This window comes from Salvelinus namaycush, unplaced genomic scaffold (assembly GCF_016432855.1).
Source record: "Salvelinus namaycush isolate Seneca unplaced genomic scaffold, SaNama_1.0 Scaffold1053, whole genome shotgun sequence".
Classification (NCBI taxonomy): Eukaryota; Metazoa; Chordata; class Actinopteri; order Salmoniformes; family Salmonidae; genus Salvelinus; species Salvelinus namaycush.
The window spans coordinates 15,655-87,743 of NW_024057735.1; the positions used below are offsets into that span (position 1 = coordinate 15,655).

At 43.3% G+C, this 72,089-nt stretch overlaps 1 protein-coding gene across 1 annotated transcript; it reads left to right on the forward strand.

The window, feature by feature from the left end:
- Positions 1–13,575: 13,575 nt before the first annotated feature.
- LOC120035426 (serine palmitoyltransferase 2-like) lies at positions 13,576–59,776 on the forward strand (the record flags this gene model as incomplete). Its single annotated transcript, XM_038982170.1, has 4 exons — positions 13,576–13,776; positions 46,155–46,309; positions 49,894–50,042; positions 59,652–59,776. Coding segments are annotated over 4 exons (630 nt in total), but the record flags the coding sequence as incomplete, so codon positions are not given.
- Positions 59,777–72,089: the final 12,313 nt, after the last annotated feature.

Sequence of the window (72,089 nt, forward strand, 5' to 3'; positions counted from 1 at the left end):
TATGGACCGGTATGTTAGCTACACTGTCCTTATGAACCACATAGCATATCATTACAGCAGGATGGACCGGTATGTTAGCTACGCTGTCCTTATGAACCACATAGCATATCATTACAGCAGTATGGACCGGTATGTTAGCTACGCTGTCCTTATGAATCACATAGCATATCATTACAGCAGTATGGACCGGTATGTTAGCTACACTGTCCTTATGAATCACATAGCATATCATTACAGCAGTATGGACCGGTATGTTAGCTACGCTGTCCTTATGAACCATATAGCATATCATTACAGCAGTATGGACCGGTATGTTAGCTACGCTGTCCTTATGAACCACATAGCATATCATTACAGCAGTATGGACCGGTATGTTAGCTACACTGTCCTTATGAACCACATAGCATATCATTACAGCAGTATGGACCGGTATGTTAGCTAGCTACGCTGTCCTTATGAACCACATAGCATATCATTACAGCAGTATGTACCGGTATGTTAGCTACGCTGTCCTTATGAACCACATTGCATAGCATTACAGCAGTATGGACCGGTATGTTAGCTAGCTACGCTGTCCTTATGAACCACATAGCATATCATTACAGCAGTATGTACCGGTATGTTAGCTAGCTACACTGTCCTTATGAACCACATAGCATATCATTACAGCAGTATGGACCGGTATGTTAGCTAGCTACACTGTCCTTATGAACCACATAGCATATCATTACAGCAGTATGGACCGGTATGTTAGCTACGCTGTCCTTATGAACCACATAGCATATCATTAAAGCAGTATGTACCGGTATGTTAGCTAGCTACGCTGTCCTTATGAACCACATAGCATATCATTACAGCAGTGTGTACCGGTATGTTAGCTACACTGTCCTTATGAACCACATAGCATATCATTACAGCAGTATGGACCGGTATGTTAGCTACACTGTCCTTATGAACCACATAGCATATCATTACAGCAGTATGGACCGGTATGTTAGCTACACTGTCCTTATGAACCATATAGCATATCATTACAGCAGTATGTACCGGTATGTAAGCTACACTGTCCTTATGAACCACATAGCATATCATTACAGCAGTATGGACCGGTATGTTAGCTACACTGTCCTTATGAACCACATAGCATATCATTACAGCAGTATGTACCGGTATGTTAGCTACGCTGTCCTTACGAACCACATAGCATATCATTACAGCAGTATGGACCGGTATGTTAGCTAGCTACGCTGTCCTTATGAACCACATAGCATATCATTACAGCAGTATGGACCGGTATGTTAGCTACACTGTCCTTATGAACCACATAACATATCATTACAGCAGTATGAACCGGTATGTTAGCTACACTGTCCTTATGAACCACATAGCATATCATTACAGCAGTATGGACCAGTATGTTAGCTACGCTGTCCTTATGAACCACATAGCATATCATTACAGCAGTATGGACCGGTATGTTAGCTAGCTACGCTGGCCTTACGAACCACATTGCATATCATTACAGCAGTATGTACCGGTATGTTAGCTACACTGTCCTTATGAACCACATAGCATATCATTACAGCAGTATGGACCGGTATGTTAGCTACACTGTCCTTATGAACCACATAGCATATCATTACAGCAGTATGTACCGGTATGTTAGCTACACTGTCCTTATGAACCACATAGCATATCATTACAGCAGTATGGACCGGTATGTTAGCTACACTGTCCTTATGAACCATATAGCATATCATTACAGCAGTATGGACCGGTATGTTAGCTACACTGTCCTTATGAACCACATAGCATATCATTACAGCAGTATGTACCGGTATGTTAGCTACACTGTCCTTATGAACCACATAGCATATCATTACAGCAGTATGGACCGGTATGTTAGCTACACTGTCCTTATGAACCATATAGCATATCATTACAGCAGTATGGACCGGTATGTTAGCTACGCTGTCCTTATGAATCACATAGCATATCATTACAGCAGTATGGACCGGTATGTTAGCTACACTGTCCTTATGAATCACATAGCATATCATTACAGCAGTATGTACCGGTATGTTAGCTAGCTACGCTGTCCTTATGAACCACATAGCATATCATTACAGCAGTATGTACCGGTATGTTAGCTACACTGTCCTTACGAACCGCATAGCATATCATTACAGCAGTATGTACCGGTATATTAACTAGCTACCTAACGTTAGTTGGCTACTAATACATCAAACTTGCCAGTATATTAACTCTCTGCTATCTAACTAACTACCCAACGTTTATTCACTTGATTATTCACGTCATTCTTAGCTAAGTGGTAGAGTCGTTTTGTGTTCTCAATGGACATTGTTAATTCTGATTTCAGAGCACTCTCATTCTGCCAGAGTGCAGAATAACTGATGAATTTACAAACGCTCAACACCCATTGAAAAAATTGCGTAATTAAATTGTTGTCAGCAGCACAGTTACAGTCACCAACGCTCTGGGTAACATGTAAACTGCCTAACCAGTTCTGCTAGGGAGAGTAACATGGTCAGAGTGAGCTGTTCTCTCATTATGTGTCTGGAATTAGCTAGAATGCGAACGTTATTCAGTTATCTTGGATGTTTGACTGCCGTTGTGAGGTCAGAATGCTCGGGTCAACCCTACTCCTTTTTGCGACTGAACTTGAAGAAACTTTAAAAGTTCTTGAAATGTTCCGCATTGACTGACCTTCATGTCTTAAAGTAACGATGGACTGTCGTTTCTCTTTGCTTATTTGAGCTGTTCTTGCCATAATATGGACTTGGTCTTTTACCAAATAGGGCTGTCTTCTGTTTACCACCCCTACCTTGTCACAACACAGCTGATTGGCTCAAACCCATTAAGATGGAAAGAAATTCAACAAATTAACAAGGCACACCTATTAATTGAAATGCATTCCAGGTGACTATCTCATGAAGCTGGTTGAGAGAATGCCTAGAGTGTGCAAAGCTGTCATCAAGGTAAAGGGTTGCTACTTTGAAGAATCTCAAGTGAACACTTTTTTGGTTACTACATGATTCCATATGTGTTATTTCATACTTTTGATGTCTTCACTAATATTCTACAATGTAGAAAATAGTAAAAATAAAGAAAAACCCTGGAATGAGAAGGTATGTCCAAACTGTTGACTGGTACTTTATATCCAACATATGCATCACATTGTATGCCTAGACTTTACAGAAATACTAGCAAAAGGTGAGTGTTGAACTTTTGTTGCACACATCTTGAGTAAAAATGTTGCATTGTATAATTAAAAAGTTTGACTGCAGAATGTATTAAGCTGCATTGATGCAATGACACCGTCGGTCTAATCTAGGCTGTACTAATATGTACCACACAAAACACACTGCAACGCTTCATTGAAAACGCAGCGTTCCATTGGAAAATGAATGTACTTCTGGCGAACCCAAAACGCAACGACCGTCGGTCTGATCCATGCTCCGTGTGCGCAGGGAGCAAGTGACAGGTCAGAGAGGAGCAGATCATGGATTTACTAAAAGCAATAAATTATTAATAATTTTGGGTTTCGTGCCGGGCCTTAAATTTGTCAGAAGCCATCGGGCCTGGGTAGGGCTCTAAAATAGGACTGCTTTAATGAGGAAGTCACGGTTGATATAATGACCTGAGGCTAAGCAAACCGGTTTCATACCTTGGCTGACACTCCCTCACCGCTGCTTAGAAACAAACACTTCGATATCCAATATTCCCTCAGTCAATACCGTCTATTCTCCTGACTAGGCATGGGTCGAACTACAGCCCCTGTGCCAAATGAAAACCTCAAGATACAACTGAACGGGAATAACTTCAAACGCGCCATTTGTAAGAAAAATGGATACCACAATAAGCCACAGGTATGTGGGATGATTGGCGGTTAGATGTTATGGTGCTGGAGCAGCTTAAATGTTATTCTTTGTGCATAAGTGTTTTTCTGTAAAAAATAGCGATAAAAACAAAAAACAACATCAACGGTAGGTTATTGTAACAATGTAGGCTAGGTTGACGATTTTATTTTTGCATGTCACTTGTAATATTTTGACAGTGGTTACATGATCGGTTTGTATCAAAACCATCTTGTGCTTGTGGAGGTTGGAATCAGCTAACGTTAGCTAGTTACTGTAGCTAGCTACATATCTGATTGATGGGCATGTTACTTGTCTGAACAGTCAAAACAGATTTATTTGCCCTCAAGTATTAAAAAAAACAACTTATTTGGCATGTCTTGTCACTTGCTCCTCCGTATCCACACTGATATCCATTTTCCTGGACCTTCTCTCCACCTTGGCAGTGCCATTTAATCACCATAGCTATAAAGTCCTTAACCTTTTAAAATGTTAGGATTTTCCGGTCAAAGGCAACCTCCGCAGTGAAGGCCTATCCATCACCATTCACAAACCCTCAACCCTTTTAACAGCTGCTGCATATGAAATGCTCCGGATAGCCCTGACTTTGGCCACCTCATTCTCTTTCACCCTTGTGGGGGATTCCAAACACGTGGCTTCAAGGTTCCCACTACAATCACAACATGTCACATGACATGATCTTTCCCACCACTTGGACATCTCGGCTTCTCCCATCTGCAAACATTTGATACATGACCAAAAGCTTTACAGTGATCACACTGCATTGGTCTTGGGATAAATGCTCTGACACCTATAGTTAATATACCCTGCACTTGAATAGGGAGAGACTCTATATCAAAAAAAACTAAATTACATAAACTCTTCACTTTTTCTTCATTCACAACGTGATTCGTCCGAGGAGCATCAATCACTCAGGAATATCTTTACATCTCTTCAACATCGACTTCCCACAATCCTCAGAAGAACAAAATAATCTAAACAAGGCGGCCTCTCACAGGCTTCACTCTCTCCACCAGTTTGGATACAGTGCCTTTGGAAAATATTCAGACTTACATTACAGCCTTGTTCTAACATCGCTGAGGATTTTCATTTAATTAATCAATCTACACATACCCCATAATGATGAAGCAAAAACAGATTTTTTTTATTTTTTTGTGTGTGCTAATTTATTAAAAATAAAAAAACAGAAATACCTTATTTACATAAGTATTCAGACCCTTTGCTATGAGACTTGAAATTGAGCTCAGGTGCATCCTGTTTCCATTGATCATTCTTGAGATGTTTCTACAACTTGATTGGAGTCTACCTGTGGTCAATTCAATTGATTGGACATTATATAGACAGGTGTGTGCCTTTCCAAATCATGTCCCACAGTTGACAGTGCATGTCAGAGCAAAAACCAAGCCATGAGGTTGAAAGAATTGTCCGTAAAGCTCCGAGACAGGATTGTGTCTCGGCACAGATCTGGAGAAGGATACCAAAATATTTCTGCAGCATTGAAGGTCCCCAAGAACACGGTGGCCTCAATCATTCTTAAGTGGAAGACATTTGGAACCACCAAGACTCTTCCTAGAGCTGGCTGTCTGGCTAAACTGAGCAATCGGGGGAGAAGGGCCTTGGTCAGGGAGGTGACCAAGAACCCGATGGTAATTCTGACAGAGCTCCAGAGTTCCTCTGTGGAGATGGGAGAAAGTTCCTGAAGTGCAACCATCTCTGCAGCACTCCACCAATCAGGCCTTTAAGGTAGAGTTGGCAGACGGAAGCCACTCCTCAGTAAAAGGCACATGACAGCCCGCTTGGAGTTTGCCAAAAGGCACCTATAGGACTCTCAGACCATGAGAAACAAGATTCTCTGGTCTGTTGAAACCAAGATTGAACTCTTTGGCCTGAATGCCAAGCATCACGTCTGGAGGAAACCTGGCACCATCCCTACGGTGAAGCATGGTGGTGGCAGCATCATGCTGTGGGGATGTTTTTCAGCGGCAGGGACTGGGAGACTAGTCAGGATCGAGGGAAAGATGAACGGAGCAAAGTACAGAGAGATCCTTGATGAAAACCTGCTCCAGAGCGCTCAGGACCTCAGACTGGGGTGAAGGTTCACCTTCCAACAGGACAACAATCCTAAGCACACAGCCAAGACAACGCAGGAGTGGGTATCGGGACAAGTCTCTGAATGTCCTTCAGTGGCCCAGCCAGAGCCCGGACTTGAACCTGATCAAACATCTCTGGAGAGACCTGAAAATAGCTGTGCAGCAACACTTCCCATCCAACCTGACAGAGCTTGAGAAGATCTGCAGAGAAGAATGGGAGAAACTCCCCAAATACAGGTGTGCCAAGCTTGCAGCGTCATACCCAAGAAGACTCAAGGCTGTAATCGCTGCCAAAGGTGCTTCAACAAAGTACTGAGTAAAAGGTCTGAATACTTATGTAAAATTTCAGTTTTTAATTTTTAATATATTAGCAAACATTTCTAAAAACCTGTTTTTACTTTGTCATTATGGGTTTATTGATGAGGGGGAAAAAACAATTTAATAAAGTTTAGAATAAGGCTGTAACATAACAAAATGTGGAAAAAGTCAAGGGGACTGAATACTTTCCAAATGCACTGTATATATCAAATGGATTCTCCAGAATTGGTAAACCAATCAGCTGCTCCTCATTAACAAAACATACAAGATAAGGGACATTCTCATCGATGTACTTTGCTCTGTGTTCTATTCTTTTGGACAATATTTCGATTCTCCTTCATTCCCCCGCCATTTTGTTCACGCTCACATTAGCGTCTGCTTCCGGCGTCTTTTCCATCTCAACGGGGATGGGCAACTGGCACCCCTCCCCCCCTCTGTAGGCCCTCGGACTTTCTTTTTAGGAACTCAATCGGGGGTCTCGATTTACTGTTAACAGTTAGAATAGTAGAATACACAAGGTACAATGTAGAAATGTAGTTGTGCATCATCAGTCACTCAGTTAGCTCGTGTCTTTTTAGGCTGGTAAGTTAGTCTAGCAGGCAGCTATCTAAATTTGTTAACGTGGTTGAATTACTGACCATTGTGGGGCCCTTTGATCATCAGTTATCATATTAAAAACTGCAAACATTTGCCTCCACCTCATGGCAAAATTTGTGGAATTGCAGGAAATTAATTATATTAAATTGCTAAATATTCTCTACGCCCCATGGCAAAATGTGTAGAATTGCAGCAAACTTCCTTTAAAATGTTATTTTTCTCTACGCCCCATGGCAAAATGTGTAGAATTGCAGCAAACTTCCTTTAAAATGTTATTTTTCTCTACGCCCCATGGCAAAATGTGTAGAATTGCAGCAAACTTCCTTTAAAATGTTATTTTTCTCTACGCCCCATGGCAAAATGTGTAGAATTGCAGCAAACTTCCTTTAAAATGTTATTTTTCTCTACGCCCCATGGCAAAATGTGTAGAATTGCAGCAAACTTCCTTTAAAATGTTATTTTTCTCTACGCCCCATGGCAAAATGTGTAGAATTGCAGCAAACTTCCTTTAAAATGTTATTTTTCTCTACGCCCCATGGCAAAATGTGTAGAATTGCAGCAAACTTCCTTTAAAATGTTATTTTTCTCTACGCCCCATGGCAAAATGTACAGAAATTGCAGGTAACTTTTTTTTTCTTGTCTTCGCTATCACAAAGTGAGCCGCTAAAATGTTTTTGCTCGCAGGGCGGGTACGCAGACCCACGATCCACTGAGTTTGTTTTTTTGGTGGCCCCCATCCCCATCAAAGTTGCCCGTCCCTGGTCTAAAATGAGCAAACTGCCCGCACAGGGCCATGCAAAACGGAACTGCACAAGGGACGTCCCAAGGATCCCGGATTGTACTGACTGAAACTTCACCCTGGAGCCAGCTCACCCGTCATTACCGAGGTGTCATACAGCAGTAGGAGAGCTTTAAATGAAAATGGAATTATTTACATTCATGTCCAGTTTGAATGAGGAGATGCTATTCTAACTAACAACACGATTCAGTCACATTGGTGTCCTCATGCAGAGCGACCGTTGATAGTAGTGGTGGTAAATATGTAATATTCACATTGGTGTCCTCATGCAGAGCGACCGTTGATAGTAGTGGTGGTAAATATGTAATATTCACATTGGTGTCCTCATGCAGAGCGACCGTTGATAGTAGTGGTGGTAAATATGTAATATTCACATTGGTGTCCTCATGCAGAGGGACCGTTGATATTAGTGGTGGTAAATATGTAATATTCACATTGGTGTACTCATGCAGAGGGACCGTTGATAGTAGTGGTGGTAAATATGTAATATTCACATTGGTGTCCTCATGCAGAGGGACCGTTGATAGTAGTGGTGGTAAATATGTAATATTCACGTTGGTGTCCTCATGCAGAGGGACCGTTGATATTAGTGGTGGTAAATATGTAATATTCACATTGGTGTACTCATGCAGAGAAACAGTTGATAGTAGTGTAATATTACACCTGAAAATGTGTTTTAATTGTGTTTTTACACTAAGATATTGTAAGTACTTTTCCTATCGCAGTGGCACAGTGCACATATCCAAACACACACCATTTCTGTGTTGCATACCATGAAGACAGACAGCATTCCTGTGTTGCATACCATGAAGACAGACAACATTAATTCTGACAACTGCTGACTGTATATCAAGGTCATGCTGACGTAAGGCTAGGGCTATGTTCTAACAGGTGTCTCCATCCATCGTCCTCGTTCACAATAATTTGTGCGTACGGATTTATGACAAGAAATCATTGTCATGCAAGTTAGTATGGCTATGCAGCGAAGGTACCCCTTCTGTCCAATAACTTCACACTACAAAATGTTTTGAGTCTGACGGCTCGTTTTCAAGGAACAGACAGACGTTAACGCGCTCCTGCAGATTACCGCTGGATTTCTCAAAACGGTAACAACGGGAGATTACATGCACCGACTATTACATGATTACATGCACCAACTATTACATGATTACATGCACCAACTATTACATGATTACATGATTACATGCTCCAACTATTACATGATTACATGCACCAACTATTACATGATTACATGCTCCAACTATTACATGATTACATGCTCCAACTATTACATGATTACATGATTACATGCTCCAACTATTACACGATTACATGCTCCAACTATTACATGATTACATGCACCAACTAGTACATGATTACATGCACCAACTATTACATGATTACATGATTACATGCTCCAACTATTACATGATTACATGCTCCAACTATTACATGATTACATGCTCCAACTATTACATGATTACATGATTACATGCTCCAACTATTACATGATTACATGCTCCAACTATTACATGATTACATGATTACATGCTCCAACTATTACATGATTACACGCTCCAACTATTACATGATTACATTATTACATGCTCCAACTATTACATGATTACATGATTACATGCTCCAACTATTACATGATTACATGCTCCAACTATTACATGATTACATGATTACATGCTCCAACTATTACATGATTACATGCTCCAACTATTACATGATTACATGCTCCAACTATTACATGATTACATGATTACATGCTCCAACTATTACATGATTACACACTCCAACTATTACATGATTACATGCTCCAACTATTACATGATTACATGATTACATGCTCCAACTATTACATGATTACATGCTCCAACTATTACATGATTACATGCTCCAACTATTACATGATTACATGCTCCAACTATTACATGATTACATGCTCCAACTATTACATGATTACATGCTCCAACTATTCCATGATTACATGATTACATGCTCCAACTATTACATGATTACATGCTCCAACTATTACATGATTACATGCTCCAACTATTACATGATTACATGATTACATGCTCCAACTATTACATGATTACATGATTACACGCTCCAACTATTACATGATTACATGCTCCAACTATTGCATGATTACATGCTCCAACTATTACATGATTACATGCTCCAACTATTGCATGATTACATGCTCCAACTATTACATGATTACATGCTCCAACTATTCCATGATTACATGATTACATGCTCCAACTATTACATGATTACATGCTCCAACTATTACATGATTACACGCTCCAACTATTACTTGATTACATGATTACACGCTCCAACTATTACATGATTACATGCTCCAACTATTGCATGATTACATGCTCCAACTATTACATGATTACATGATTACATGCTCCAACTATTACATGATTACATGCACCAACTATTACATGATTACATGATTACATGCTCCAACTATTACATGATTACATGCTCCAACTATTACATGATTACATGCTCCAACTATTACATGATTACATGCTCCAACTATTACATGATTACATGATTACATGCTCCAACTATTACATGATTACATGCTCCAACTATTACATGATTACATGCTCCAACTATTACATGATTACATGATTACATGCTCCAACTATTACATGATTACACGCTCCAACTATTACATGATTACATGCTCCAACTATTACATGATTACATGATTACATGCTCCAACTATTACATGATTACATGCTCCAACTATTACATGATTACATGATTACATGCTCCAACTATTACATGATTACATGCTCCAACTATTACATGATTACATGATTACATGCTCCAACTATTACATGAATACATGATTACACACTCCAACTATTACATGATTACATGATTACACGCTCCAACTATTACATGATTACATGATTACATGCTCCAACTATTGCATGATTACATGCTCCAACTATTACATGATTACATGCACCAACTATTACATGATTACATGCACCAACTATTACATGATTACATGATTACATGCTCCAACTATTGCATGATTACATGCTCCAACTATTACATGATTACATGATTACACGCTCCAACTATTACATGATTACATGCACCAACTATTACATGATTACATGCACCAACTATTACATGATTACATGATTACACGCTCCAACTATTAAATGATTGCAACGAAAAACCAACAAGGACAAACCAGCATATCAGTTGATCTGTCATTGTTACCGTTGTCAAGGAATTATGATCCAAACAGATGGTCTACATTCTCTACTCCCGCCCCCAATGAAATATCGACCTGTCAGGAGCATCGGAAACCATAAAACTGATTAATGTAAAATACTTATTTGAGTATTTAAGAATATGGAAGTAGTAGGCCTATTTCATTCAAATGTTTCGTCTTAAATGGCAAAATAATATAATGCTATTCGAAATAATTTGTATACATTTTCATTTGATAAAAAAATGGATTATACACAGTTGAAGTTGGAAGTTTACATAAACTTAGGTTGGAGTCATTAAAACTAGTTTTTCAACCACTCCACAAATTTCTTGTTAACAAACTATAGTTCTGGCAAGTCAGTTAGGACATCTACTTTGTGCATGACACAAGTAATTTTTTCAACATTTGTTTACAGACCAGATTATTTCACTTATAATTCACTGTATCACAATTCCAGTGGGTCAGAAGTTTACGTACACTAAGTTGATTGTGCCTTTCAACAGCTTGGAAAATTCCAGAAAATGATGTAATGTCTTTAGAAGCTTCTGATAGGCTAATTGACATCATTTGAGTCAATTGGTGGTGTACCTGTGGATGTATTTCAATGCCTACCTTCAAACTCAGTGCCTCTTTGTTTGACATCATGTGAAAATCAAAAGAAATCAGCCAAGACCTCAGAAAAAAATATTGTAAACCTCCAAGTCTGGTTCATCCTTGGGAGCAATTTCCAAACGCCTGAAGGTACCACGTTCATCTGTACAAAAAAATAGTATGCAAGTATAAACACCATGGGACCACGCAGCCGTCACACTGCTCAGGAAGGAGATGCGTTCTGTCTCCTAGAGATGAACGTACTTTGGTACGAAAAGTGCAAATCAATCGCAGAACAACAGCAAAGGATCTTGTGAAGATGCTGGAGGAAACAGGTACAAACGTATCTATATCCACAGTAAAACGAGTCCTATATCGGCATAACCTGAAAGGTCGCTCAGCAAGGAAGAAGCCACTGCTCCAAAACCGCCATAAAAAAGCAATACTACGGTTTGCAACTGCACATGGGGACAAGATCATACTTTTTGGAGAAATGCCCTCTGGTCTCATAAAACAAAAATGGAATTGTTTGGCCATAATGACCATCGTTATGTTTGGAGGAAAAAGGGGGAGGCTTGCAAGCCGAAGAACACCATCCCAACCGTGAAGCACGGGGGTGGCAGCATCATGTTGTGGGGGTGCTTTGATGTAGGAGGGACTGGTGCACTTCACAAAATAGATGGCATCATGAGGACGGAAAATTATGTAGATAATTTGAAGCAACATCTCAAGACATCAATCAGGAAGTTAAAGCTTGGTCGCAAATGGGTCTTCTAAATGGACAATGACCCCAAGCATACTTCCAAATTTGTGGCAAAATGGCTTAAGGACAACAAAGTCAAGGTATTGGAGTGGCCATCACAAAGCCCTGACATCAGTCCTATAGAACATTTGTGGGCAGAACTGAAAAAGCAGGCCTACAAACCTGACTCAGATACACCAGCTCTGTCAGGAGGAATGGGCCAAAATTCACCCAACTTATTGTGGGAAGCTTGTGGAAGGCTACCCAAAACGTTTGACCCAAGTTAAACAATGTAAAGGCAATGCTACCAAATACTAATTGAGTGTATGTAAACTTCCGACCCACTGGGAATGTAATGAAATAAATAAAAGCTGAAATAAATCATTCTCTCTACTATTATTCTGACATTTCACATTCTTAAAATAAAGTGGTGATCCTAACTGACATAAGACAGGGAATTTTTACTAGGATTAAATGAGTTTAAATGTATTTGGCTAAGGTGTATGTACACTTCCGACTTCAACTGTAGATATTCCATATATAATTGGCCGTTTACAGCTACAATAGTCATTTACATTTAAAAATGTCTACACTGTATTTCGGATCAATTTGATGTTATTTTAAATGTACAAAAAAGTTGCTTTTCTTTAAAAAACAAGGACATTTCTAAGTGAACCCAAACTTTTGAATGATTATGTATGTCACAAGTCATTTATCATCTTTAAAAAAATATTTTCCTTTATAACCCTAACTAGTGAACAACAGGCCTGTATTTCCAGCTTATACATACATACTATATACATTTTATGGACACAGTCTATTTTACAATAGTTATATTTTGTTTTTACTCCTGTCCTTCCTCCCATCTATTTCTGATGTCCATCTGGTTTGATTTCTCTTTGCCATATCTTTCAAACTCTTTCACACAAATTGTTAATCTATATACGTTTAACGGACATTAGTTGTCTTGTTATTATTCAAGTCCCAACCTTCTGCTCCATTCAACTCCTCCCATCTATCTCTTAACACCATCCATTTTGGATTCATACCTTCTGCTCCATTCAACTCCTCCCATCTATCTCTTAACACCATCCATTTTGGATTCATACCTTCTGCTCCATTCAACTCCTCCCATCTATCTCTTAACACCATCCATTTTGGATTCATACCTTCTGCTCCATTCAACTCCTCCCATCTATCTCTTAACACCATCCATTTTGGATTCATTTTTACCATCTATTTTTCAACTGTTGTTGCTCTTCTTCCTCTAGAACGGCAGTAATGGCGCTGGTCCCCGCTCCAGTCGGCAGAGGTTTCAGAGACCAGAATCCTTTGAGCAGGCTCCCATGTACGTAGCCGTGATGACATACCTGGGGTTCGGCATCGTCACACTATTTGGGTATTTCAGAGACTTCCTCAGAGCAGTGGGCCTGGAGAAATGCCACATCGCCAAGGAGAGAGAGGAGCAGAAGGTGAGTGTGTGTACAGTGCATTCGGAAAGTATTCAGACCCCTTGACTTTTCCACATTTTGTTACGTTACAGCCTTATTCTAAAATGGATTAAATAGTTTTTTCCCCCCTCATCAATCCAATCTACACACAATACCCCAAAATAACAAAGCAAAAATAGTTTCTATCTTTGGAAATGTATAAAAAATAAATAAAAGGAAATATCACATTTTCGGATGTATTCAGACCCTTTAACTCAGTACTTTGTTGAAGTACCTTTGGTAGCGATTACAGCGTAGAGTCTTCTATGGTATGACGCTACAAGCTTGGCACACCTGTATTTGGGGAGTTTGTCCCATTCTTCTCTGCAGATCCTCTCAATCTCTGTCAGGTTGGATGGGGAGCGTCGCTGCACAGCTATTTTCAGGTCTCTCCAGAGATGTTAGATCGGGTTCAAGTTCGGGCTCTGGCTGGGCCACTCAAGGACATTCAGAGCCACTCCTGCGTTGTCTTGGCTGTGGTTTTAGGGTCGTTGTCCTGTTGGAAGGTGAACCTTCACCCCAGTCTGAGGTCCTGTGCACTCTGGAGCAGGTTTTCATCACGGATCTCTGTGTACTTTGCTCAGTTCATCTTTCCCTTGATCCTGACTAGTCTCCCAGTCCCTGCCGCTTAAAAACATCCCCACAGAATGATGCTGCCACCACCGTGCTTCACCGTGGGGATGGTGCCAAGTTTCCTCCAGACGTGACACTTGGCATTCAGGCCAATGGGTTCAATCTTGTTTTCATCAGACCATAGAATATTGTTATTCATGGTCTGAGAGTCTTTAGGTTGCCTTTTGGCAAACTCCAAGCGGGCTGTCATGTGCCTTTTAGTGAGGAGTGGCTTCCGTCTGGCCACTCTACCATAAAGGTCTGATTGGTGGAGTGCTGCAGAGATGGTTGTCCTTCTGGAAGGTTCTCCCATCTCCACAGAGGAACTCTGGAGCTCTGTCAGAGTGACCATCGGGTTCTTGGTAACCTCCCTGACCAAATCCCTTCTCCCCCGATAGCTCAGTTTCGCTAAGAGGCAAGCTCTAGAAGAGTCCTTGACGGTTCCGAACTTCTCCGATTTAAGAATTTATGGAGGCCATTTTGTTCTTGGGGACCATGAATGATGCAGACATTTTTTGGTAACCTTCCCCAAATCTGTGCCTCGACACAATCCTGTCTCGAAGCTGTACATTCAATTCCTTCGACCTCATGGCTTGGTTTTTGCTCTGACATTCACTGTCAACTGTGGGACATTATATAGACAGGTGTGTGCCTTTACAAATCAACTATCCAATCAATTTAGTTTACGGCAGGTGGATTCCAATCAAGTTGTAGAAACATCTCAAGGATGATCAATGGAAACAGGATGCACCTGAGCTCAATTTCGAATCCCATAGCAAAGGGTCTGAATACTTATGTAAATAAGGTATATCTGTTTTAGATTTTTTTTTTTTATACATTTGTTAAAAATGTCTAAAACCTGTTTTTGCTTTGTCATAATGGGGGTATTGTGTGTAGATTGAGGGTAAATTTAATACATTTTAGAATATAGCTTTAACGTAACAATGTAGAAAAAGTCAAGAATACTTTCTGAATAAACTGATATATGTCTTCAGGGTACCAGTTAACATTTCTTGTAATGGAGCAAAATAATTAATAAAAATTAGCCATTTGTTTTCATGTCATTACATTTAAGATATAAATTAAGGGTGTCTATGTTGTTAGCGTGGTCAAGATAATTAACCTACTTTGTGGACAACATTAAATCAACATGAAATCAACATTAAATCAACATTTCTGAAGTACGCTTACAGTTCGTGTTCGTTTTGATCGTTTGTTTTCCGAGAGAAAACGGAGCGATTGGGAATGTGAAAACGGTCTGTTTATTCGTTTTTGGGTAAAAATATGTAAATGTTTTTTTTTCATATAAACCCCAAAACTACTTGATATTTTGATGTTCAAATGTGGGTGGGGTTAAATGTGGACTGCCTAGTCAACACTTCCTGTCCTTTCAAAGTAAGAGGTCACCCTTCTGACTCAAGTCTATGAATTAATTGATTAATAGCTGCCCATACGTGCCAAGATAAGGTACACATTTTCTGCTCAAGATGTAGTGTGTATTGACTTATTAGTGAACTGCTGTAACTGTAAATGTTCATTGTTGGACATAAAAGAGTGTAAAAACACCAGGAAATCAGCTCCATTTGATGTTCATTTTAGAAATATGTTCCCAAGTATCCCCACGCATAATAGAGGGATATGATCGTATTCCAATGTGAGCAAGGTTTGAAATGATTATGTTTTAGTCAAATATTATATCTTTGGTCAATTTGCAGTCTACAAACGATTTGTAGATATGGGTTCTTAAATTGACTCTGGAATGCCAGAGTGCGCTCTGAGTATTTGTAAATGCAGCTGTCAGAATGTTATTGTTGTTGTAAATTCAAAGCGTTTCAATCTGAGCGTTCTGACCTCACAATGGAGGCTCTGGCCAAGGAGTAGGATTTATCTGAGCGTTCTGACCTCACAATGGAGGCTCTGGCCAAGGAGTAGGATTTATCTGAACGTTCTGACCTCACAATGGAGGCTCTGGCCAAGGAGTAGGATTTATCTGAGCGTTATGACCTCACAATGGAGGCTCTGGCCAAGGAGTAGGATTTATCTGAGCGTTCTGACCTCACAATGGAGGCTCTGGCCAAGGAGTAGGATTTATCTGAGCGTTCTGACCTCACAATGGAGGCTCTGGCCAAGGAGTAGGATTTATCTGAGCGTTCTGACCTCACAATGGAGGCTCTGGCCAAGGAGTAGGATTTATCTGAGCGTTCTGACCTCACAATGGAGGCTCTGGCCAAGGAGTAGGATTTATCTGAGCGTTCTGACCTCACAATGGAGGCTCTGGCCAAGGAGTAGGATTTATCTGAGCGTTCTGACCTCACACTGGAGGCTCTGGCCAAGGAGTAGGATTTATCTGAGCGTTCTGACCTCACAATGGAGGCTCTGGCCAAGGAGTAGGATTTATCTGAACGTTCTGACCTCACAATGGAGGCTCTGGCCAAGGAGTAGGATTTATCTGAACGTTCTGACCTCACAATGGAGGCTCTGGCCAAGGAGTAGGATTTATCTGAACGTTCTGACCTCACAATGGAGGCTCTGGCCAAGGAGTAGGATTTATCTGAGCGTTCTGACCTCACAATGGAGGCTCTGGCCAAGGAGTAGGATTTATCTGAGCGTTCTGACCTCACAATGGAGGCTCTGGCCAAGGAGTAGGATTTATCTGAGCGTTCTGACCTCACAATGGAGGCTCTGGCCAAGGAGTAGGATTTATCTGAGCGTTCTGACCTCACAATGGAGGCTCTGGCCAAGGAGTAGGATTTATCTGAGCGTTCTGACCTCACAATGGAGGCTCTGGCCAAGGAGTAGGATTTATCTGAGCGTTCTGACCTCACAATGGAGGCTCTGGCCAAGGAGTAGGATTTATCTGAGCGTTCTGACCTCACAATGGAGGCTCTGGCCAAGGAGTAGGATTTATCTGAGCGTTCTGACCTCACAATGGAGGCTCTGGCCAAGGAGTAGGATTTATCTGAACGTTCTGACCTCACAATGGAGGCTCTGGCCAAGGAGTAGGATTTATCTGAACGTTCTGACCTCACAATGGAGGCTCTGGCCAAGGAGTAGGATTTATCTGAACGTTCTGACCTCACAATGGAGGCTCTGGCCAAGGAGTAGGATTTATCTGAGCATTCTGACCTCACAATGGAGGCTCTGGCCAAGGAGTAGGATTTATCTGAGCGTTCTGACCTCACAATGGAGGCTCTGGCCAAGGAGTAGGATTTATCTGAGCGTTCTGACCTCACACTGGAGGCTCTGGCCAAGGAGTAGGATTTATCTGAGCGTTCTGACCTCACAATGGGGGCTCTGGCCAAGGAGTAGGATTTATCTGAACGTTCTGACCTCACAATGGAGGCTCTGGCCAAGGAGTAGGATTTATCTGAACGTTCTGACCTCACAATGGAGGCTCTGGCCAAGGAGTAGGATTTATCTGAGCGTTCTGACCTCACAACCGGCAGTCAAGTGCCCAAGCTAACTGGCTAAAGTTGGCTAGCTAGCTACTTGCTAGACACAAATGAGAGAACACCTCACTCTGAACATTTAACTAGCAGAGCTGGTTAGGCTGTTTTCATGTTATCTAGAGCGTTGGTGACTAACAGTGCTGCTGACAACAATGTAATCCAAAATTTGCCTACATTTACTGACACCAGTCATATTCATCAGTTATTCTGCTCTGTCTGGCTCACTCAGACGAGAGCGCTCTGAAATCTGAGTAGATTGCCAGAGTGAATTCATGTTCCGGCCCCCCTACCATCCGCTCCAGAAGAAAACCGTCCCACGGCTGAATCTAGTGGATGATCCCTGCTGTAAATGGTTAGCTGCCTGATATATAGCCTAGCTACCTAGCTAACCATTGGTCATCTTTATTAAATGATGCTATACAGCCAAAACAACAGTATCTATTGCTGGACTAGAGATATGGCCCAGCTATAGTTCGTCAGTGGTTGCACATCTAACCAGCTGGAATGAGAATAGTAGACATGTAAATACCACTGTTTCCAGCAGGTCTCCAGCTACACCAGACCTGTCTGATCAGCCTGATAGGGTGCAGTAGGTGTCTCCAGCTACACCAGACCTGTCTGATCAGCCTGATAGGGTGCAGTAGGTGTCTTCTGCTACCCAGACCTGTCTGATCAGCCTGATAGGGTGCAGTAGGTGTCTCCAGCTACACCAGACCTGTCTGATCAGCCTGATAGGGTGCAGTAGGTGTGTCTTGCTTACAAACCTGTCTGATCAGCCTGATAGGGTGCAGTAGGTGTCTCCAGCTACACCAGACCTGTCTGATCAGCCTGATAGGGTGCAGTAGGTGTGTCTTGCTTACAAACCTGTGGAAATCTGTCTGTGCGTGTATAGCAATGGAATTAAACATCCAACCAATGCCTCAAGTGCAGTAGGTCCACCACACACCCAAAGGATTGTGGGTCCTGTCCAGAAACAACTCCTAGCCCCTGTTCCTAGACACGTGTGGCGATCTGAGAGGATTGGACTGGTGTGAGCAATACGGCCAAAATTCCATCAAGCCAATCAGAAAGTGAGGTGGAGCTCTCACAACGTCATCACGCATCAGTCCCTCTCAGTGTCTAGACTCTGGGCTGTAGGGGCTGTCATCAGTCCCTCTCAGTGTCTAGACTCTGGGCGGTAGGGGCTGTCATCAGTCCCTCTCAGTGTCTAGACTCTGGGCAGTAGGGGCTGTCATCAGTCCCTCTCAGTGTCTAGACTTGTCTAGACTAGTTGCATTTCCTTGATTTGTTGCATCCTCTCTCCTCCTTCTCAAATCCTATTGAAGGAAGAAGGTCAGAGGTCCCGCCCCTCTCACCTTCTTGTCCAATGGGTTTTGAGGAACAGGCGGCGAGGAGAGATGACGTGAGGAATGAAGGAAATACAATTTGAGATGTTCTTTTTGTTTCCTCCATTCCTCACCTCCCTCTCAAAGCACATTGAAGGAGTGGAGGAAGCCAGAATGAGATGTCTAGTTTTCACACACACACACACACACACACACACACACTGCTTGAAAGGTTTCGTGACTAATGATGTTATTATTATTGTCAATGATTTAGTTGACAGATCCCATTGTATTATATTATTGTATTAAATTATTATATCAACCATTTAAAAAAATAACAACAGCATTACTGTATCTAAATAATTATTCTGGAATAATTTAGCATGGCTATAAGTGATAGAGAAGTTGACTAGAGCCCAAACTGAGCTGGCCACTAGGCAGGACACAGAAACATGCAGTGTCCATGTTTCATGTGACATTTTGAATGACATGTAGATGTTTTGTTGTTGCTAGGGGTTATGGGCTCATTGTGACATGTAGATGTGTTGTTGTTGCTAGGAGTTATGGTCTCATTGTGACATGTTGATGTGTTGTTGTTGCTAGGTGGAGTTATGGTCTCATTGTGACATGTTGATGTGTTGTTGTTGCTAGGGGTTGTTGTCTCATTGTGACATGTAGATGTGTTGTTGTTGCTAGGGGTTATGGTCTCATTGTGACATGTAGATGTTTTGTTGTTGCTAGGTGGAGTTATGGTCTCATTGTGACATGTAGATGTGTTGTTGTTGCTAGGAGTTATGGTCTCATTGTGACATGTAGATGTGTTGTTGTTGCTAGGTGGAGTTATGGTCTCATTGTGACATGTAGATGTGTTGTTGTTGCTAGGTGGAGTTATGGTCTCATTGTGACATGTAGATGTGTTGTTGTTGCTAGGAGTTATGGTCTCATTGTGACATGTAGATGTGTTGTTGTTGCTAGGGGTTATGGTCTCATTGTGACATGTAGATGTGTTGTTGTTGCTAGGGGTTATGGTCTCATTGTGACATGTAGATGTGTTGTTGTTGCTAGGTGGAGTTATGGTCTCATTGTGACATGTTGATGTGTTGTTGTTGCTAGGTGTAGTTATGGTCTCATTGTGACATGTAGATGTTTTGTTGTTGCTAGGTGGAGTTATGGTCTCATTGTGACATGTAGATGTGTTGTTGTTGCTAGGGGTTATGGTCTCATTGTGACATGTTGATGTTTTGTTGTTGCTAGGTGGAGTTATGGTCTCATTGTGACATGTTGATGTGTTGTTGTTGCTAGGTGGAGTTATGGTCTCATTGTGACATGTAGATGTGTTGTTGTTGCTAGGGGTTATGGTCTCATTGTGACATGTAGATGTGTTGTTGTTGCTAGGTGGAGTTATGGTCTCATTGTGACATGTAGATGTGTTGTTGTTGCTAGGTGGAGTTATGGTCTAAGTGTGACATGTAGATGTTTTGTTGTTGCTAGGTGGAGTTATGGTCTCATTGTGACATGTAGATGTTTTGTTGTTGCTAGGAGTTATGGTCTCATTGTGACATGTATATGTGTTGTTGTTGCTAGGTGGAGTTATGGTCTCATTGTGACATGTAGATGTGTTGTTGTTGCTAGGTGGAGTTATGGTCTCATTGTGACATGTAGATGTGTTGTTGTTGCTAGGTGGAGTTATTGTCTAAGTGTGACATGTAGATGTTTTGTTGTTGCTAGGTGGAGTTATGGTCTCATTGTGACATGTAGATGTTTTGTTGTTGCTAGGTGGAGTTATGGTCTCATTGTGACATGTAGATCTCTATTCCAAGATGGCATAGCAGTTCAGACGTCTTTTTTGTCCTCGTATTGTCGTGTCCTGTATACATATATATTTACACCTTTCTTCGCATATCTTTATATATTTTATTATCCAAGAACTCAACTACAAAAGCTTTCCTGCAACCCGCCTCACCAATTACAAAAAAAAGTATTATTTACCTCAAATCTGAAAATCCACAGTGGAAGCTACCCAGAGGCTAACCAGAAGCCGGCCGAAACTAGCCAGAAGCTAACTAGAAGCTAGCCAGTAGCTGATCTGAAGCTGCCCAGAAGTTAGCCGGTTTGCTGGCTAGCGTTGGTGTTTCAGCTGCCCACGTTTTGTGGTCTTCAGCTATTCCTTTAGCTCGATAATCTATCGGCACTTTTGTGCAACGCGACTCGGACCGGAGCATACCGGGCCTATTTTTCTCAGTGTCCCCGGATTTCAGCCGCAGGCTCTGGACGTTTGCACCTTGATTTCGCAGCTAGCTAGCTGCAAACCGTGTGACTATTGGCTTACGTCGATCCCGGAGCAAACTTAAATTATTCCGGAGCTAGCCAGCTGAGGAGTTCCATCAGCCATTCCTGGGCTACAGTCACCTATCCGGACCCGTTTTTTTTTTGTTGTTGTTTTTTGTTGTTGCTGCAGATGCGGAGCCCCATCGGGCCTTCACGACTGACTGCCAACATTATCTGCCCGAGGGAGTTATCCAACTGGCACCTCCGTCGCAACGTTACCTGAACGCTCATCTGGGGCCCGCTAATCGTTAGCTGTCTTATCGGCTGCTATCTGAATAAGTATATCGGACAATTTTTCTTGGGTCACTATATCTATTTTGCCAATTGGATTGATCCCCTCTACCACACGGAACCCCACTAATCTACCGACGGAAACGCACGAGGTGACTAAAAATAGACCTCCATCCTATGCTATCTTGCTACCGATAGCCATCTACCCGGCCAGCTGTCTGGATCGCCGTGACCCCAACCAACCTCTACTCACTGGACCCTTATGATCACTCGACTAAGCATGCCTCTCCTTAATGTAAATATGCCTTGTCCATTGCTGTTCTGGTTAGTGTTTATTGGCTTATTTCACTGTAGAGCCTCTAGCCCTGCTCATTATACCATATCCAACCTTTCAGTTCCACCACCCACATATGCGATGACATCACCTGGTTTCAATAATGTTTCTAGAGACAATATCTCTCTCATCATCACTCAATACCTAGGTTTACCTCCACTGTATTCACATCCTGCCATACCTTTGTCTGTACATTATTCCTTGAAGCTATTTTATCGCCCCCAGAAACTTCCTTTTACTCTCTGTTCTAGACGTTCTAGACGACCAATTCTCATAGCTTTTAGCCGTACCCTTATCCTACTCCTCCTCTGTTCCTCTGGTGATGTAGAGGTGAACCCAGGCCCTGCAGTACCTAGCTCCACTCCTATTCCCCAGGCGCTCTCTTTTGATGACTTCTGTAACCGTAATAGCCTTGGTTTCATGCATGTTAACATTAGAAGCCTCCTCCCTAAGTTTGTTTTGTTCACTGCTTTAGCACACTCTGCCAACCCGGATGTTTTAGCCGTGTCTGAATCCTGGCTTAGGAAGACCACCAAAAATTCTGACATTTTCATCCCTAATTACAACATTTTCAGACAAGATAGAACGGCCAAAGGGGGCGGTGTTGCAATCTACTGCAAAGATTGCCTGCAGAGTTCTGTTTTACTATCCAGGTCTGTTCCCAAACAATTTGAACTTCTACTTTTAAAAATCCACCTCTCTAAAAACAAGTCTCTCACCGTTGCCGCCTGCTATAGACCACCCTCTGCCCCCAGCTGTGCTCTGGACACCATATGTGAACTGATTGCCCCCCATCTATCTTCAGAGCTCGTGCTGCTAGGCGACCTAAATTGGAACATGCTTAACACCCCAGCCATCCTACAATCTAAGCTTGATGCCCTCAATCTCACACAAATTATCAATGAACCTACCAGGTACCACCCCAATTCCGTAAACACGGGTACCCTCATAGATATCATCCTAACCAACTTGCCCTCCAAATACACCTCTGCTGTTTTCAACCAAGATCTCAGCGATCACTGCCTCATTGCCTGCATCCGTAATGGGTCAGCGGTCAAACGACCTCCACTCATCACTGTCAAACGCTCCCTGAAACACTTCAGCGAGCAGGCCTTTCTAATCGACCTGGCCGAGGTATCCTGGAAGGATATTGATCTCATCCCGTCAGTAGAGGATGCCTGGATATTTTTTTAAATGCCTTCCTCACCATCTTGAATAAGCATGCCCCATTCAAGAAATTTAGAACCAGGAACAGATATAGCCCTTGGTTCTCTCCTGACCTGACTGCCCTTAACCAACAGAAAAACATCCTATGGCGTTCTGCATTAGCATCGAACAGCCCCCGTGATATGCAACTTTTCAGGGAAGCTAGGAACCAATATACACAGGCAGTTAGAAAAGCCAAGGCTAGCTTTTTCAAGCAGAAATTTGCTTCCTGCAACACAAACTCAAAAAAGTTCTGGGACACTGTAAAGTCCATGGAGAATAAGAACACCTCCTCCCAGCTTCCAACTGCACTGAAGATAGGAAACACTGTCACCACCGACAAATCCACTATAATTGAGAATTTCAATAAGCATTTTTCTACGGCTGGTCATGCTTTCCACCTGGCTACCCCTACCCCGGTCAACAGCACTGCACCCCCCACAGCAACTCGCCCAAGCCTTCCCCATTTCTCTTTCTCCCAAATACAGTCAGCTGATGTTCTGAAAGAGCTGCAAAATCTGGACCCTTACAAATCAGCCGGGCTAGATAATCTGGACCCTTTCTTTCTAAAACTATCTGCTGAAATTGTTGCCACCCCTATTACTAGCCTTTTCAACCTCTCTTTCGTGTCGTCTGAGATTCCCAAAGATTGGAAAGCAGCTGCGGTTATCCCCCTCTTCAAAGGGGGGGACACTCTTAACCCAAACAGCTACAGACCCATATCTATCCTACCCTGCCTTTCTAAGGTCTTCGAAAGCCAAGTTAACAAACAGATTACCGACCATTTCGAATCCCACCATACCTTCTCCGCTATGCAATCTGGTTTCAGAGCTGGTCATGGGTGCACCTCAGCCACGCTCAAGGTCATAAACGATATCTTAACCGCCATCGATAGGAAACAGTACTGTGCAGCCGTATTCATTGACCTGGCCAAGGCTTTTGACTCTGTCAATCACCACATCCTCATCGGCAGACTCGACAGCCTTGGTTTCTCTAATGATTGCCTCGCCTGGTTCACCAACTACTTCTCTGATCGAGTTCAGTGTGTCAAATCGGAGGGTCTGTTGTCCGGGCCTCTGGCAGTCTCTATGGGGGTGCCACAGGGTTCAATTCTTGGACCGACTCTCTTCTCTGTATACATCAATGATGTCGCTCTTGCTGCTGGTGAGTCTCTGATCCACCTCTACGCAGACGACACTATTCTGTATACTTCTGGCCCTTCTTTTGACACTGTGTTAACAACCCTCCAGGCGAGCTTCAATGCCATACAACTCTCCTTCCGTGGCCTCCAATTGCTCTTAAATACAAGTAAAACTAAATGCATGCTCTTCAACCGATCGCTGCCTGCACCTGCCCGCCTGTCCAACATCACTACTCTAGACGGCTTTGACTTAGAATATGTGGACAACTACAAATACCTAGGTGTCTGGTTAGACTGTAAACTCTCCTTCCAGACTCACATCAAACATCTCCAATCCAAAGTTAAATCTAGAATTGGCTTCCTATTCCGCAACAAAGCATCCTTCACTCATGCTGCCAAACATACCCTTGTAAAACTGACCATCCTACCAATCCTCGACTTCGGTGATGTCATTTACAAAATAGCCTCCAATACCCTACTCAATAAATTGGATGCAGTCTATCACAGTGCCATCCGTTTTGTCACCAAAGCCCCTTACACTACCCACCACTGCGACCTGTACACTCTCGTTGGCTGGCCCTCGCTTCATACTCGTCGCCAAACCCACTGGCTCCAGGTCATCTACAAGACCCTGCTAGGTAAAGTCCCCCCTTATCTCAGCTCGCTGGTCACCATAGCAGCACCTACCTGTAGCACGCGCTCCAGCAGGTATATCTCTCTGGTCACCCCCAAAGCCAATTCTTCCTTTGGACGCCTCTCCTTCAAGTTCTCTGCTGCCAATGACTGGAACGAACTACAAAAATCTCTGAAACTGGAAACGCTTATCTCCCTCACTAGCTTTAAGCACCAGCTGTCAGAGCAGCTCATAGATTACTGCACCTGTACATAGCCCATCTATAATTTAGCCCAAACAACTACCTCTTTACCTACTGTAATCATTTATTTATTTTTGCTCCTTTGCACCCCATTATTTCTATCTCTACTTTGCACTTTCTTCCACTGCAAACCAACCATTCCAGTGTTTTTTTTACTTGCTATATTGTATTTACTTCGCCACCATGGCCTTTTTATATTTTTATTTATTTTTATATATATTTTGTTTGCCTTCACCTCCCTTATCTCACCTCACTTGCTCACATTGTATATAGACTTATTTTTCACTGTATTATTGACTGTATGTTTGTTTTACTCCATGTGTAACTATGTCTTGTTGTATGTGTCGAACTGCTTTGCTTTATCTTGGCCAGGTCGCAATTGTAAATGAGAACGTGTTCTCAACTGGCCTACCTGGTTAAATAAAGGTGAAATAAATAAAATAAAAATGTGTTGTTGTTGCTAGGTGGATTTATGGTCTCATTGTGACATGTAGATGTTTTGTTGTTGCTAGGTAGATTTATGGTCTCATTGTGACATGTAGATGTTTTGTTGTTGCTAGGTGGAGTTATGGTCTCATTGTGACATGTTGATGTGTTGTTGTTGCTAGGTGGATTTATGGTCTCATTGTGACATGTAGATGTTTTGTTGTTGCTAGGTGGAGTTATGGTCTCATTGTGACATGTAGATGTTTTGTTGTTGCTAGGTGGATTTATGGTCTCATTGTGACATGTTGATGTGTTGTTGTTGCTAGGAGTTATGGTCTCATTGTGACATGTAGATGTGTTGTTGTTGCTAGGAGTTATGGTCTCATTGTGACATGTAGATGTGTTGTTGTTGCTAGGGGTTATGGTCTCATTGTGACATGTAGATGTGTTGTTGTTGCTAGGGGTTATGGTCTCATTGTGACATGTAGATGTTTTGTTGTTGCTAGGTGGAGTTATGGTCTCATTGTGACATGTTGATGTGTTGTTGTTGCTAGGTGGAGTTATGGTCTCATTGTGACATGTAGATGTGTTGTTGTTGGTAGGTGGAGTTATGGTCTCATTGTGACATGTAGATGTGTTGTTGTTGCTAGGTGGAGTTATGGTCTCATTGTGACATGTAGATGTGTTGTTGTTGCTAGGTGGAGTTATGGTCTCATTGTGACATGTTGATGTGTTGTTGTTGCTAGGTGGAGTTATGGTCTCATTGTGACATGTTGATGTGTTGTTGTTGCTAGGAGTTATGGTCTCATTGTGACATGTTGATGTGTTGTTGTTGCTAGGGGTTATGGTCTCATTGTGACATGTAGATGTGTTGTTGTTGCTAGGTGGAGTTATGGTCTCATTGTGACATGTAGATGTGTTGTTGTTGCTAGGTGGAGTTATGGTCTCATTGTGACATGTTGATGTGTTGTTGTTGCAAGGTGGAGTTATGGTCTCATTGTGACATGTAGATGTGTTGTTGTTGCTAGGTGGAGTTATGGTCTCATTGTGACATGTAGATGTGTTGTTGTTGCTAGGGGTTATGGTCTCATTGTGACATGTAGATGTGTTGTTGTTGCTAGGTGGAGTTATGGTCTCATTGTGACATGTAGATGTGTTGTTGTTGCTAGGTGGAGTTATGGTCTCATTGTGACATGTTGATGTGTTGTTGTTGCTAGGTGGAGTTATGGTCTCATTGTGACATGTTGATGTGTTGTTGTTGCTAGGAGTTATGGTCTCATTGTGACATGTTGATGTGTTGTTGTTGCTAGGGGTTATGGTCTCATTGTGACATGTAGATGTGTTGTTGTTGCTAGGTGGAGTTATGGTCTCATTGTGACATGTAGATGTGTTGTTGTTGCTAGGTGGAGTTATGGTCTCATTGTGACATGTAGATGTGTTGTTGTTGCTAGGTGGAGTTATGGTCTCATTGTGACATGTTGATGTGTTGTTGTTGCAAGGTGGAGTTATGGTCTCATTGTGACATGTAGATGTGTTGTTGTTGCTAGGTGGAGTTATGGTCTCATTGTGACATGTAGATGTGTTGTTGTTGCTAGGGGTTATGGTCTCATTGTGACATGTAGATGTGTTGTTGTTGCTAGGTGGAGTTATGGTCTCATTGTGACATGTAGATGTGTTGTTGTTGCTAGGTGGAGTTATGGTCTCATTGTGACATGTAGATGTGTTGTTGTTGCTAGGTGGAGTTATGGTCTCATTGTGACATGTAGATGTGTTGTTGTTGCTAGGTGGAGTTATGGTCTCATTGTGACATGTAGATGTGTTGTTGTTGCTAGGTGGAGTTATGGTCTCATTGTGACATGTAGATGTTTTGTTCTTGCTAGGTGGAGTTATGGTCTCATTGTGACATGTATATGTGTTGTTGTTGCTAGGTGGAGTTATGGTCTCATTGTGACATGTAGATGTGTTGTTGTTGCTAGGTGGAGTTATGGTCTCATTGTGACATGTAGATGTGTTGTTGTTGCTAGGAGTTATGGTCTCATTGTGACATGTTGATGTGTTGTTGTTGCTAGGTGGAGTTATGGTCTCATTGTGACATGTAGATGTGTTGTTGTTGTTGCTAGGGGTTATGGTCTCATTGTGACATGTTGATGTGTTGTTGTTGCTAGGTGGAGTTATGGTCTCATTGTGACATGTAGATGTTTTGTTGTTGCTAGGAGTTATGGTCTCATTGTGACATGTAGATGTGTTGTTGTTGCTAGGTGGAGTTATGGTCTCATTGTGACATGTAGATGTGTTGTTGTTGCTAGGTGGAGTTATGGTCTCATTGTGACATGTAGATGTGTTGTTGTTGCTAGGTGGAGTTATGGTCTCATTGTGACATGTAGATGTGTTATTGTTGCTAGGTGGAGTTATGGTCTCATTGTGACATGTAGATGTGTTGTTGTTGCTAGGAGTTATGGTCTCATTGTGACATGTAGATGTGTTGTTGTTGCTAGGAGTTATGGTCTCATTGTGACATGTTGATGTGTTGTTGTTGCTAGGTGGAGTTATGGTCTCATTGTGACATATAGATGATGTGTTGTTGCTAGGGGGAGTTGTGGTCTCATTGTGACATATAGATGATGTGTTGTTGCTAGGGGGAGTTATGGTCCCATTGTGACATATAGATGATGTGTTGTTGCTAGGGGGAGTTATGGTCTCATTGTGACATGTAGATGTGTTGTTGTTGCTAGGTGGAGTTATGGTCTCATTGTGACATGTAGATGTGTTGTTGTTGCTAGGTGGAGTTATGGTCTCATTGTGACATGTAGATGTGTTGTTGTTGCTAGGTGGAGTTATGGTCTCATTGTGACATGTAGATGTGTTGTTGTTGCTAGGTGGAGTTATGGTCTCATTGTGACATGTTGATGTGTTGTTGTTGCTAGGTGGAGTTATGGTCTCATTGTGACATGTAGATGTGTTGTTGTTGCTAGGGGTTATGGTCTCATTGTGACATGTAGATGTGTTGTTGTTGCTAGGTGGAGTTATGGTCTCATTGTGACATGTTGATGTGTTGTTGTTGCTAGGTAGAGTTATGGTCTCATTGTGACATGTAGATGTGTTGTTGTTGCTAGGGGTTATGGTCTCATTGTGACATGTAGATGTTTTGTTGTTGCTAGGTGGAGTTATGGTCTCATTGTGACATGTATATGTTTTGTTGTTGCTAGGAGTTATGGTATCATTGTGACATGTTGATGTGTTGTTGTTGCTAGGTGGAGTTATGGTCTCATTGTGACATGTTGATGTGTTGTTGTTGCTAGGGGTTATGGTCTCATTGTGACATGTAGATGTGTTGTTGTTGTTGCTAGGGGTTATGGTCTCATTGTGACATGTTGATGTGTTGTTGTTGCTAGGTGGAGTTATGGTCTCATTGTGACATGTAGATGTGTTGTTGTTGCTAGGTGGAGTTATGGTCTCATTGTGACATGTAGATGTTTTGTTGTTGCTAGGAGTTATGGTCTCATTGTGACATGTATATGTGTTGTTGTTGCTAGGTGGAGTTATGGTCTCATTGTGACATGTTGATGTGTTGTTGTTGCTAGGGGTTATGGTCTCATTGTGACATGTAGATGTGTTGTTGTTGCTAGGTGGAGTTATGGTCTCATTGTGACATGTTGATGTGTTGTTGTTGCTAGGTGGAGTTATGGTCTCATTGTGACATGTAGATGTGTTGTTGTTGCTAGGTGGAGTTATGGTCTCATTGTGACATGTTGATGTTTTGTTTTTGCTAGGTGGAGTTATGGTCTCATTGTGACATGTTGATGTGTTGTTGTTGCTAGGTGGAGTTATGGTCTCATTGTGACATGTAGATGTGTTGTTGTTGCTAGGTGGAGTTATGGTCTCATTGTGACATGTAGATGTGTTGTTGTTGCTAGGTGGAGTTATGGTCTCATTGTGACATGTTGATGTGTTGTTGTTGCTAGGTGGAGTTATGGTCTCATTGTGACATGTAGATGTGTTGTTGTTGCTAGGGGTTATGGTCTCATTGTGACATGTAGATGTGTTGTTGTTGCTAGGTGGAGTTATGGTCTCATTGTGACATGTTGATGTCTTGTTGTTGCTAGGTAGAGTTATGGTCTCATTGTGACATGTAGATGTGTTGTTGTTGCTAGGGGTTATGGTCTCATTGTGACATGTAGATGTTTTGTTGTTGCTAGGTGGAGTTATGGTCTCATTGTGACATGTATATGTTTTGTTGTTGCTAGGAGTTATGGTATCATTGTGACATGTTGATGTGTTGTTGTTGCTAGGTGGAGTTATGGTCTCATTGTGACATGTTGATGTGTTGTTGTTGCTAGGTGGAGTTATGGTCTCATTGTGACATGTTGATGTGTTGTTGTTGCTAGGGGTTATGGTCTCATTGTGACATGTAGATGTGTTGTTGTTGTTGCTAGGGGTTATGGTCTCATTGTGACATGTTGATGTGTTGTTGTTGCTAGGTGGAGTTATGGTCTCATTGTGACATGTAGATGTGTTGTTGTTGCTAGGTGGAGTTATGGTCTCATTGTGACATGTAGATGTTTTGTTGTTGCTAGGAGTTATGGTCTCATTGTGACATGTATATGTGTTGTTGTTGCTAGGTGGAGTTATGGTCTCATTGTGACATGTTGATGTGTTGTTGTTGCTAGGGGTTATGGTCTCATTGTGACATGTAGATGTGTTGTTGTTGCTAGGTGGAGTTATGGTCTCATTGTGACATGTTGATGTGTTGTTGTTGCTAGGTGGAGTTATGGTCTCATTGTGACATGTAGATGTGTTGTTGTTGCTAGGTGGAGTTATGGTCTCATTGTGACATGTAGATGTTTTGTTGTTGCTAGGAGTTATGGTCTCATTGTGACATGTAGATGTGTTTTTGTTGCTAGGTGGAGTTATGGTCTCATTTTGACATGTAGATGTTTTGTTGTTGCTAGGGGTTATGGTCTCAGTGTGACATGTAGATGTGTTGTTGTTGCTAGGGGTTATGGTCTCATTGTGACATGTAGATGTGTTGTTGTTGCTAGGGGTTATGGTCTCATTGTGACATGTAGATGTTTTGTTGTTGCTATGTGGAGTTATGGTCTCATTGTGACATGTAGATGTGTTGTTGTTGCTAGGTGGAGTTATGGTCTCATTGTGACATGTAGATGTTTTGTTGTTGCTAGGAGTTATGGTATCATTGTGACATGTTGATGTGTTGTTGTTGCTAGGTGGAGTTATGGTCTCATTGTGACATGTTGATGTGTTGTTGTTGCTAGGAGTTATGGTCTCATTGTGACATGTAGATGTGTTGTTGTTGCTAGGAGTTATGGTCTCATTGTGACATGTAGATGTGTTGTTGTTGCTAGGAGTTATGGTCTCATTATGACATGTAGATGTGTTGTTGTTGCTAGGTGGAGTTATGGTCTCATTGTGACATGTAGATGTGTTGTTGTTGCTAGGAGTTATGGTCTCATTATGACATGTAGATGTGTTGTTGTTGCTAGGTGGAGTTATGGTCTCATTGTGACATGTTGATGTTTTGTTGTTGCTAGGAGTTATGGTCTCATTATGACATGTTGATGTGGTGTTGTTGCTAGGTGGAGTTATGGTCTCATTGTGACATGTTGATGTTTTGTTGTTGCTAGGAGTTATGGTCTCATTATGACATGTAGATGTGTTGTTGTTGCTAGGTGGAGTTATGGTCTCATTGTGACATGTAGATGTTTTGTTGTTGCTAGGAGTTATGGTCTCATTGTGACATGTAGATGTGTTGTTGTTGCTAGGAGTTATGGTCTCAGTGTGACATGTGGATGTTTTATTGTTGCTAGGAGTTATGATCACATTGTGACATGTAGATGTTTTGTTGTTGCTAGGAGTTATGGTCTCATTGTGACATGTAGATGTTTTGTTGTTGCTAGGGGTTATGGTCTCATTGTGACATGTTGATGTGTTGTTGTTGCTAGGTGGAGTTATGGTCTCATTGTGACATGTTGATGTGTTGTTGTTGCTAGGGGTTATGGTCTCATTGTGACATGTAGATGTGTTGTTGTTGTTGCTAGGGGTTATGGTCTCATTGTGACATGTTGATGTGTTGTTGTTGCTAGGTGGAGTTATGGTCTCATTGTGACATGTAGATGTGTTGTTGTTGCTAGGTGGAGTTATGGTCTCATTGTGACATGTTGATGTGTTGTTGTTGCTAGGGGTTATGGTCTCATTGTGACATGTAGATGTGTTGTTGTTGCTAGGTGGAGTTATGGTCTCATTGTGACATGTAGATGTTTTGTTGTTGCTATGTGGAGTTATGGTCTCAGTGTGACATGTAGATGTTTTGTTCTTGCTAGGTGGAGTTATGGTCTCATTGTGACATGTTGATGTGTTGTTGTTGCTAGGGGTTATGGTCTCATTGTGACATGTAGATGTGTTGTTGTTGCTAGGTGGAGTTATGGTCTCATTGTGACATGTAGATGTGTTGTTGTTGCTAGGTGGAGTTATGGTCTCATTGTGACATGTTGATGTGTTGTTGTTGCTAGGAGTTATGGTCTCATTGTGACATGTAGATGTGTTGTTGTTGCTAGGAGTTATGGTCTCATTGTGACATGTAGATGTGTTGTTGTTGCTAGGAGTTATGGTCTCATTATGACATGTAGATGTGTTGTTGTTGCTAGGTGGAGTTATGGTCTCATTGTGACATGTAGATGTGTTGTTGTTGCTAGGAGTTATGGTCTCATTATGACATGTAGATGTGTTGTTGTTGCTAGGTGGAGTTATGGTCTCATTGTGACATGTTGATGTTTTGTTGTTGCTAGGAGTTATGGTCTCATTATGACATGTTGATGTGGTGTTGTTGCTAGGTGGAGTTATGGTCTCATTGTGACATGTTGATGTTTTGTTGTTGCTAGGAGTTATGGTCTCATTATGACATGTAGATGTGTTGTTGTTGCTAGGTGGAGTTATGGTCTCATTGTGACATGTAGATGTTTTGTTGTTGCTAGGAGTTATGGTCTCATTGTGACATGTAGATGTGTTGTTGTTGCTAGGAGTTATGGTCTCAGTGTGACATGTGGATGTTTTATTGTTGCTAGGAGTTATGATCACATTGTGACATGTAGATGTTTTGTTGTTGCTAGGAGTTATGGTCTCATTGTGACATGTAGATGTTTTGTTGTTGCTAGGGGTTATGGTCTCATTGTGACATGTTGATGTGTTGTTGTTGCTAGGTGGAGTTATGGTCTCATTGTGACATGTTGATGTGTTGTTGTTGCTAGGGGTTATGGTCTCATTGTGACATGTAGATGTGTTGTTGTTGTTGCTAGGGGTTATGGTCTCATTGTGACATGTTGATGTGTTGTTGTTGCTAGGTGGAGTTATGGTCTCATTGTGACATGTAGATGTGTTGTTGTTGCTAGGTGGAGTTATGGTCTCATTGTGACATGTTGATGTGTTGTTGTTGCTAGGGGTTATGGTCTCATTGTGACATGTAGATGTGTTGTTGTTGCTAGGTGGAGTTATGGTCTCATTGTGACATGTAGATGTTTTGTTGTTGCTATGTGGAGTTATGGTCTCAGTGTGACATGTAGATGTTTTGTTCTTGCTAGGTGGAGTTATGGTCTCATTGTGACATGTTGATGTGTTGTTGTTGCTAGGGGTTATGGTCTCATTGTGACATGTAGATGTGTTGTTGTTGCTAGGTGGAGTTATGGTCTCATTGTGACATGTAGATGTTAGATGTTTTGTTGTTGCTAGGTGTAGTTATGGTCTCATTATGACATGTAGATGTGTTGTTGTTGCTAGGAGTTATGGTCTCATTTTGACATGTAGATGTTTTGTTGTTGCAAGGAGTTATGGTCTCATTGTGACATGTATATGTGTTGTTGTTGCTAGGAGTTATGGTCTCAGTGTGACATGTGGATGTTTTATTGTTGCTAGGAGTTATGATCACATTGTGACATGTAGATGTTTTGTTGTTGCTAGGAGTTATGGTCTCAGTGTGACATGTAGATGTGTTGTTGTTGCTAGGTGGAGTTATGGTCTCATTGTGACATGTAGATGTGTTGTTGTTGCTAGGAGTTATGGTCTCATTGTGACATGTAGATGTGTTGTTGTTGCTAGGGGCTTTGGTCTCATTGTGACATGTTGATGTGTTGTTGTTGCTAGGAGTTATGGTCTCAGTGTGACATGTAGATGTTTTATTGTTGCTAGGAGTTATGGTCTCATTGTGACATGTAGATGTGTTGTTGTTGCTAGGAGTTATGGTCTCATTATGACATGTAGATGTGTTGTTGTTGCTAGGTGGAGTTATGGTCTCATTGTGACATGTTGATGTTTTGTTGTTGCTAGGAGTTATGGTCTCATTATGACATGTAGATGTGTTGTTGTTGCTAGGTGGAGTTATGGTCTCATTGTGACATGTAGATGTGTTGTTGTTGCTAGGAGTTATGGTCTCATTGTGACATGTAGATGTGTTGTTGTTGCTAGGTGGAGTTATGGTCTCATTGTGACATGTAGATGTGTTGTTGTTGCTAGGTGGATTTATGGTCTCATTGTGACATGTAGATGTGTTGTTGTTGCTAGGAGTTATGGTCTCAGTGTGACATGTGGATGTTTTATTGTTGCTAGGAGTTATGATCACATTGTGACATGTAGATGTTTTGTTGTTGCTAGGAGTTATGGTCTCATTGTGACATGTAGATGTTTTGTTGTTGCTAGGGGTTATGGTCTCATTGTGACATGTTGATGTGTTGTTGTTGCTAGGTGGAGTTATGGTCTCATTGTGACATGTTGATGTGTTGTTGTTGCTAGGGGTTATGGTCTCATTGTGACATGTAGATGTGTTGTTGTTGTTGCTAGGAGTTATGGTCTCATTGTGACATGTAGATGTGTTGTTGTTGCTAGGGGTTTTGGTCTCATTGTGACATGTTGATGTGTTGTTGTTGCTAGGAGTTATGGTCTCAGTGTGACATGTGGATGTTTTATTGTTGCTAGGAGTTATGATCACATTGTGACATGTAGATGTTAGATGTTTTGTTGTTGCTAGGTGGAGTTATGGTCTCATTGTGACATGTAGATGTGTTGTTGTTGCTAGGAGTTATGGTCTCATTGTGACATGTAGATGTTTTGTTGTTGCTAGGGGTTATGGTCTCATTGTGACATGTAGATGTGTTGTTGTTGCTAGGAGTTATGGTCTCAGTGTGACATGTGGATGTTTTATTGTTGCTAGGAGTTATGATCACATTGTGACATGTAGATGTTTTGTTGTTGCTAGGAGTTATGGTCTCATTGTGACATGTAGATGTTTTGTTGTTGCTAGGGGTTATGGTCTCATTGTGACATGTAGATGTTTTGTTGTTGCTAGGGGTTATGGTCTCATTGTGACATGTAGATGTGTTGTTGTTGCTAGGGGTTATGGTCTCATTGTGACATGTATATGTGTTGTTGTTGCTAGGTGGAGTTATGGTCTCATTGTGACATGTAGATGTTTTGTTGTTGCTAGGTGGAGTTATGGTCTCAGTGTGACATGTAGATGTTTTGTTCTTGCTAGGTGGAGTTATGGTCTCATTGTGACATGTTGATGTGTTGTTGTTGCTAGGTGGAGTTATGGTCTCATTGTGACATGTAGATGTTAGATGTTTTGTTGTTGCTAGGTGGAGTTATGGTCTCATTATGACATGTAGATGTGTTGTTGTTGCTAGGAGTTATGGTCTCATTTTGACATGTAGATGTTTTGTTGTTGCAAGGAGTTATGGTCTCATTGTGACATGTAGATGTGTTGTTGTTGCTAGAAGTTATGGTCTCAGTGTGACATGTGGATGTTTTATTGTTGCTAGGAGTTATGATCACATTGTGACATGTAGATGTTTTGTTGTTGCTAGGGGTTATGGTCTCATTGTGACATGTAGATGTTTTGTTGTTGCTAGGGGTTATGGTCTCATTGTGACATGTAGATGTGTTGTTGTTGCTAGGGGTTATGGTCTCATTGTGACATGTAGATGTGTTGTTGTTGCTAGGAGTTATGGTCTCATTGTGACATGTAGATGTGTTGTTGTTGCTAGGTGGAGTTATGGTCTCATTGTGACATGTAGATGTGTTGTTGTTGCTAGGTGGATTTATGGTCTCATTGTGACATGTAGATGTGTTGTTGTTGCTAGGAGTTATGGTCTCAGTGTGACATGTAGATGTGTTGTTGTTGCTAGGTGGAGTTATGGTCTCATTGTGACATGTAGATGTGTTGTTGTTGCTAGGAGTTATGGTCTCATTGTGACATGTAGATGTGTTGTTGTTGCTAGGGGTTATGGTCTCATTGTGACATGTTGATGTGTTGTTGTTGCTAGGAGTTATGGTCTCATTGTGACATGTAGATGTGTTGTTGTTGCTAGGAGTTATGGTCTCATTGTGACATGTAGATGTGTTGTTGTTGCTAGGAGTTATGGTCTCATTATGACATGTAGATGTGTTGTTGTTGCTAGGTGGAGTTATGGTCTCATTGTGACATGTTGATGTTTTGTTGTTGCTAGGAGTTATGGTCTCATTATGACATGTAGATGTGTTGTTGTTGCTAGGTGGAGTTATGGTCTCATTGTGACATGTTGATGTTTTGTTGTTGCTAGGGGTTATGGTCTCATTGTGACATGTAGATGTTTTGTTGTTGCTAGGGGTTATGGTCTCATTGTGACATGTAGATGTGTTGTTGTTGATAGGGGTTATGGTCTCATTGTGACATGTAGATGTGTTGTTGTTGCTAGGGGTTATGGTCTCATTGTGACATGTAGATGTGTTGTTGTTGCTAGGTGGAGTTATGGTCTCATTGTGACATGTAGATGTGTTGTTGTTGCTAGGTGGAGTTATGGTCTCATTGTGACATGTAGATGTGTTGTTGTTGCTAGGTGGATTTATGGTCTCATTGTGACATGTAGATGTGTTGTTGTTGCTAGGAGTTATGGTCTCAGTGTGACATGTAGATGTGTTGTTGTTGCTAGGTGGAGTTATGGTCTCATTGTGACATTTAGATGTGTTGTTGTTGCTAGGAGTTATGGTCTCATTGTGACATGTAGATGTGTTGTTGTTGCTAGGGGTTATGGTCTCATTGTGACATGTTGATGTGTTGTTGTTGCTAGGAGTTATGGTCTCATTGTGACATGTAGATGTGTTGTTGTTGCTAGGAGTTATGGTCTCATTGTGACATGTAGATGTGTTGTTGTTGCTAGGAGTTATGGTCTCATTGTGACATGTAGATGTGTTGTTGTTGCTAGGATTCATGGTCTAAGTATGACATGTAGATGTTTTGTTGTTGCTAGGTGGAGTTATGGTCTCATTGTGACCTGTAGATGTGTTGTTGTTGCTAGGAGTTATGGTCTCATTATGACATGTAGATGTTTTGCTGTTGCTAGGTGGAGTTATGGTCTCATTGTGACATGTAGATGTGTTGTTGTTGCTAGTAGTTATGGTCTCATTGTGACATGTAGATGTGTTGTTGTTGCTAGGAGTTATGGTCTCATTGTGACATGTAGATGTTTTGTTGTTGCTAGGTGGAGTTATGGTCTCATTGTGACATGTAGATGTTTTGTTGTTGCTAGGTGGAGTTATGGTCTCATTGTGACATGTAGATGTGTTGTTGTTGCTAGGAGTTATGGTCTCATTGTGACATGTAGATGTGTTGTTGTTGCTAGGGGTTATGGTCTCATTGTGACATGTAGATGTGTTGTTGCTATGAGTTATGGTCTCAGTGTGACATCTAGATGTGTTGTTGTTGCTAGGAGTTTTGGTCTCATTGTGACATGTAGATGTGTTGTTGTTGCTAGGAGTTATGGTCTCATTGTGACATGTAGATGTGTTGTTGTTGCTAGGGGTTATGGTCTCATTGTGACATGTAGATGTGTTGTTGCTATGAGTTATGGTCTCAGTGTGACATCTAGATGTGTTGTTGTTGCTAGGAGTTTTGGTCTCATTGTGCTTATCTAGACTCTTATTCCTATACCTATACATGTGAAGATGCAAGAAAATAGTATTTGAATGTATATCAAACGGTTAGCTTCTAATTCTCAGAGTAAAAAAACTCTACGGACACAATGCAAGCTTAACCAAGTGTATTCTGCCCAGAGGATCAATACAGCTGTATTAGACAAAACATGTTCCATCACCACAAGTATATATACTCCAAGTTAGGCACTCCTCCTTCTCTCCAATCCTTACATCTATTATGGTTTGACAGGAAGATGAAGTAATAGGTAATAAACCATAATTTCTCCCTGAAGGGGATCTGACCTGACCTCAACCCCTCATTAGCCTAATCCACAGATGTCCATCCGTATCCCATATAGCAATCCTATGACTTCTTCCCGTCCACCCAGCAAAGCCATCGGGTCAGAAATGGGCGTAACTAGTTACGAGGCAAGGTCTGGGTTTTACTCAGATCCAATTTTAGACAACTAACTTCACATTTCATCTTTACAAAAACATTCTCTTTGATCTGTACATTTTCCACACAACGTACAGTATGTAAACAACAGGTACATATTATGAAAACTCTTCAAGTTACAATGTTTTCGTTATAACGTCGTCATATAACTTTTAATAAAATAACAAAAACAACATTCATTTTCATATTCCTTCTATCGTCGTTACTGCCATTTTGGCTGACGAAACATATTGTCCCAAAGTCCATGTATTGCATGTTACTGTTCTGAGCTGGGTTCTCCGTAGGCCCATCATACGTTCCATTCCTCCACAGTGAGAGGACAAAGTGATTTTGTCTGCTGCCTTAAGATTATTTACAGTGGGCGTGAAGTGTCATAAAACCCACCCATCTCCATATCTCTCGATCTCTCCCCCTCTGGTGGGTGTGGGAGATGTCTCTTGTAGGAGTGTGGTCCACGGTAACCTGACCCGAACAAGCCAGTCAGGACAGTCCCCCTCTGGTGGGTGTGGGAGATGTCTCTTGTAGGAGTGTGGTCCACGGTAACCTGACCCGAACAAGCCAGTCAGGACAGTCCCCCTCTGGTGGGTGTGGGAGATGTCTCTTGTAGGAGTGTGGTCCACGGTAACCTGACCCGAACAAGCCAGTCAGGACAGTCCCCCTCTGGTGGGTTAAACTTGGAAGGATTCTGCATGATGCAACCCACCATAAGAATGACCATCGGATGTCCTGGTTTGTGGATCATCATAGCAGTCCCCCCCCACCCCCACCCCCCCCCCCGGTGGTTTACCCTGGTAGGATTCAGATCACCACCATAATGGACATGGCAGGTCCGGCGGTAGCTCTGTGTTCCCGGCCCGGTTTTCCCGGCTAGTGGATCTAGGCAGTAACTTGGAACACAGAGTACATCCATTACATTTCTTCACCAAATGATCAGCGTTGTGGCTCTAACTGGTGGTTGTATGGGGAACTTGTTTATGTCTCTATCACTTCTATCATTTCACAGGAAATGAAACAAAATGGATAAAAACATAAACAAGAGATATACAAAATATAGCTACCACACCGTAATCATATAATTTGGACTATGTTCTATATACGTCCAAGGTATTGGCTAAATGACTCTATCATGGCATCGTGTCTAATGTCAGATCTAGGGCGATCCTACTTGAAGGTGGGTAATTAAGGCTCTTGGAAAAATGGCACCTTGTATGACAAAGTTAGCTTTGGGGACACTACAGGGCTGACCTAGTGAATTCGGGAGAGGAGGCTGTTAATGCTGGGGATACTGTGGATGGACCCTCTGATGGTGTTTCAGGATCTATGGCCAACTTTCCGAAAATCGGGATCGCTTCCGTCCCACGGGTGATCCTGGTATAAGACCTCATTAGGTCTTCCGTCCCAAGGGTGATTCTAGTATAAGACCTCATCAGGTCTTCCGTCCCACGGGTGATCCTTGTAGAAGACCTCATTAGGTCTTCCATTGTACGTGTGCGCCTGTGTACGTAGTAGGTGCACACGCCAATGGAAATAAGACCTTGGTTTTGATTGGCTCGTGGGAACGTTTAGCTAAAACGTCAGGCGTGATTTTTGCGTCTCGAGCATCGAACACCCAAGGAGTGCTGTGAATTCCACCAGATTTCGCCATGCTGTCGGCATGGTCGTTGCCAAGTTTGTCACGACCAGGGGATTTGGAGTGTCCCTTCACTTTCTTCCAATAGTATGTCATGTTTGGTTATGAGGTCATCGCAAGCTAGAATGAGCTCTTTAATTTTTTACTTCTTTGCCACTTTGAAGTAGTCATGTGCTTTTGTTTCCAAAACAGTAAGTGGCATAAGAAGGTGAGTCTGGCATAGTCTGAGTCAGTGCAGATTGCGAGTTCTGACAAGTCGTTTTTCACCGCCGTTTGCAGTGTGATAAGCATGCCAGCCACTTCTGTGAACTGGATTGTCTGGTTGCCAGGGCTGAAATTGAAGCGGTTTGCATGGAATGTCATTGTGCCATACCAATCCCACACTAGCTTGCAAGTGGTCTAGATGACGCTAAGATTAGCCATCAACAAATACCATCGGCATGCCAAGACACACATTCTCTTTGAAGTAGTGATGGTTCGAAGGCAATGGCGGAGCTATGTCACGCGGGGGGGATTCTAGGTCGGTTTCATCATCACCACAGCGTTGACACACCGCCCAAGCTCTTAAATCGAGCTGTCCGGGCTCTTAAATCGAGCTGTCCGGGCTCTTAAATCAAGCTGTCCGGGCTCTAAAATCGAGTTGTCCGGGCTCTAAAATCGAGTTGTCCGGGCTCTTAAATCGAGCTGTCCGGGCTCTAAAATCGAGCTGTCCGGGCTCTTAAATCGAGCTGTCCGGGCTCTAAAATCGAGCTGTCCGGGCTCTAAAATCGAGTTGTCCGGGCTCTTAAATCGAGCTGTCCGGGCTCTAAAATCGAGCTGTCCGGGCTCTAAAATCGAGCTGTCCGGGCTCTAAAATCGAGTTGTCCGGGCTCTAAAATCGAGTTGTCCGGGCTCTAAAATCGAGCTGTCCGGGCTCTAAAATCGAGCTGTCCGGGCTCTTAAATCGAGCTGTCCGGGCTCTAAAATCGATCTGTCCGGGCTCTTAAAAGCGATGCTTGCAAGCTCTCGAGATCGACAAACCAACGTGGGCAGTAGGGCCCAAGTCGTTGATGAAGTTGGGACACATGTTTGACAGAAACAGTTGTTTGAATGGTAATAGGTCTTCCATTCCTGTTTCAGTGAGCATGCCAAAGTAAGCTGAACGAAGCCGGTGATAGTAGGCTTGTGGGTGTTCATTTCGAGCTTGTTTGATATTGTTAGCCAACGAGCTGTCATGTTTGCGAGGCGCAGAACCACTGAATTCTATTTTCAAAACCGTGGCAAGTTTAGCGTAGTCGTTTGCACGTGTTGCTCTTGTAGACGGATGAACCTTGTCACGTGTCTGTTGGACGTTCGCTTCAACAGGTAGAGCCTGTTGGACCAGAAGGACAAATAGGAGATGCAGCTATTTGAGCTATTGAGTGTCTGTGGGTGACAGAGAGGACACGGAGTTAGGCTGCTCGATTATTCGAAATTGCGATATTGACATTTTTAAATGCCACTGTAGCCGTCTGTATCGCCCTTTTCATTTATTTTTTTTTACTTCTGAATTATTTATTATTTTTACTGCTTCAATATCCCTCACACACCAAGCCCCGCCCCCCTGTCTCTCAAACAGGCAGTTCCTTCTGCTCCATCTTTACTCTGCATGCTTTGACCAAACAAGAGCTCCATCTTTACTAGCTACCACCATGTACTAGCTACCACCGTGTACTAGCTACCACCGTGTACTAGCTACCACCGTGTACTAGCTACCACCGTGTACTAGCTACCACCGTGTACTAGCTACCACCATGTACTAGCTACCACAATGCTTTGACCAAACAAGAGCTCCATCTTTACTAGCTACCACCATGTACTAGCTACCACCATGTACTAGCTACCACCATGTACTAGCTACCACCGTGTACTAGCTACCACCGTGTACTAGCTACCACCGTGTACTAGCTACCACCATGTACTAGCTACCACCATGTACTAGCTACCACCATGTACTAGCTACCACAATGCTTTGACCAAACAAGAGCTCCATCTTTACTAGCTACCACCATGTACTAGCTACCACCGTGTACTAGCTACCACCGTGTACTAGCTACCACCGTGTACTAGCTACCACCGTGTACTAGCTACCACCATGTACTAGCTACCACAATGCTTTGACCAAACAAGAGCTCCATCTTTACTAGCTACCACCATGTACTAGCTACCACCATGTACTAGCTACCACCGTGTACTAGCTACCACCGTGTACTAGCTACCACCGTGTACTAGCTACCACCATGTACTAGCTACCACCATGTACTAGCTACCACAATGCTTTGACCAAACAAGAGCTCCATCTTTACTAGCTACCACCATGTACTAGCTACCACCGTGTACTAGCTACCACCGTGTACTAGCTACCACCGTGTACTAGCTACCACCGTGTACTAGCTACCACCGTGTACTAGCTACCACCATGTACTAGCTACCACCATGTACTAGCTACCACAATGTACTAGCTACCACCGTGTACTAGCTACCACAATGCTTTGACCAAACAGAATGCAGTCAAGATTGTACCAAACAAGAAAGACACAGCTTTCCACTTTGCTTCTTAATATACGGTATATACTGAACAGAAATATAAACGCAACATGCAACAATTTTATCTACTTTTACTGAGTTACAGTTCATATACGGAAATCAGTCAATTGAAATAAATGTATTAGGCCCTAATCTATGGATTTCACATGACTGGGCAGGGGCACAGCCAATGGGTGGGCCTGGGAGGGCATAGGCCCACCCACTGGGCAGGGGCGCAGCCAATGGGTGGGCCTGGGAGGGCATAGGCCCACCCACTGGGCAGGGGCACAGCCATGGATGGGCCTGGGAGGGCATAGGCCCACCCACTGGGTAGGGGCACAGCCATGGATGGGCCTGGGAGGGCATAGGCCCACCCACTGGGGAGCTAGGTCCAGCCAATAAGAATGACTTTTTTCCCCACAAGGGCTTTATTACAGACAGAAATACTCCTCAGTTTCATCAGTTGTCTGGGTGGCTGGTCTCAGACAATCCTTCAGCTGAAGAAGCCAGATGGGGAGGTTCTGGGCTGGCGTGGTTACACGTAGTCTGCGGTTGTGAGGCCGGTTGGACGAACTGCCAAATTCTCTAAAACGATGTTGTGGTTTATGGTAGAGAAATTAACATTCAATTCTTTGGCAACAGCTCAGTCAGCATGCCAATTGCACACACCATCAAAACCTGAGACATCTGTGGCATTGTGTTGTGTGACAAAACTGCACATTTTAGAGTGGACTTTTATTTGTTTAATCAGCTTCTTGATTTGCCACACCTGTCAGGTGGATGAATTATCTTGGCAAAGGAGAAATGCTCACTAACGGGGAAGTAAACAAATTTGTGCACACAATGTGAGAGAAATAAGCTTTTTGTGCAGTATCAAAAATGTCTGGGATCTTTTATTTCAGCTCATGAAACATGAGACCGACACTTTACATGTTGCGTTGTATATTATAGTTCAGCATAAATCCACGTTTTCTATATTATACTATCCGTTTGTTGTTAGCAGCATTGTTTGTGCTTGTTCTTAATCTGAAAAGGCAAAGAATATTCTAAAACATTTGTCTGAATGTAGCTACCTATCTAATTATCGTCCCCTGTGAAACACTGACAAACACTTTGGTTCCTACTCTGTCACAACCATCTCCCTTACTTTTTTTTTTTTATCATGCCAAACAAAACTGCATTCCAAGTGCCCTCTATATTCCAACCATACAATTACAATGATCCTATTTCTATGATTCCAACAGTTTACCCAAGTGTTTTGATCTATAATTGCAAGTAAAATCGCAATATTTGGCCGATGTCTGTCACGGTCGTCTTGAGGTGAATGAATGGACCAAGGCGCAGCGTGATATGAATACATCTTCTTTTATTTTACGACGAAGATGAACACGAAACGAAACACTTATACAAACTATACAAAACAACAAACAACCGTGAAGCTACAAACGAAAGTGCACACACAAGCTACTTACGTTCAACATAGACAATCTCCCACAATCACCTAAAGCCTATGGCTGCCTTAAATATGGCTCCCAATCAGAGACAATTAATGACATCTGTCTCTGATTGAGAACCAAACCAGGCAACCATAGACTTTCCTAGAACTCTCTCCTGAACACAACCCCATACACTATACAACACCCCCTAAACAATACACACACCCTAAACTAGACAAAACACACAAACTTCCCATGTCACACCCTGACCTAACTAAAATAATAAAGAAAACAAAGAATACTAAGGCCAGGGCGTGACAATGTCATGCAGCCCTAACATAGAGGACTGAGGTCAAATACGAGGTGCTTATATTTGTCCTGTTTCACTGCATGTACAAGTGTGTGTGTGTGTGTGTGTGTGTGTGTGTGTGTGTGTGTGTGTGTGTGTGTGTGTGTGTGTGTGTGTGTGTGTGTGTGTGTGAATTGGAAATGTGTTTTATGCATATCCCAACTCCCCCTGAGACACCCTCGGAGATGGTATATCACCCTCGGAGATGGTATATCACCCTCGGAGATGGTATATCAAGAAGCTGATTAAACAGCATGATCGTTACACAGCTTCATCTTGTGACTATCATTAAATGTGAAGACTGTTATTTTATCAAATCAATTCCCTGTGTAATTATTATTACATGATTCAACTAATCATGTAAACTTTAACTAGGAAGTTAAGTGTTTATAGAGTCTCTATTTCCCGAATCGACTCTTCAGATATTTTCATATCTTATCGGGTACAACCTTGTATTATTATTACCTCATCAGTTCTCATTACTGAACGTCGTAAACCCTTGGATATCTGCACAAACCCTAAATCATGAATCAGATTGACGGTAACCCTGGAGCTATTTGGGTTAAGTGCCTTGCTCAAGGCAGATCACCAGATTTTTTACCTTTTTGGCTTGGGTATTCGAATTAGCGACATTGGGAATAATGGCCCAACACTCTAACTGCTAGGCTACCTGCCCAGTGCTATAACCGCTAGGCTACCTGCCCAGCGCTCTAACCGCTAGGCTACATGCCCAACGCTCTAACCGCTAGGCTACCTGCCCAGCGCTCTAACCGCTAGGCTACATGCCCAACGCTCTAACCGCTAGGCTACCTGCCCAACGCTCTAACCGCTAGGCTACATGCCCAGCGCTCTAACCGCTAGGCTACCTGCCCAGCGCTCTAACCGCTAGGCTACCTGCCCAGCGCTCTAACCGCTAGGCTACCTGCCCAACGCTCTAACCGCTAGGCTACCTGCCCAACGCTCTAACCGCTAGGCTACATGCTGTGGTTTATCTGATGTTAATGAACTGTGGAGTGCTCTGCTCCTCAGATGTAGAACTAATGATCTCCATCATGGAAAATAAACCTAGACTGTTCTCTCTGCTGCCGCACGGCAAGCGGTACCGATTCACCAAATCTGGAACCAACAGGACCCTGAACAGCTTCTACCCCCAAGTCATAAGACTGTTAAATAGTTAGTCCGTTAGTCCGTTAGTTTGGTTTACTATTTAACCGTCTGCATTGACCCTTTTTGCGTTAAACTTTTTTGACTCATCACATACACTGCTGTTACTGTTTATTATCTATCCTGTTGCCTAGTCACTCTTTTCCTAGTTATATATACTGTACATATCTACCTAACTTACCTTGTACCCCTACACATTGACTTGGTCCTGGTACCCTGTGTACATAGCCAAGTTATCATTACTCATTGTGTATTTATTATAACTTTTTATTATTAGGTGATATTATATTTATCTATTTTCTTCCTCTCTGCATTATTTTATTAAATAAAATGAAATTACCCCTTTTTCTCCCCAGTTTCATGATATCCAATTGGTAGTTAGTTTTGTCCCATCGCTGCAACTCCCGTACGGACTGGGGAGGCGAAGGTCGAGACACATGCTTCCTCCGAAACACGACCCTGCCAAGCCGCACTGCTTCTTGACACACTGCTCGCTTAACCCGGATGCCAGCTGCACCAATGTGTCAGAGGAAAGACCGTACACCTTGCGACCGTGAGCATGCTTCTGACACGGGACAAGGATCAAATCCTCCCCTAACCCGGATAACGCTGGGCCAATTGTGCGCCTCGTCATGGGTCTCCCAGTCGCGGGCCAGCTGCGACACAGCCCAGGATCGCACCCGAGTCTGTAGTGACGCCTCAAACACTGCGATACAGTGCCTTAGACCGTTGTGCCACTCGGGAGGCCTCACTCTGCATTGTTGTCAAATAGAATGGTATTGTATTTGAGTAGTGCACTACACCACCACTCTCTAAGTATTCAGTCATAATTAGCGGTATAAAAAACCATGTAGTAATCACGCTGTGCTGTGATAATAAACCTGTTTCAATATGTCCTCAGGATTTTGTCCCCCTGTATCAAGACTTTGAGAACTTCTATACCCGTAACCTGTACATGAGAGTAAGAGACAACTGGAACAGACCTATCTGCAGTCTACCTGGCCCTGTGTTTGACGTGATGGAGAGGGTGTCCCCAGACTACAACTGGACATTCAGGTACTGACACATATTCACCTTGAATCCCAAATCAACCCCTACTGCATAGGCACTGATAGGCACTGAGATGACGTATTCGTGGCAGCAATATGGTGGTAGCTACATGGCGCCTTTTGAAAGATTTATATGGTTGTAGCTATATTAGCTACATGGTGGTAGCTACATGGTGGTAGCTATATTAGCTACATGGTGGTAGCTATATTAGCTACATGGTGGTAGCTACATGGTGGTAGCTATATTAGCTACATGGTGGTAGCTATATTAGCTACATGGTGGTAGCTATATTAACTACATGGTGGTAGCTATATTAACTACATGGTGGTAGCTACATGGTGGTAGCTATATTAGCTACATGGTGGTAGCTATATTAGCTACATGGTGGTAGCTATATTAGCTACATGGTGGTAGCTATATTAGCTACATGGTGGTAGCTACATGGTGGTAGCTATATTAGCTACATGGTGGTAGCTATATTAGCAACATGGTGGTAGCTACATGGTGGTAGCTATATTAGCTACATGGTGGTAGCTATATTAGCTACATGGTGGTAGCTATATTAGCTACATGGTGGTAGCTACATGGTGGTAGCTATATTAGCTACATGGTGGTAGCTATATTAGCTACATGGTGGTAGCTACATGGTGGTAGCTATATTAGCTACATGGGGGTAGCTAAATGGTGGTAGCTATATTAGCTAAATGGTGGTAGCTATATTAGCTACATGGTGGTAGCTACATTAGCTGCATGGTGGTAGCTATATTGGCTACATGGTGGTGGCTATATTAGCTGCATGGTGGTGGCTATATTAGCAGCATGGTGGTGGCTACATAGTGGTGACTATATTGGCTGCATGGTGGTAGCTATATTGGCTACATGGTGGTGGCTATATTAGCTGCATGGTGGTGGCTACATAGTGGTGACTATATTGGCTACATGGTGCTGGCTATATTGGCTACATGGTGGTGGCTATATTGGCTACATGGTGGTGGCTATATTGGCTACATGGTGGTGGCTATATTGGCTACATGGTGGTGGCTATATTGGCTACATGGTGGTGGCTACATGGTGGTAGCTACATGGTGGTAGCTATATTGGCTACATGGTGGTGGCTATATTAGCTACATGGTGGTGGCTACATGGTGGTAGCTACATGGTGGTAGCTATATTAGCTGCATGGTGGTGGCTACATAGTGGTGACTATATTGGCTGCATGGTGGTAGCTATATTGGCTACATGGTGGTGGCTATATTAGCTGCATGGTGGTGGCTACATAGTGGTGACTATATTGGCTACATGGTGCTGGCTATATTGGCTACATGGTGGTGGCTATATTGGCTACATGGTGGTGGCTATATTGGCTACATGGTGGTGGCTATATTGGCTACATGGTGGTGGCTATATTGGCTACATGGTGGTGGCTACATGGTGGTAGCTACATGGTGGTAGCTATATTAGCTGCATGGTGGTGGCTACATAGTGGTGACTATATTGGCTGCATGGTGGTAGCTATATTGGCTACATGGTGGTGGCTATATTAGCTGCATGGTGGTGGCTACATAGTGGTGACTATATTGGCTACATAGTGGTGACTATATTGGCTACATGGTGCTGGCTATTTTAGCTACATGGTGGTGGCTACATAGTGGTGACTATATTGGCTACATGGTGGTGGCTATATTAGCTACATGGTGGTAGCTACATGGTGGTGGCTATATTAGCTACATGGTGGTAGCTACATGGTGGTAGCTATATTTGCTACATGGTGGTAGCTATATTTGCTACATGGTGGTAGCTATATTAGCTACATGGTGGTAGCTACATGGTGGTAGCTATATTAGCTACAGTTGAAGTCGGAAGTTTACCTACACCTTAGCCAAATACATTTAAACTCAGTTTTTCACACTTCCTGACATTTAATCCTAGTAAATGTCCACTTTATTTTAAGAATGTGAAATGTCAGAATAATAGTAGAGAGAATAATTTATTTCAGCTTTTATTTCTTTCATCACATTCCCAGTGGGTCAGACGTTTACATACACTCAGAGACCGGTGTGTCTGTTGTCCCTTGTTGTTGACTGTGCTCTTGTAGAATACTGGTTGAGGGGTGGAGATGATGTAGTTATTCCTTGCCCACGAACATTGACTGAATAGAGAAACGGTTGAGGGGTGGATACGGTCTGCTTTCTCTATGATTTGCTTGACCTTCACTCGAACTCTGTTGAACTCTGCATCCAGCAAATGAGTAGATAAAGCATGTCTGGTTGGAGGGGTTTATGCTGGGCGAAGAACATTCAGAAATCTCTTCCAATACACATTGCCTGTGAGCACCAGAGGTGAACCAGTTGCATACACAGCTTGACACATTCATCAGCATTTCTCGGACTACGTTTCTCTATTCAGTCAAAAAAACTTCTGATTCCAGGAAGACCGTGAGCTGTTGCTATCGATAAGGTGTTTGATTCATCATTTTCACCTCAAATAGAAGTAGAGGGACTTTTGTCAGAGGTTGCTTATTGTGAACGCTAAGGGAACTTTATGCACTTGGCCATTAGCTGCAGTGAAATGTCTCCACACATCAGATAGTGCCCGTGGCATTTTCCTGTAAAGATTAGAAATAAATGGTTAAGCAGTTAGATTTAACAACTCCTTTTGTAAGATAAATGTTTTAAAATGAAACATGTATGGAAACAGGTGAATTAACACTCCTCAGTTAGCAGGCTCAAGCAAGCTAAAACCCACATGGTAGCAAAAACTAACTAGCAGAAATTGTTAACAAGTTAGAAATTATTTAAACCCACTTTGCTGTAGGCTACTATTTACTAAGTAACAAAAAATCATGTGTGTCATATAAAATATATTCACCCCACCCAGTATCGTAATCAAAACTTACCAGGAAGCATGTAGTCCTTGGCTCAGACAGTGTAGTAGTGTGGCCTCAATAGCATCTCATTAGTGTGCCAGATCCTGAGAATCAGCTGTACATGTGATGGAAGAATGCACAGTGCATGCAGGGGGTTGCAATTCCATTGAATTGGGGATAGTTTAACCAAAATATGCCAGAAGACCTAGAATTGCCTTATGTTTATCCCACAAAAAAAAAATGTCAATGTTGTAAGCAATTTTTTTTTGATGAATTTAAGCAAAATTCCCAAAATTCCAGGGCTTAACTTCCCATGGAAAAGTTCCGGAAATTTCCCGGAAAGTTTCCGAACCCTTTGCAACCCAATTGGTGTTTACTGGTACACTCGGGGTGAATAATAGCTTATTGTATTATGTTGTAGGTTGGTTCCCACTAATACTGTGTAATTCAGTTAGGTTGTTTGTGAGTGAGTGTGTGTGTGTGCATTTATGCGTTTGTATCTCAGACATGCATGTGTGAAACAAAATTGATAGAAACAGGATATAAAGTGATTAGTGCATGTTAACCCGACAGATAAAGGATGTACAGGGAAGACCATAGACAACGTGATCAACATGGGTTTAACATGATGAAACGATCTGTGTGTTTTCAGGTTAACAGGGAAGACCATAGACAACGTGATCAACATGGGTTTAACATGATGAAACGATCTGTGTGTTTTCAGGTTAACAGGGAAGACCATAGACAACGTGATCAACATGGGTTCCTATAACTACCTTGGTTTCGCTGAGAACGACGGTGATTTTATGAAGACTGTGGCAGACAGAACCCAGCAGTATGGCCTCGGGGTCTGCAGCACACGACAGGAAATGGGTGAGTTTGTGTGTGTGTTGGGGGAGTGTGTATGTGTGTGGTGGGGGAGTGTGTATGTGTGTGGTGGGGGAGTGTGTGTGTGTGTGTTGGGGGAGTGTGTGTGTGTGTGGTGGGGGAGTGTGTGTGTGTGTGGTGGGGGAGTGTGTGTGTGTGTTGGGGGAGTGTGTGTGTGTGTGGTGGGGGAGTGTGTGTGTGTGGTGGGGGAGTGTGTGTGTGTGTGTGTTGGGGGAGTGTGTATGTGTGTGGTGGGGGAGTGTGTATGTGTGTGGTGGGGGAGTGTGTGTGTGTGTGTTGGGGGAGTGTGTATGTGTGTGGTGGGGGAGTGTGTGTGTGTGTGGTGGGGGAGTGTGTGTGTGTGTGTGGTGGGGGAGTGTGTGTGTGTGTGTGGTGGGGGAGTGTGTATGTGTGTGGTGGGGGAGTGTGTATGTGTGTGTTGGGGGAGTGTGTATGTGTGTGGTGGGGGAGTGTGTGTGTGGTGGGGGAGTGTGTGTGTGTGTGGTGGGGGAGTGTGTATGTGTGTGGTGGGGGAGTGTGTGTGTGTGTGTTGGGTGGAGTGTGTATGTGTGTGTTGGGTGGAGTGTGTATGTGTGTGTTGGGTGGAGTGAGTGTGTGCTGGGTGGAGTGAGTGTGTGTGTTGGGGGAGTGTGTGTGTGTGTGTTGGGGGAGTGTGTATGTGTGTGTTGGGGGAGTGTGTATGTGTGTGTTGGGGGAGTGTGTATGCGTGTGTTGGGGGAGTGTGTATGTGTGTGGTGGGTGAGTTTGTTTGTGTGTTTGTGTGTGTGTGTTGGGGGAGAGTGTGTTTGTGTGTGTGTGTGTGTTGGGGGAGAGTGTGTGTTTGTGTGTGTGTGTTGGGGGAGAGTGTGTTTGTGTGTGTGTTGGGGGAGAGTGTGTGTTTGTGTGTGTGTGTTGGGGGAGAGTGTGTTTGTGTGTGTGTTGGGGGAGAGTGTGTGTTTGTGGTGGGTGAGTTTGTTTGTGTGTGTGTGTGTTGGGGGAGTGTGTGTTTGTGTGTGTGTGTGTTGGGGGAGAGTGTGTTTGTGTGTGTGTTGGGGGAGAGTTTGTGTTGGAGGGAGGGGCTGTTTTGTGGGCACTTTTTTAGGTGTTTGAAAGAGGGAGGAGAGAGCTCTTCCCCCCCTCAATTTAAAATAGGTCAGAACTGAACTGCTCAAAGGTCTCTGGTCTAAAGTAGTGCACTATGTAGGGAATAGGGTGCCAGCCCTGGTCTAAAGTAGTGCACTATGTAGGGAATAGGGTGCCAGCCCTGGTCTGAAGTAGTACACTATGTAGGGAATAGGGTGCCAGCCCTGGTCTAAAGTAGTGCACTATGTAGGGAATAGGGTGCCAGCCCTGGTCTGAAGTAGTGCACTATGTAGGGAATAGGGTGCCATTTGGGAAATAGCCCTTTTCTGTGTTTTTGTAAACATCAGTGGTTTTGGACACTTTTTGTTCTATTTAACCTTTATTTAACATGTCAGTGAAAACATTAATTAAACATTCATTCTGTAATATCTTATGCTTCACGGAGTCGTGGCTGAACGACGACATCAACGTACAGCTGGCTGGTTATACGATGTACCGGCAGGATAGAACAGCGGCATTTGATATTTATGGTAAAAAAAAATATTTTGATGTGCAAAAAGCAGCAACTACTCTTCCTGGGGTCCAAACAAAACATGAAACATAATACAGAATGACATAATACAGAATGACATGATACATAATGACATGATACATAATACAGAATGACATAATACATAATGACATGATACATAATACAGAATGACATAATACAGAACATTAATAGACAAAAACAGCTCAAGGACAGAACTACATACATTTTTTAAAAGTCACACGTAGCCTACATGTCAATACATACACTATTTAGGTCAAATAGGGTAGTCCCAGTTTGAGATGTAGTCCCAGTCTGTGTGTTTGAGGAGAATAGGGTCCATTTGAGATGTAGTCCCAGTCTGGGACGCTTTGGATGACAAATCAGAGGAAGATTTTCAAAAAGTAAGTGAATATTTAATCTTTATATGTGAATGTATGAAACCTGTGCCGGTGTAAAAAATATTTTGATGTGGGGCGCCGTCCTCAAACAATCGCATGGCATGTTTTCTTAAATTCTTGTTCATCTAATTGCACTGTACAATTTACAGTAGTTATAACAGTCAAATAATACCATGCTATTGTTTGAGGACAGCACCCCACATCAAAATATTTTTTACACCGGCATACATTCACATATAAAGATTAAATATTCACTTACTTTTTGAAAATCTTCCTCTGATTTGTCATCGAAAGGGTTCCAGCTATAACAAGTCGTTTCGTTAGATAACATAATTTTTTATATCCCAAAAAGTCAGTTTAGTTGGCGCCATCGATTTGAGTAATCCACTCCTTCAACTTGCAGAGAAAGGAATCTGAAAATCTACCCCTAAACTTTGTTTCAACAAGTCAAAATACATTTCTAATTACTCCTCAGACACCCTAAAATGTAATCAAACTATAATATTTCATACGGAAAGAAGTATGTTCAATAGGAAACCGATTTTAGTAGGTGTGCAACTACACAGATTTTCAAGACTGTATCTTCATACAAAAACTCTTATTTCTTATTCGTTTTTGAAGTTACAAGCCTGAAACTTGGACATAGACTGGTGACACCCTGTGGAAGCCATAGGAATTGCATCCCAGAGATTTACAATATGAGCTTTTTCTTGCAGTTCTAAGAGGATGGTCTCACAAAATTCTGGTTGGTTTTTCTTTGGATTTTCTCCTACCATATCTATGGTGTTATATTCTCCTACATTATTTAAATATGTCTACAACCTTTAAAGTGTTTTCCTTCAAATGGTACCAATAATATGCATATCCTGGCTCAGGGCCTGAGCTACAGGCAGTTTGCTTTGGGCACGCCATTCAGACAGGAAGTGGAGGGAAAAGGGCCTGATCCCTAACAAGTTAATCAGCTTCTTGATATGTCACAACTGTCAGGTGGATGGATTATCTTGGCAACACATTTGTGCACAACATTTGAGATAAATAAGCTTTTTGTGCATATGGAACATTTCTGTGATATTTTATTTCAGCTCATGAAACATGGGAACAACACTTTACATGTTGTGTTTTTATATTTTTGTTCAGTATAGTTTCTACAGCAGGGTTCTCCAACCCTGTTCCTGGAGAGATACCCTCCTGTAGGTTTATTATCCAACCCTGTTCCTGGAGAGATACCCTCCTGTAGGTTTATTATCCAACCCTGTTCCTGGAGAGATACCCTCCTGTAGGTTTATGCTCCAACCCTGTTCCTGGAGAGATACCCTCCTGTAGGTTTTAACTCCAACCCTGTTCCTGGAGAGAGACCCTCCTGTAGGTTTATTCTCCAACCCTGTTCCTGGAGAGATACCCTCCTGTAGGTTTATGCTCCAACCCTGTTCCTGGAGAGAAACCCTCCTGTAGGTTTATGCTCCAACCCTGTTCCTGGAGAGAAACCCTCCTGTAGGTTTATTATCCAACCCTGTTCCTGGAGAGATACCCTCCTGTAGGTTTATGCTCCAACCCTGTTCCTGGAGAGATACCCTCCTGTAGGTTTATGCTCCAACCCTGTTCCTGGAGAAACCCTCCTGTAGGTTTATGCTCCAACCTTGTTCCTGGAGAGCTACCCTCCTGTAGGTTTATTCTCCAACCCTGTTCCTGGAGAGATACCCTCCTGTAGGTTTTAACTCCAACCCTGTTCCTGGAGAGATACCCTCCTGTAGGGTTTAACTCCAACCCTGTTCCTGGAGAGATACCCTCCTGTAGGTTTTAACTCCAACCCTGTTCCTGGAGAGAAACCCTCCTGTAGGTTTATGCTCCAACCCTGTTCCTGGAGAGATACCCTCCTGTAGGTTTATTCTCCAACCCTGTTCCTGGAGAGAAACCCTCCTGTAGGTTTATTCTCCAACCCTGTTCCTGGAGAGATACCCTCCTGTAGGTTTTAACTCCAACCCTGTTCCTGGAGAGAAACCCTCCTGTAGGTTTATGCTCCAACCCTGTTCCTGGAGAGATACCCTCCTGTAGGTTTATTCTCCAACCCTGTTCCTGGAGAGATACCCTCCTGTAGGTTTATTCTCCAACCCTGTTCCTGGAGAGAAACCCTCCTGTAGGTTTACACTCCAACCCTGTTCCTGGAGAGATACCCTCCTGTAGGTTTATGCTCCAACCCTGTTCCTGGAGAGATGCCCTCCTGTAGGTTTATGCTCCAACCTTGTTCCTGGAGAGATACCCTCCTGTAGGTTTATGCTCCAACCCTGTTCCTGGAGAGATGCCCTCCTGTAGGTTAATGCTCCAACCTTGTTCCTGGAGAGAAACCCTCCTGTAGGTTTATGCTCCAACCCTGTTCCTGGAGAGAAACCCTCCTGTAGGTTTATGCTCCAACCCTGTTCCTGGAGAGATGCCCTCCTGTAGGTTTATGCTCCAACCTTGTTCCTGGAGAGATACCCTCCTGTAGGTTTATGCTCCAACCCTGTTCCTGGAGAGATACCCTCCTGTAGGTTTATGCTCCAACCTTGTTCCTGGAGATACCCTCCTGTAGGTTTATTCTCCAACCCTGTTCCTGGAGAGATACCCTCCTGTAGGTTTATTATCCAACCCTGTTCCTGGAGAGAAACCTTCCTGTAGGTTTATGCTCCAACCCTGTTCCTGGAGAGATGCCCTCCTGTAGGTTTATGCTCCAACCTTGTTCCTGGAGAGAAACCCTTCTGTAGGTTTATTCTCCAACCCTGTTCCTGGAGAGAAACCCTCCTGTAGGTTTATGCTCCAACCCTGTTCCTGGAGAGAAACCCTCCTGTAGGTTTATGCTCCAACCTTGTTTCTGGAGAGAGACCCTCCTGTAGGTTTATTCTCCAACCCTGTTCCTGGAGAGAAACCCTCCTGTAGGTTTATGCTCCAACCCTGTTCCTGGAGAGATACCCTCCTGTAGGTTTATTCTCCAACCCTGTTCCTGGAGAGATACCCTCCTGTAGGTTTATGCTCCAACCCTGTTCCTGGAGAGAAACCCTCCTGTAGGTTTATGCTCCAACCCTGTTCCTGGAGAGCTACCCTCCAACAGGGTTGGAGAGCCCTGGACTAGATAGATGTAAACCTACAGGAGGCTATCTCTCCAGGAACAGGGTAGGAGATCCCTGCTCTACAGGAAGAAACACTAGAGTGAATAAGGGATACAAAGTATATTAAAAGTAGGTGCTTCCACACAGGTGTGGTTCCTGAGTTAATTAAGCAATTAACTTCCCATCATGCTAAGGGTCATGTAAAAACATGCCCAGTTGCCCCATTATCTTGTCTAGATGAAGAGATCTCAGTGACTTTGAAAGAGGACTAGATAGATGTAGCATAGGGGGTTTAAAAAGGTGTCTGCCACCAGGTCTCAACTCAACTGAACACTTATGGAAGGTTCTGGAGCGTCTCCTGACACAGCGTGTTTTCCACCGCCGTTCAACAAAACACCAAATGATGGAATATCTTGTGTAAGAACGGTGTCGTATCCCTCCAAGAGAGTTCCAGACACTTCTGGAATCCATGCCCAGGTGCATTGAACCTGTTCTGGCTGGTGATGGCCCAACGCCCTATAAAGACACTTCATGTTGGTGTTTCCTTTATTTTGGCAGTTACCTGTGTAGTCTTCTAGAGTAGCCGTATCAACCCCCTCCGCTATACTGTATGAAGTCAAGAGTGTTGAACTAGACTTTCCTTCCAAGGAGAGGATCAGTTCTTTTGTTAATACCTATGGTTTTCTGAGCGGTATACATTCCTGTCTTCTACGATGTGAGAGAGACTACATACTACATGTAGGTGCTGTGATGACAGAAAACTGACAGTGTATGGCCCACATGGCACCCTATTCCCTATATAGTGCACTACTTTAGACCAGAGCCCTATGGAACCCTATTCCCTAATAGTGCACTACTTTAGACCAGAGCCCTATGGAACCCTATTCCCTATATAGTGCACTACTTTAGACCAGAGCCCTATAGAACCCTATTCCCTATTATAGTGCACTACTTTAGACCAGAGCCCTATAGAACCCTATTCCCTATGTAGCGCCCTACTTTTGACCAAGGCCCATAGGGAATAGGGTGCCATCAGACAAGATGCATGAGTCTTTTGGGGGAAGAAGACGAGCTACTTCAGTTACAACTATGGGAAAGTAGTGCTCTGTATAGGGAATAGGGTGTCATTGGACTCTGGTCTAAAGTAGTGCTCTGTATAGGGAATAGGGTGTCATTGGACTCTGGTCTAAAGTAGTGCTCTATGTAGGAAATAGGGTGTCATTTTGATCTTGGCCCATCTCTTTTTATCTCACATAATTTATTATATTTCTCAGGAATTATACCGGCAGAGTCTTTAATTAACTTGGTGGCGGCTGCAGCGTTGAATGAATGATTCAATCCCTGTTAAAATATGTACAGTATGTAGCATAAGCCTGGATCATTACCTACGGGCCCATCCACTGTGTGTGTCAGCAGAGAGGAAACGCTATCAGATGTTATAGTGTAAGGATCGGGCCCTTCTTTTCAATGACATACCCAAATCTAACTACCTGAAGCAAGGATATGCATATTATTGGTACCATTTGAAAGGAAACACTTTGAAGTTTGTGGAAATGTGAAATTAATGTAGGAGAATATCACACATTAGATAAAAGACAAAACAAACAAAAAAACATGCTTTTTCTATTTATTTTTTTGTTTCATTTTTTAAATTCAAGAGAAAGCCATTATACAACTTCTTAAGGCTAGGGGGCAGTATTTTGACGTCCGAATGAAAAGCGTGCCCAGGGTAAACTGCCTGCTACTCAGGCCCAGAAGCTAGGATTTGCATATTATTAATATATTTAGATGGAAAACACTCAGAAGTTTTTAAAACTGTTTGAATAATGTCTGTGAGGTCACATTGAGGTCAATGTGTTTTCTATTAGGTTTCTATGGGAAGCTCTTTTGAATAGGAATTTACTTGCAGTTCCTATGGCTTCCACTAGATGTGGACAGTCTAGAAATTGGTTGATGTTTTTCTTTTGAGAAATGAAGAGGTAGCCATGTTATTTCCATGTGTCACTCAGAGGGACTCGAGTATTTTGGTGGCGCGACCTGGAACATGGTTCACTTTATTTTCGTCCGGTATTGAACACAGTTTATCCCGTCTTAAATTGTATCGTTTTTTTAACGTTTTAGGATACCTAAGGTTGGATTAGGAAAGTTGTTTGAAATGTATGGACCAAGTTTACAGATATCTTATTAGATACTTTGTAGGCATGTTGGGTGTGTTGAAACCGGTGTATTTCTGAATCAAACGCGCCAAATAAATGGACATTTTGGGGATATAAAGAAGAAATTTATCGAACAAAAGGACCATTTGTAATGTTTCTGGGACATTTTTGAGTGCCAACATAAGAAGATCTTCAAAGATAAGGCATGTATTATATTGTTATTTCTGATTTTTGTGTCGCACCTGTCTGGTTGAAATAGTATTTTCTTGTGTTTGTATGCGTGGTGCTGTACTCAGATAATCGCATGGTCTGCTTTCGACGTAAAGCCTTTTTAAAATCTGACACTGTGGCTGGACTAACAAGAAGTTAAGCTGTATTTTGATGTGTAACACTTGTATGTTTTATTAATTCTTATTATGAGTATTTCTGTTTTTGAATTTGTCGCGCTGCAATTTCACTGGATGTTGTCAAATCAATTCCGTTAACGGCATCCGAGCGGGACTAGGGGTGAAGGAGAGGTTCATTTAGATTTTGGCCACTAGATGGCTGCAGTGTATGTGCAAAGTTTTAGACTGATCCAATGAACCATTGCATTACTGTTCAAAATTGTGGTTTTTTTACATTTTCAAGTAAATAACTATAGAGAACATAGAAATATTATATGGTAATACAAAATAAAAAGCTGTTTTTCGCTTTGTCATTATGGGGTATTGCGATGTCATTATGGGGTATTGTGATGTCATTATGGGGTATTGTGTGTAGATGGTTGAGGATACTTTTTTTAATCCATTCTAAAATAAGGATGTAACATAACTACAACAAAATGTAGAAGAAGTCAAGGGGTCTGAATACTGTAAAATATATGAACTCACCTGTAAGTCATTCTGGATAAAAGTGTCTGCTAGATGGCATATGTAAACATAGCTCATTGTTAAACCAGTCTCCCTGAGAAGAAGACTGCTGTCTGTCTAAAAGACCTGATGTAGCACAAATCATTTTTGGTTTCTATTTATTTGAGTTATGAATTCTACTCCTGGTAAACCCAGTTTTGGAGGCAGAGGGGCTGTGGAAAAAGAGCGGTGTTATTGGGGCCCTCATTTTGAACAACCAGGAGATGTGGAAGCAGGAAGAGTAGCTGCCCCTTCTGCTATTGGGGATCCTAATAAACAAATAAAATGAGAATGAGGTTTTGTTATAAAGCTTGGCTCTCATGTTTTACACAGCCATTAAAGAGGAGTGGAACAACATTCCACAGGCCACAATCAACAGCCTGATCAACTCTATGTGAAGGAGAAGTGTCACGCTGCATGAGGCAAACGGTGATCGCACCAGATACTGACTGGTTTTCTGATCCACGGCCCTACTTTTTCAAAAATGTATTTTTATGTACCTGACCTACAGATGCATATCTGTATTCCCAGTCATGTGAGATCCATAGATTAGGGCCTAATGAATTTATTAAACTGACTGATTCCCTTATGAACTGTAACTCAGTAAAGTCTTTGAAATTGTTGCATGTTGTGTTTTTTAATTTTTATTCAGTTTGCTACAGCAGGAAAACAATCCTGCTGTAACAGGACGTAAATGATTATGTGGATTATAATTAATGCTCGTTTTTGTAGGGGTTGCTAAATGTATCTTTAGGGCAAATCAAGTCTGACATTTTTATAAGTGGAAATTACAAACTTAAGAAGCCTTTTTTAAAACAAATACTCTACAAGTTTGCATTTCCTGCTGTGCAGGAAAATTCTCAGCAACAAGAGTGTTCAAATCAAGATCCTACATCTGTCCATGATGCGTCAACCATGGATAGGATATCACCTGGGACTCGAAGTGTCTCCTGCATTTGATGAATGTGTTATTGAACTGTCCGAACCATGTGGAAGACCTAGAGCTGTTCGTAGAGCTATTATGACGCGTTGACCTCGGTTCTGGAACTGATATATTACCTGGGACTTAAAGGGATACGTCACTCTAATTGACTGCTAACTTTATGCAGGACTCAGCATCTAATTGAACTGTATTTTATTAGGATCCCCATTAGCTACTTCTAAAGCAGCAGCTACTCTTCCTGGGTCCGTCACTGACCAAATCACCTCGTCCAAAACCTGGCTGATCTGACAAAGACCAACATGCTGTAAAGACTGTCGATTTTAAACCTTCCAAAAAGAATAGCAACCTTGTAGGCAGAAAACCTACAATGTTTACTGGGACAAGCAGCACACATTCCCATAGAAACCATTGGTAAAGCGCAGTCATACCTGCATACTTCTCAATGCTTGAAACACTGTAACAGACTGTAACCTTATCAAAGTGATCGCTGAAATGGATCTCCTCATTCTTAACTCGTGTCGTCTGTCCGTCAGGAAACCTGGCTATCCATGGGGAGTTGGAGCAGCTTGTCGCCACCTTCCTGGGGGTGGAGTCCAGCATGGCCATGGGTATGGGCTTCGCTACCAATTCCATGAACATACCGGCACTGGTCGGCAAGGTGGGTCTTAAACACACACACACACGCACACACACACTCTTTGTCATCTAACCAGATTGAAACAGTGTTCATCCTCAGAGGGCTCTGTGTTTTTACTCTCTACTGAATCAAATTAACCTAAATTAGCTTTGTTTCTACATGGGCTGGTCAGAATGTCTGAATGAATGTGTCTGTACTCTGATGATAACATGACCTAAATTAAAGACAATTCCATACACATTATAATAAATATACATTCAACTCAATACCTAGTCTGTGTTCCTATGGGCCCTGGTCAAAAGTAGTGCACTATGTAGGGAATAGGGGGACCTGGTCAACAGTAGTGCACTATGTAGGGAATAGGGGCCCTGGTCAACAGTGGTGCACTAGGTAGGGAATAGGGGGCCCTGGTCAACAGTAGTGCACTATGTAGGGAATAGGGGCCCCTGGTCAACAGTGGTGCACTATGTAGGGAATAGGGGGCCCTGGTCAACAGTAGTGCACTATGTAGGGAATAGGGGGCCCTGGTCAACAGTAGTACACTATGTAGGGAATAGGGGGCCCTGGTCAACAGTAGTGCACTATGTGGGGAATAGGGGGCCTGGTCAACAGTAGTGCACTAGGTAGGGAATAGGGGGCCCTGGTCAACAGTAGTGCACTATGTAGGGAATTGGGGTCCCTGGTCAACAGTAGTGCACTATGTAGGGAATAGGGGGCCCTGGTCAACAGTAGTGCACTATGTAGGGAATAGGGGCCCTGGTCAACAGTAGTGCACTATGTAGGGAATAGGGGGCCCTGGTCAACAGTAGTGCACTAGGTAGGGAATAGGGGGCCCTGGTCAACAGTAGTGCACTATGTAGGGAATAGGGGGCCCTGGTCAACAGTAGTGCACTATGTAGGGAATAGGGGCCCCTGGTCAACAGTAGTGCACTATGTAGGGAATAGGGGGCCCTGGTCAACAGTAGTGCACTATGTAGGGAATAGGGGGCCTGGTCAACAGTAGTGCACTAGGTAGGGAATAGGGGGCCCTGGTCAACAGTAGTGCACTATGTAGGGAATAGGGGGCCCTGGTCAACAGTAGTGCACTATGTAGGGAATAGGGGGACCTGGTCAACAGTAGTGCACTATGTAGGGAATAGGGGCCCCTGGTCAACAGTGGTGCACTATGTAGGGAATAGGGGCCCTGGTCAACAGTAGTGCACTATGTAGGGAATAGGGGCCCCTGGTCAACAGTGGTGCACTATGTAGGGAATAGGGGGCCCTGGTCAACAGTAGTGCACTATGTAGGGAATAGGGGGCCCTGGTCAACAGTAGTACACTATGTAGGGAATAGGGGGCCCTGGTCAACAGTAGTGCACTATGTGGGGAATAGGGGGCCTGGTCAACAGTAGTGCACTAGGTAGGGAATAGGGGGCCCTGGTCAACAGTAGTGCACTATGTAGGGAATAGGGGTCCCTGGTCAACAGTAGTGCACTATGTAGGGAATAGGGGGCCCTGGTCAACAGTAGTGCACTATGTAGGGAATAGGGGCCCTGGTCAACAGTAGTGCACTATGTAGGGAATAGGGGGCCCTGGTCAACAGTAGTGCACTAGGTAGGGAATAGGGGGCCCTGGTCAACAGTAGTGCACTATGTAGGGAATAGGGGGCCCTGGTCAACAGTAGTGCACTATGTAGGGAATAGGGGGCCCTGGTCAACAGTAGTGCACTATGTAGGGAATAAGGGGCCCTGGTCAACAGTAGTGCACTATGTGGGGAATAGGGGGCCTGGTCAACAGTAGTGCACTAGGTAGGGAATAGGGGGCCCTGGTCAACAGTAGTGCACTATGTAGGGAATAGGGGGCCCTGGTCAACAGTAGTGCACTATGTAGGGAATAGGGGGCCCTGGTCAACAGTAGTGCACTATGTAGGGAATAGGGGCCTTGGTCAACAGTAGTGCACTATGTAGGGAATAGGGGGCCCTGGTCAACAGTAGTGTACTATGTAGGGAATAGGGGGCCCTGGTCAACAGTAGTGTACTATGTAGGGAATAGGGGGCCCTGGTCAACAGTAGTGCACTATGTAGGGAATAGGGGCCTTGGTCAACAGTAGTGCACTATGTAGGGAATAGGGGGCCCTGGTCAACAGTAGTGTACTATGTAGGGAATAGGGGGCCCTGGTCAACAGTAGTGTACTATGTAGGGAATAGGGGCCCTGGTCAACAGTAGTGCACTATGTAGGGAATAGGGGGCCCTGGTCAACAGTACCGGCAGTACACACACACACACACACACACACACACACACACACACACACACACACACACACACACACACACACACACACACACACACACACACACACACACACCCTTAGTTAAAGAACAGACAGGAGAGGGCAGTCTAGACACACACAGCCTTAGTTACAGGACAGACAGGAGAGGGCAGGGACTGGCCATATCACCAGGCTAGGTCTCTGTCCACAGGGACTGGCTATATTACCAGGCTAGGTCTCTGTCCACAGGGACTGTCTATATTACCAGGCTAGGTCTCTGTCCACAGGGACTGGCTATATTACCAGGCTAGGTCTCTGTCCACAGGGACTGTCTATATTACCAGGCTAGGTCTCTGTCCACAGGGACTGTCTATATTACCAGGCTAGGTCTCTGTCCACAGGGACTGGCTATATTACCAGGCTAGGTCTCTGTCCACAGGGACTGGCTATATTACCAGGCTAGGTCTCTGTCAACAGGGACTGGCTATATCACCAGGCTGGGTCTCTGTCCACAGGGACTGGCTATATTACCAGGCTGGGTCTCTGTCCACAAGGACTGGCTATATTACCAAGCTAGGTCTCTGTCCACAGGGACTGGCTATATCACCAGGCTAGATCTCTGTCCACAGGGACCGCCTATATCACCAGGCTAGGTCTCTGTCCACAGGGACCGGCTATATTACCAGGCTAGGTCTCTGTCCACAGGGACTGGCTATATTACCAGGCTAGGTCTCTGTCCACAGGGACTGTCTATATCACCAGGCTAGGTCTCTGTCCACAGGGACTGGCCATATCACCAGGCTAGGTCTCTGTCCACAGGGACTGGCCATATTACCAGGCTAGGTCTCTGTCCACAGGGACTGGCTATATTACCAGGCTAGGTCTCTGTCCACAGGGACTGTCTATATTACCAGGCTAGGTCTCTGTCCACAGGGACTGTCTATATTACCAGGCTAGGTCTCTGTCCACAGGGACTGGCTATATTACCAGGCTAGGTCTCTGTCCACAGGGACTGGCTATATTACCAGGCTAGGTCTCTGTCCACAGGGACTGGCTATATCACCAGGCTGGGTCTCTGTCCACAGGGACTGGCTATATTACCAGGCTAGGTCTCTGTCCACAGGGACTGGCTATATTACCAGGCTAGGTCTCTGTCCACAGGGACTGGCCATATCACCAGGCTGGGTCTCTGTCCACAGGGACTGGCTATATCACCAGGCTAGGTCTCTGTCCACAGGGACTGGCTATATTACCAGGCTAGGTCTCTGTCCACAGGGACTGGCTATATTACCAGGCTAGGTCTCTGTCCACAGGGACTGGCTATATTACCAGGCTAGGTCTCTGTCCACAGGGACTGTCTATATCACCAGGCTAGGTCTCTGTCCACAGGGACTGGCTATATCACCAGGCTGGGTCTCTGTCCACAGGGACTGGCTATATTACCAGGCTAGGTCTCTGTCCACAGGGACTGTCTATATCACCAGGCTAGGTCTCTGTCCACAGGGACTGTCTATATCACCAGGCTAGGTCTCTGTCCACAGGGACTGGCTATATTACCAGGCTAGGTCTCTGTCCACAGGGACTGGCTATATTACCAGGCTGGGTCTCTGTCCACAGGGACTGGCTATATTACCAGGCTAGGTCTCTGTCCACAGGGACTGTCTATATTACCAGGCTGGGTCTCTGTCCACAGGGACTGGCTATATTACCAGGCTAGGTCTCTGTCCACAGGGACTGTCTATATTACCAGGCTAGGTCTCTGTCCACAGGGACTGGCTATATTACCAGGCTAGGTCTCTGTCCACAGGGACTGGCTATATTACCAGGCTAGGTCTCTGTCCACAGGGACTGTCTATATTACCAGGCTAGGTCTCTGTCCACAGGGACTGGCTATATTACTAGGCTAGGTCTCTGTCCACAGGGACTGGCCATATCACCAGGCTGGGTCTCTGTCCACAGGGACTGTCTATATCACCAGGCTAGGTCTCTGTCCACAGGGACTGGCTATATTACCAGGCTAGGTCTCTGTCCACAGGGACTGGCTATATCACCAGGCTAGGTCTCTGTCCACAGGGACTGGCCATATCAACAGGCTGGGTCTCTGTCCACAGGGACTGGCCATATCACCAGGCTGGGTCTCTGTCCACAGGGACTGGCTATATCACCAGGCTAGGTCTCTGTCCACAGGGACTGGCCATATCACCGGGCTGGGTCTCTGTCCACAGGGACTGGCCATATCACCAGGCTAGGTCTCTGTCCACAGGGACTGTCTATATCACCAGGCTGGGTCTCTGTCCACAGGGACTGGCCATATCACCAGGCTGGGTATTTTGTATTTAATATGGATTCCCATTAGCTGCTGCTAAGGCAGAAGCTACTCTTCTTGGAGTCCAAAAAATTTAAGGCAGTTCTACAATTTTAAAAACATTACAAAAATCACAACAGATTTTACAACACACTGTGCGCCCTCAGGCCCCTACTCCACTACCACATACAGTACCAGTCAACAGGTTGGATACACCTACTCATTCAAGGGTTTTTCTTTATTTTGGCTATTTCTACATTGTAGAATAATAGTGAAGACATAAAAACTATGAAATAACACATATGGAATCATGTAGTAACCAAAAAAGTGTTAAACAAATCAAAATATATTTTATGTTCAGTCTGCATGGTCAATGCAGCATATGCAACAATGTTGATGACAACGATGCTGTTTCCACTTTGCATCTTAATATAAATACACAAGCGTTCTATAATTACACTTAGGTTGTGTTTCTTACATCTGCAAACTACTTTGTCTTTTCTTAGCAAGTTGGGCCTAAATCTTGTTAGCCGCCCTTCCTGGTTAAATAAAGGTTAAATAAATAAAATGCTAATCGCTATTTAGTTGGCTAGCTAGCTAAAAAATGTACTGAGTCAGAGCAAACGTAATTAGTTATACCGCCTAATAATACCAGTGGTGTAGACCTAAATCATGCAACAGTATCTTGTAAATCAAAGAGGAATACGCAAAGCATGACTATGTTAGCTACATGAAGTAGCTAAGAGAAAACATTCAATGTAGTCAAATAGTATAGGGTCCCTTAGGAAACACTTATCAACACTTTGGTTCCTAAACAATAAAAATAAACACTTTGGTTCCTATCACAATCACTTCTCCCTGGCATTTTCATTAGTTGTCGTGTCAAACAACACTGTATTCCAAATGTCCACTATAGAATTACAATAGTCAATCTATTTCCATGATTCCAACAGTTCACCCAACATTTGGGTTAAAAATACGGCCTAGATTGTTTGCCCGTATCGTGCAGTGTGGAAATGATCTCAAATGAGTGCAGGAAATGTTATGAAAATGTTGAAAATGATTTTTGGTTGAATTGAACAGTATAAACCAATCAGAATGGAGAAAGACCCATTTTGAAATACCGTTAAAAAAAAAGTTTGTTAAAATAAGATCAGAGTTGACTTTTGTCTGGACGTTGCCCTGTTGGGTGAGGTTTATGACCCCCCCCCCGCCCATAAATACCTTTCCCCCGTTTCTCTCCACTCTACAGAATGGACTCTTGGAAAGCCCTTTGTTAACATAGAGAGAGTATGGTAACATCAAAAGGTTGGGGAATGGAACAATATTTCCCTTTCTCGACCAGTTGAAAGTGTCCGTTGGTACTTAAAGAATATGATGTCAGATCAGTTGTTGTCTGAGACATTATATCTGATGACAGGTCGACATAAACTGTATCTTGGAAAGTCTACACATTCTAGTTATCAGATTTACATGGAATTGTTGTGCAATTTAATTGTTTAAATTTGAAACTATTTGTGAAAAGATCAATGTAATTTTATCCTCCTTAATAAGATAATTGTTTCATAGTAAAACGTAGGCCCAGTCAGTGGCCACACCCAAGTGAACAGACATTGGTTGAGAACTATGAAACACGCCCTTCTCTCCCCCAGTACAAAAGTCAACCTCAGTTCCCTGGTGTCCATACGTTTTTAAAAGGGCTAATTTCAACGTAGAGGTGACGATCACCACGCTGGAATGGTGAATTTCATCTAGACCAGCCAGAATACAGCGCGAGCCGATTATGGCAACTTGGTATGAACTTTGACCTCTTATTCACTAAAGAAGAGGTGATACCTCCTAGACGTTGAGTTACTAGCTGCAGCTGTAAACGTACGTGGCCTAGAAAAGGACAGACAATCTCCTAGAAATGACAAGGTACTGTAATGTAGCCGCTCTACGACCATAAAGATTCTTCAAAGGATAATGGCGATCTCTGCTGGGCAAACCAGTCTTCCATCTTCGACCCACCTATCGAAGCGCAGCTCAGAGTAAATCTTGCATTTTTATTTTCCGAATGGGCGGTAATTAGAATGCATAAGATTCTGTATTTACGGTAGCATAGCTTCTCAAGGTCCGATAGAGACCCACTCCCCTTTGTCCCTCAGTCTTCCCGCTCTTTCATTCAAACCCAACCCCCTTTCTTTGTGTAACTAGCCATCATATCGGTTTCGTCCACTAGGGACATTTTATTTTATGACATGATTGGTTATCGATGTATGATTAATTCTGTGTGATTTATTTAGGTATTTCTTAAATAAATAATTAATACAATTTTTGTATTGCTGATTGAACTTGTTAGCCAGGGTTCGTGTAGATAACCAAGAATGTTATGACCTTCAGGTGAGATAAGGTGACAATTAATATTTTACTGCTATTGATATAAAAGATCTTCAGATCTTAGAGTTTATTCGGAAGACAGCAGCTCTATTAACGATTCCGTGGTGCCCCAGGTTATTAACGAGTTAATTGTTGCATGGTTTAATTCAATCACGTAATCAATCAAACATTAGGTGATCAATTTGATAATGTAGCCTGTAATCTCATTTAATCAGTCAGAGACACAACACTTTGAAGGATCTTTAGGGTTGGGCCTTGTAGGAATAGTCACCGGCTGGGTCGGGTTCAGACCGTTACACTCGTCTTTTAGGCAGTCACCGGCTGGGTCGGGTTCAGACCGTTACACTCGTCTTTTAGACAGTCACCGGCTGGGTCGGGTTCAGACCGTTACACTCGTCTTTTAGGCAGTCACCGGCTGGGTCGGGTATAGACCGTTACACTCGTCTTTTAGGCAGTCACCGGCTGGGTCGGGTTCAGACCGTTACACTCGTCTTTTAGGCAGTCACCGGCTGGGTCGGGTTCAGACGTTACACTCGTCTTTTAGACAGTCACCGGCTGGGTCGGGTTCAGACCGTTACACTCGTCTTTTAGACAGTCACCGGCTGGGTCGGGTTCAGACCGTTACACTCGTCTTTTAGACAGTCACCGGCTGGGTCGGGTTCAGACCGTTACACTCGTCTTTTAGACAGTCACCGGCTGGGTCGGGTTCAGACCGTTACACTCGTCTTTTAGACAGTCACCGGCTGGGTCGGGTTCAGACCGTTACACTCGTCTTTTAGACAGTCACCGGCTGGGTCGGGTTCAGACCGTTACACTCGTCTTTTAGACAGTCACCGGCTGGGTCGGGTTCAGACCGTTACACTCGTCTTTTAGGCAGTCACCGGCTGGGTCGGGTTCAGACCGTTACACTCGTCTTTTAGACAGTCACCGGCTGGGTCGGGTTCAGACCGTTACACTCGTCTTTTAGGCAGTCACCGGCTGGGTCGGGTATAGAGCGTTACACTCGTCTTTTAGGCAGTCACCGGCTGGGTCGGGTTCAGACCGTTACACTCGTCTTTTAGGCAGTCACCGGCTGGGTCGGGTTCAGACGTTACACTCGTCTTTTAGACAGTCACCGGCTGGGTCGGGTTCAGACCGTTACACTCGTCTTTTAGACAGTCACCGGCTGGGTCGGGTTCAGACCGTTACACTCGTCTTTTAGACAGTCACCGGCTGGGTCGGGTTCAGACCGTTACACTCGTCTTTTAGACAGTCACCGGCTGGGTCGGGTTCAGACCGTTACACTCGTCTTTTAGACAGTCACCGGCTGGGTCGGGTTCAGACCGTTACACTCGTCTTTTAGACAGTCACCGGCTGGGTCGGGTTCAGACCGTTGCACTCGTCTTTTAGACAGTCACCGGCTGGGTCGGGTTCAGACCGTTGCACTCGTCTTTTAGACAGTCACCGGCTGGGTCGGGTTCAGACCGTTGCACTCGTCTTTTAGACAGTCACCGGCTGGGTCGGGTTCAGACCGTTGCACTCGTCTTTTAGACAGTCACCGGCTGGGTCGGGTTCAGACCGTTGCACTCGTCTTTTAGGCAGTCACCGGCTGGGTCGGGTTCAGACCGTTGCACTCGTCTTTTAGGCAGTCACCGGCTGGGTCGGGTTCAGACCGCTGCACTCGTCTTTTAGACAGTCACCGGCTGGGTCGGGTTCAGACCGTTACACTCGTCTTTTAGACAGTCACCGGCTGGGTCGGGTTCAGACCGTTACACTCGTCTTTTAGACAGTCACCGGCTGGGTCGGGTTCAGACCGTTACACTCGTCTTTTAGACAGTCACCGGCTGGGTCGGGTTCAGACCGTTACACTCGTCTTTTAGACAGTCACCGGCTGGGTCGGGTTCAGACCGTTACACTCGTCTTTTAGACAGTCACCGGCTGGGTCGGGTTCAGACCGTTACACTCGTCTTTTAGACAGTCACCGGCTGGGTCGGGTTCAGACCGTTACACTCGTCTTTTAGACAGTCACCGGCTGGGTCGGGTTCAGACCGTTACACTCGTCTTTTAGACAGTCACCGGCTGGGTCGGGTTCAGACCGTTACACTCGTCTTTTAGACAGTCACCGGCTGGGTCGGGTTCAGACCGTTACACTCGTCTTTTAGACAGTCACCGGCTGGGTCGGGTTCAGACCCCCCACCCCCCCTCTACCCTGTCTGTCAGCTCTGAACACATCATAACCCTCCATATTAATATCAGAGTCCAGAATGACCCCTCCACCCCCCCTCTATCCTGTCTGTCAGCTCTGAACACATCATATCCCCCATATTAATATCAGAGTCCAGAATGACCCCCCCACCCCCCCTCTACCCTGTCTGTCAGCTCTGAACACATCATATCCCTCCATATTAATATCAGAGTCCAGAATGACCCCCCCCCCCCCCACCCCCCCTCTACCCTGTCTGTCAGCTCTGAACACATCATATCCCTCCATATTAATATCAGAGTCCAGAATGACCCCCCCCCCCCCCCCCACCCCCCCTCTACCCTGTCTGTCAGCTCTGAACACATCATAACCCCCCATATTAATATCAGAGTCCAGAATGACCCCTCCACCCCCCCCCCTCTACCCTGTCTGTCAGCTCTGAACACATCATAACCCTCCATATTAATATCAGAGTCCAGAATGACCCCTCCACCCCCCCTCTACCCTGTCTGTCAGCTCTGAACACATCATAACCCTCCATATTAATATCAGAGTCCAGAATGACCCCTCCACCCCCCCTCTACCCTGTCTGTCAGCTCTGAACACATCATAACCCCCATATTAATATCAGAGTCCAGAATGACCCCCCCCCCCCACCCCTCTACCCTGTCTGTCAGCTCTGAACACATCATAACCCTCCATATTAATATCAGAGTCCAGAATGACCCCCCCCACCCCTCTACCCTGTCTGTCAGCTCTGAACACATCATAACCCTCCATATTAATATCAGAGTCCAGAATGACCCCTCCACCCCCCCTCTACCCTGTCTGTCAGCTCTGAACACATCATAACCCTCCATATTAATATCAGAGTCCAGAATGACCCCTCCACCCCCCCTCTACCCTGTCTGTCAGCTCTGAACACATCATAACCCTCCATATTAATATCAGAGTCCAGAATGACCCCTCCACCCCCCCTCTACCCTGTCTGTCAGCTCTGAACACATCATAACCCTCCATATTAATATCAGAGTCCAGAATGACCCCTCCACCCCCCCTCTACCCTGTCTGTCAGCTCTGAACACATCATAACCCTCCATATTAATATCAGAGTCCAGAATGACCCCTCCACCCCCCCTCTACCCTGTCTGTCAGCTCTGAACACATCATAACCCTCCATATTAATATCAGAGTCCAGAATGACCCCTCCACCCCCCCTCTACCCTGTCTGTCAGCTCTGAACACATCATAACCCTCCATATTAATATCAGAGTCCAGAATGACCCCTCCACCCCCCCTCTACCCTGTCTGTCAGCTCTGAACACATCATAACCCTCCATATTAATATCAGAGTCCAGAATGACCCCTCCACCCCCCCTCTACCCTGTCTGTCAGCTCTGAACACATCATAACCCTCCATATTAATATCAGAGTCCAGAATGACCCCAGAGAACCAAGTTTCAGTCAATACCAGAATGTCCGGATTCGTCAACCCAGATCTTGATGTAATACAGTTCAGGAAGGGATGTTATCCAGTTCAGGAAGTGATGTAATCCAGTTCAGGAAGTGATGTAATACAGTTCAGGAAGTGATGTAATCCAGTTCAGGAAGTGATGTAATACAGTTCAGGAAGGGATGTAATACAGTTCAGGAAGTGATGTAATCCAGTTCAGGAAGTGATGTAATACAGTTCAGGAAGGGATGTTATCCAGTTCAGGAAGTGATGTAATCCAGTTCAGGAAGTGATGTAATACAGTTCAGGAAGGGATGTTATCCAGTTCAGGAAGTGATGTAATCCAGTTCAGGAAGTGATGTAATACAGTTCAGGAAGTAAGCGCCTAATGTTCAGATGCATCAACCCAAGTCTTTTACGATGTTTAAAGTCACATGTGGTGTCCAACTCATACAAGCTACGTTCAATAGGAGGTTACAGGCCCTGTCTGATGGTTGATGTTGATATAGTTGGTATGGCTATCAGATTACATAGAACTGTCCCATTTGGTCTATCCCTATTAGTAATATAGGAAGAATAGAAACTGGAATTAAGGTTAGCAGTATTTGCGCCTGAGGCCGCTGCCAATGTCCAGTATGAGGAACCTTCAGAGTAACGATGATGGACTAACATGGGCTGTGGTTGATGGACTAACATGGGCTGTGGTTGCTATAGTGCAACAGCCCAAGCCCTCTACGTGATTTGAAAACCAAGGAGGCTATTAAAGAATAAGGAATTCACATTTGAACTTTAAAGCATTGAGTGAGAATATCACAGTTGGCTTCTCTTTTGAGCTGGCAATAGCAGATCTAAGAGTGGATTTCAAATGAATGGGTACACGATTACAACACCACTGGCAGTATAGACAACAGTACGAAGATAACACTTAGAAAGGATGGGAGGTATTACAACAGTATGAAGATAACACTTAGAAAGGATGGGAGGTATTACAACAGTACAAAGATAACACTTAGAAAGGATGGGAGGTATTACAACATTACAACAGTACAAAGATAACACTTAGAAAGGATGGGAGGTATTACAACAGTACAAAGATAACACTTAGAAAGGATGGGAGGTATTACAACAGAACAAAGATAACACTTAGAAAGGATGGGAGGTATTACAACAGTATGAAGATAACACTTAGAAAGGATGGGAGGTATTACAACAGAACAAAGATAACACTTAGAAAGGATGGGAGGTATTACAACATTACAACAGTACAAAGATAACACTTAGAAAGGATGGGAGGTATTACAACAGTACAAAGATAACACTTAGAAAGGATGGGAGGTATTACAACAGAACAAAGATAACACTTAGAAAGGATGGGAGGTATTACAACATTACAACAGTACAAAGATAACACTTAGAAAGGATGGGAGGTAATACAACAGTACAACAGTACAAAGATAACACTTAGAAAGGATGGGAGGTATTACAACAGTACAAAGATAACACTTAGAAAGGATGGGAGGTAATACAACAGTATGAAGATAACACTTAGAAAGGATGGGAGGTAATACAACAGTATGAAGATAACACTTAGAAAGGATGGGAGGTATTACAACAGAACAAAGATAACACTTAGAAAGGATGGGAGGTATTACAACAGTACAACAGTACAAAGATAACACTTAGAAAGGATGGGAGGTATTACAACAGTATGAAGATAACACTTAGAAAGGATGGGAGGTATTACAACATTACAAAGATAACACT